A 72089-nucleotide genomic window follows, 5' to 3' on the forward strand; every position below is an offset into this window, starting at 1 on the left:
CATATGGATTTCCAGTTTTCCCAACACCATTTGTTGAAGATGTTATCCTTCCTCCATTGCATGCTTTTAGCCCCTTTATCAAATATAAGATAGTTGTAACTTTGTGGATTAGTCTCTGTGTCCTCTATTCTGTACCATTGGTCCCCCGGCCTGTTTTGGTACCAGTACCATGCTGTTTTTTTTACTATTGCTCTGTAGTATAGTTTGAAATCTGGTTTCGCTATGCTGCCGGATTCACACTTCCTGCTTACAGTTGCTTTTGCTATTCTGGGTCTTTTATTTTTCCATAGGAATTTCATGATTGCTTTATCTATTTCTACAAGAAATGCCATTGGGATTTTGACTGGAATTGCATTAAACCTAAAAAGAACTTTTGGGAACATTGACATTTTGATGATGTTAGTTCTGCCTATCGATGAAGAGGGTATATATTTTTTCCATCTTCTAAGATCTTCTTCTATTTCTCTCCTTAGGGTTCTGTAGTTTTCATTGTATAAATCTTTCACCTCTTTTGTTAGGTTGATTCCCAAGTATTTTATTTATTTATTTTTTTTTTGAGTATATTGTGCAAGGGGTGTTTTTCCTCATTTTCATTTCAGAAGTTTTGTCGCTGATATACAGGAATGCCTTTGATTTATGCGTGTTGATTTTATATCCTGCCACTTTGCTAAACTCATTTATTAGTTCTAGTAGTTTCTTTGTAGACCCTTTTGGGTCTTCTAGGTATAAAACATGTCATCTGCAAATAGTGATAATTTAAGTTCTTCTTTTCCTATTTTTTGCCTTTAATTTCTTTCATGTCTCTAATGGCTCTGGCCAGTGTTTAAAGAACTATATTGAATAGAAGTGGTGATAGAGGGCATTCCTGTCTTGTTCCAGATTTTAGAGGGAATGCCTTTAATTTTTCTCCATTCAGAATGATGCTAGCCTGAGGCTTAGCATAGATAGCTTTTATAATGTTGAGGTAAGTTCCTGTTATCCCTACTTTTTCTAATGTTTTGAACATAAAGAGATGCTGTACTTTGTTGAATGCTTTTTCTGCGTCTATGGAGATGATCATATGGTTCTTATCTTTAAGTCTATTGATGTGGTGAATAACATTTATTGAATTCCGAATATTGAACTATCCTTGCATCCCAGGGATGAATCCTACTTGATCATGGTGCACAATTTTTTTGATGTTTTTGTATCCGATTCGCCAGAATTTTATTGAGCATTTTTGCATCTAGGTTTATTAGAGATATTGGTCTGTAGTTTTCTTTCTTTGAGGTGTCTTTGTCTGGTTTTGGAATCAGGGTGATGTTGGCCCATGAAATGAATTTGTAAGAGCTCATTCTTTTTCTATTTCCTGAAATAACTTGAAAAGTATTGGTATTAATTCTTCTTTAAAGGTTTTGTAAAACTCCGCTGTATACCCATCCGGTCCTCGGCTTTTCTTGGTTGGTAATCTTTTGATGGCTTCTTCTATTTCATCCATTGATATTGGTCTGTTCAAATTTTGTGTATCCTCCTAAATCAGTCTGGGCAAATCATATGACTTAAGAAATTTGTCGATGTCTTCACTATCTTCTATTTTATTGGAATATAGGGTTTCAAAATAATTTCTAGTTGTCTTCTATATTTCTATATCAACTGTTGTGATATTGCCTTTTTTATCCCGTATGTTAGTAATTTGAATTCTCTCTCTTCTTCTCTTCATTAGCATGGCTAAGGGTCTGTTGATCTTATTTATTTTTTCAAAGAACCAACTTTTCATTTTGTCAATTTTTTCAATACTTTCTTTTGTTTCAATTTCATTGATTTCCGCTCGGATATTAATTATTTCTTGCCTTCTGCTACATTTGCTGTTGTTTGGCTCTTCCTTTTCCAGAGCTTTGAGATGAAGTGTGAGCTCATTTATTTGTTGGTTTTTTTCTTTTTTTGAGGAATGACCTCCAGGCAATGAATTTCCCTCTTAGGACTGCTTTCATTGTGTCCCATAGATTCCGATATGTTGTGTCTGTATTTTTATTTGTCTCTAAGATTTTTTGATTTCCTCCTTTATATCTTCTGTAACCCATTGATCATTAAGAAACATATTGTTCATTTTCCATGTGATATAGAATTTTTCCTTCCTTCTTTTATCATTGATTTCCAGTTTCATTCCATATATTATGCCATTCCCTATGGCATAATATATGGTCTATTTTGGAGAAGGATCCATGTGCTACTGAAAAAAAAGTATATCCACTTGATGATGGTTGATATATTCTATATATGTCAGTTAAGTCTTGGTTATTGATTGTGTTATTGAGTTCTATAGTTTCTTTAGTCAACTTTTGTTTGGAGGATCTGTCCAATGGTGAGAGGTGTGTTGAAGTCACCCATAATTATTGTGTTGTGGTCTATTTGATTCTTGAACTTGAGGAGAGTTTGTTCTATGAACATCACAGCACCATTATTTGGTGCATAAATATTGATAATTGTTATGTCTTGCTGGTGAATGGTTCGTTTTAACAGTATATAATGTTCTTCATTATCCCTTTTGATTAACTTAGTCTTGAAGTCGATTTTATTCGATATGAGGATGGACACCCCTGATTGCTTACAAGGATCATGTGCGTCGTATATTTCTTCCAAACCTTCCACCTTCTGGCTGTATATGTCTTTTCCAATCAGATGTGTCTCCTGGAGGCAGCATATTGTTGGATTTGATTTTTTTAATCCATGTTACTAGCTTATGTCGCTTTACTGGAGAGTTTAAGCCATTAACGCATAGAGTTACTATTGATATATGGTTTGTACTTCCAGCCTTGTTTGATTATTTATCTTTTTTTTTTTTTAATTTGGTTTGTTTCTCCATGATTAGCTTTCCCCCTGCCCTCTGGCTTTACTGAGGTACTTCCCACTGTTGGTTTTGGTTATTGTTTTTCATTTCTTCCTTGTGTAGTGTTTTGCTCAAGATGCTTTTCAGTGCTGGTATTCTGGCTGCAAAATCATTTAACTTTTGTTTATCATGAAAGATTTTTATTTCGTTGTCATATCTGAAGCTTAATTTTGCTGGATACAAAATTCTTGGTTGACATCCATTGTCTTTCAGTGTTTGAAATATGTTGTTCCAGGATCTTCTTGCTTTCAGTGTCTGTGATGAAAAATCTGTTGTTAACATTATTGGTTTACTCCTGAATGTATTCTGCCTCCTTTCTCTTGTAGCTTTTAATATATTTTTTTTTGTTCTGTATATTGGATATCTTCATAACAATGTGTCTTGGTATTCGTCTACTGTGATTTTGTATGCTCGGTGTCCTATATGCATCTACGATTTGTATATCTGTTTTCTTTTTTATCTCTGGAAAGTTTTCTATAATTATTTTATTCAGCAGGTTGCTCATTTCCTTGGTTTGAACCTCTGTACCTTCCTCTATCCTGATGACTCTTACGTTTGGCTTTTTTATGTTATCCCATATCTCTTGGATGTTTTTCTCATGATTTTTTACCAGCCTTTCTGAATTGGCTAGACTCTTTTCAAGTTGATATATTTTGTCTTCATAATCTGATGTTCTGGCTTCTACTTGCTCCACTCTGTTAGTGATACTGTCATTTGAGTTTTTCATTTGGTTTATAGTTCCTTCATTTCTAGAATTATTGTTTGATTTTTTTATAATCTCTATCTCCTGATAAAGATGCTTATTTGCTTCTTTTATCTGTTTATGTAATTCATTTTCAATGTGTTCTTTCATTGTTTGAATTTGCTGTCTCATATCCTCTTTAAGAGTCCATTCCATCTGTCTAAGGTATTCCTTGAGTTCTTTATTTGACCATTTTTCTGATGCCTCTATGTCCTCCTGAGTATTTAGGCTGTCTTGCATTGTTTGTACTCCTTTCCTTCCTTGCTTTTTCATGCTGGTCATGTTACTTCTTGTTCTGTTTGACTGCTGAGTTAATATTTACTCCTATAAATTCATTTGGTTTTGTGTGTCTCTGGGGTCTCTCTTTTGTGATGGGAGACTATGACTAGAGATGACGAGTTTTGTTGCACTTTAATGCAGATTCATTCATTTTCTAAACTGTGTACAGATTCTGATGGCATATAGCTGTCTGTGGTGTGGCCTTGGGACTTATATTTAGGTTGAATGATGTGATGGTATTGAGGTTGGTATCTCTTGGCAACCTTGGAGGGTTGCTCTACTGACGAGGGATATTAACAGGAGAATGGTCTGGGGTATTTGGGGGTAGCTAGGGACTTGGTAGCACTATATAACACCTTGGAACATTGACCTATACATATCTAGTAAATTACACATAAACAGCATCATGATGCTTGGGAGGAAAGGTATTAGAAGGGACGGGAAGAAGTCATTAAAGAGAATGAGAGTAAACAGGTAGAATTCAAGGAAAGACGGAAATAAGGAAATTGAAAAGAAATGAAAAGACAAAAGAAAAAATAGAATATAAAACAGATAAAAACTTTTAAAAAATAATAAAAAAAATTAAAAATTAAAAATAATAAAAAATAAAAAAAATAATAAAAATGAAAAAAAAACCCAAATAATAAAAATCATAAAAATAAAAAATGCAGTCTTAGAGTTTGACTAACTTCTCTTCCAGTAGGTGGAGCTGTGCCCACCAGGTCAAGCTTCTCCTCTCAATATGCAGGAACCAATCACTGTGCAGCAGCTCCTCCTCCCTGACTGGGAGGGTCTCCAATCCTGAGTACCTAGGGCCTTGTCTTGTGTCTAGTCACTTCTCCACTTTTCCTCCAGCCAGGCCCTGCTCACTGGTGACACTCACCACAATACTGGCTACAAGCCAGGTCTGCTGCTCCTGGGAGCCCTATTTTCTTGAACGACTAGGCACACTTTCCCTGCTTGCCATTCCCTCAGACCCTAAGGTTGTGGAGCTTTGGAATGAAAACCCTCAGTGTATTTTGCTTACCCTCTGGTAGCCATGCCCCCAGTAGCTGCTCCAAGAGACCTCAGTTGTCGGCACTGGTGGGAGCGATAGCCAGGGGTAATGCGCTCCGGGTCCCGTGCCACTCCTGAATCCCTCCATCTGACTATCAAGCTCACGGGAGAGCTGGGAGGGGCCCTTGAGGTTTCCCCACTGTGTGGAGAGGGAAGGCTTGGGGATTAAAAACCTGCCAGTTTCATTGAAGTTATCTCCTCCACCGCATTCTGGTGACGTCAATTCTCTGCCATGGTGGTATCCCATGCTAATGGCGACAGTTCGTTCCCTTTGCTGGGTGATCGATGCAACAGGTGGGTCCTGACCTGCACTCTCGAGTCCAATCTCAATCCTGTGGCCACTGCCTATGAATGCTCAATTGGTATTAACCTCTGCAGGTTCAGAAGGGCTGACCAGTTTTTTCAGCGGGAGTGTTTAGCACTGAGTCACAGCGGTTTGTCTGCGAGATACAGGCAAAGGGGAACCTGAATTCAGCCAATCTGGGCTCTGTTTGTGTTCTGAGAGGCACAGACTGTTCGCCCCACATCCACGTTAGCTCAGCATTGCCTAGTGATCTAGAGCAAACAGAATTTAGATGGTTTAAGACTCCCTATTTCCGAGCAGCTGAAGAGGTCAGAGACTTGATCTCTCCCCGCCCACCGCCATGTTGGATCCTCTTACTTGTTTTATTACCCATTTTGATGTCCACTTTTCTTAAGTTTTACCACAGAAGCTACACAACAAAAGGCAGAAAAAACATATAGAACAGAGAACAAAACACAAGGAAACACAAACCCGGCGCTGAAACAGAAAACCGAGGAGCAATGCAACATCTTGCTAAAACTCCCAGGGTAGGAGTGCGTAGTGCCCATCGGCACCTCTACCCTTCCAGAGGAATTCCCTACAGAACAGAACAGAAGACAGAATGATATCTCATTACTGCCCCAGACAGGAGTATATGTGAACCTTGCCAGGCCACCTCTCTGTCTTCAAAAGAGATCTCCCTTAACCAGATACCAGATGTTATAAAGGAACCACTTAACTATGGAGGCCTCCTCCATCAGATGCTTGCTAATTGTTTTAGGGTGGCAGTTCACTCTAGCTCTCTGAGGACCAAAGGCTCACCCTGGGGCCTTGGAACGTCTCAAGGTGCACACACCCCTAGAGTGGCTCTCCAGCCTAGAGCCGCGGAGCAAAGGTCAGACTTCAGAATTTCCAGCAGCCTGATATTGCAGTCTGGTCCTGTAGTTTGACCTCACTGAAGCCTCCAAAAAATGTTAGACCACTCCAATTAAAATCAAATTAAAGCAAGCTTATTATTTTGACTGGCCGGGGTGCCTTTCCCATCAAAATCATAGGAGCCAAGGACAGCAATGAATCTTCCTTGCAGCCCAGCTTTATAGCCCAAAAAGTTACACAAAGTGGGGGTACAGATAACAAAACTCTGAGGAGCATAACACAAATTTAAATTTTTGCTGGCTCCGACATCAGAATTTATGAAGGTCATTAGAGCCTCAGAGAGGGTCATTATCTGGCCAGGGAAGGACAGGATTTATGAGGCATCACTAAGGTTTAGGAAACGGTTGTTATCTGGCCAGGGAAAACCGGGTATGTGTGAGTTCAAGGCATGGGCAGGCATTTGAAGCAGATTTACAACATTAAATTATGGCCAGGCTATACAGACATGCTAATATTTTTACAGAAAACAGAAATTAATCCTTCATAACTTGTGACAAGCTGGCTTCTGATCTAAAGAGAGAATTAGGCTAGGTATATCACTCAATATCTTAGATAATTAATATATGTTTGAAAAGATTGTAACTCTTGAAAATTATGTAAACCAAAGAAGTTTTGATGCTATCCATTAACTACTTTAAAAAGCTGTAAAAAAGAGATAAAGGCCCTCTAGGGGCAGCTGATTCTTGTGAAGGTTGCTCATAACTTGCAACCATCATCCAGTCTCCTTTTCTTTCATGGACGCCACTTATCCTTTAGCGACTGACACCACTCGTCTTTCAGGACCCCATGATCCCTACTTGGGCTTGACCTTGGCAATAGTGATTTACTTTTTCTTTATTTAAATCTAAAGTTGACTCTGTTGATGAGCTGTATTAAGTTATGGAATATATATATATATATATATATATATATATATATATATATATATACATACACACACACACACACAGACATAAAGGCCTATGATTTGTGCTAATATTCTCATAGTACCCCATACCAAAAGAAAAAAAAAGACATAATCCTATGATTAGTCTCAAGTCATAATTATTATTTAGTTACTTATACTCTAGGGTCTGGGATACTGACAGATCTAGAGACCTGGCACCCTCCACCTCTTTTTTATTTTTAATGTTAATACTAGAAACTTTAACATTTTACTTGTGCCTCCTTATTTGTAGGGGAGTGGGGATATTACTGCCTCAGGGAATTACTTATGAGTTGCAATCTCAAGCTGTTTTCTCATAAGACCAGAGAATATAATTATTAAAGAAAATTTAAAGTAATTGTAATATATCATTTTTATAAATATATATACATATGTATTTATGAATTGATTTAACCTTATATACATGACAAATGCACTTCTGTCTGTGCTGGATCCATGTATTGGGAAGAAAATCTGCCATGAAATAATTCTGTCCTGAGGCACTTAAAGCAATTCACAGAAAATTTAAAAAAAGGTCCATGGAGAATACCTGGAATATCACTTACTTGAAAAGCCATCACAGGAGAATATGAGACCCTCTCCCAACACTCAATCGATGAGTCTATTCATTCATGAATCCACTCATCTGTGTTCATGTGACTCTGTAGTGAGTATACCTTAATCTGATCCCCATTGTTTTTTTTCTAGTGGGATTGAACTCAGGGGTGTTGGGAAAAGTATAAATGGCAGCCGCACTCCAGAGGAAAAAACCCAACATGGCGCCTAACGACCTTCTTTTCCTACTTTCCCCTCTTTCTCATTGGCATGAAAAGTTCCCTCCGTGTGAACTCTCCTGCTGGCCCCAATTTCAAATCTTGCTAGCAGGGAACCTTAGCCCCAATAAGAACTAATTCCTGGGCTCCAGAGCTGATATTTGGAAGAACTTGCCAATAAACAGGTGGCCTGCCATTTATCTAAGCCCTGCCATCTCCCCTTAGATCTATACAAGCACACAGCCTTTTGCAATAAAATTGGAATTCTCCTGGTGATGTGTCTTTGCGTGGAGGATTCTTTCATTCTGGTGCCATGACTTGGATACCGGTGAGCTCTTTCTATCAAAAGCTCCACCCCCGGCTCCGCCAAGACACTCTGCCCTTGTCCGCTCTTTCAGATGCTGGCTCACTGCACTCACCACTGATCTGGTTTATGTAAGTTCCCCCTTCCCGGCTCACCAACTCCCTTCGGGTTGACAGCAGGGACTGTGACCGTGATCGTCCAGCACACTCCTGACCCCCAGTAGGGAGGAGGGAACCCACCCCTGTAAGACCTTCACTGGCTGTAGTGGACCCTCTGGTGATCCACTTTCCTTTGGTGTGTGAGGCTTCTGGGTTTACATGAGAGGCTCCCAGTTTCTTTCTCCTCTGCGGGAGCTGTGTTGTGCTGGAGCTGCGTCCCACTGGAACTGCGTTCAACTGGAGATGCGTTCTGCTAGGAGCTAAACTTCCGGCCCGGAGCTGCGTTCTGCTGGATCTGGAGCTCTGTTCCTTTCATTCCTGACTCTTTCTGCTGCAGTCAAAAACTTTCCTAATGTCAGGTTGCCCATGGCTCTGATCCTATTGGGTCTCACAGATCGCACTTCACTGATGACGAGCTGGTAGTGCCCTCTGTATTTCCTCACTATGGCCGGTAATTTTGGGGACACCCACTTGACCCCCGTTCACCTTGAGCTTCCAGGAAGCCATTCCGGCCTGGGTTTTCCCTTTGTCGCTCTCTCTCTCTCTCTCTCTCTCTTACTCTTATTTTCTCTCTCTCTCTCTCTCTCTCTCTCTCTCTCTCTCTCTCTCTCTCTCTCCCCCCCCCCTCTCTATTCCATCTCTCCCTGTGACTATGGGTGCCTCTTCATCTGTACCTGAAGCCTCACCTCTCAAATGTGTAATAAAAAATCTGGCCACACTCTCCCTCACACCAGATATCAAGCCCAAACTTCTGATCAAATTATGTACCCAAGATTGGCCTACCTAACCACTTGATAATGGCAATCATTGGCCTCCAGAAGGCTGGTTAGATCCAAATCTCCTCCAGGACCTTGTTAACTCTTGCCAGCCTCTGAAAAAGTGGAGGGAGATTCCCTGCATTGAAGGTTTTATCCTTCTTGCACAGCACCCTGCTCTCTGCTTCTCCTGTTCTCCCTCTCAAGTCTTCCTTGCTTGCAAACCCCTCCCTTCTCCTACTTCTACTCCTGACTTCACAGATTCTTCCTCATTTGACCCAGCAGATGAACCCCCACCTTATCCCCCAGCCCCATCTGCCCCTTCTCTCCCACTATACCCTCCTCTTCCTTCGCCTGATTCCAGGAATCCTCAGCCTTCCATTTCATCCCCCTCCCCTCTGCCCTCTTCCACCCGCTCCACCTCCTCCTCTGCTGAGACATCCCCTTCCCCTCCCTCTTCTTCCTGTCCGCTGCCGACTGCCTCTGTCAGTCCTCCTGTTACCAGGTCTAAGGGACTTCCTCCCACCCCCATGACAATCGCACCCCTTCATGAGGTAGCTGGTCCAGAGGGTGTTATCAGAGTACATGTGCGCTTTTCCATGTCGGACATTACTCAGCTAGAGAGGAAGTTAGGGTCATTCACCACTGACCCCACCACTTACATTCAGGAGTTTCAATGGGTCCTGCAAGCATATAGCCTCACTCATCATGACATCTACATGCTCTTGGCCAGTACACTTCTCCCCGAGGAAAGGCGATGGGTCTGGGAGCTAGCCCAAGCCCATGCTGATGAAAATCATAGGACCAATTCCAACCACCCCATGGGCCCTCATGCTGTGCCAGAGCAGGATCCTCTATGGGATTACAACACCCATGGAGGCTTACAGTCTCGTGACCTTTTTGCATCCTGCCTCTTGGCAGGCCTGTAGAAGGCCACCCGCAAGACCGTTAATTTTCAAAAGGTGCAGGAGGTTATTCAAAAGATGGAAGAAACACCTTCAGAATTCCTGGATAGACTAACCAAGGCCCTCCAAGAGTACACAAACCTCGACCCAGAAACCCCTGATGGCCTTCATGTCTTAATGACATATTTCCTGGCCCAAAGCTACCCTGACACTAAAGCCAAGCTTAAGAAGCTTGAACAGGGCCCCGATACTCCTCAGACTCAGATCCTCATGGTTGCTTTCAAGGATTTCCAAGGTAGAAAGGATGAAAGCGAACGCCGTAGGCAGAGGGCTGAAAACGCCAAATTCCAAATGTTGGCCCAGGTCATTCAGAGAAGGTCATCACCACACCATCCTAATAAGACACCCCCTGGAGCTTACTTCAAATGTGGTAAGGAGGGACATTGGGCCAGGGCTTGTCTTTCACCGAGGACACCCTCTACCCCCTGCCCAAAATGCCACCAAAGGGGGCACTGGGGGGCAGACTGCCCAACAACCCAGAGGGGAGGTTGGTCAGCCACCCCACAACCCCAGCCTCTCCTGGGCTTGGCAGAAGAGGATTGATGGAGCCCTAGGCCTTCCCTCCTGACTATTACCATCAAGAAGCAAGAGCCTAGGGTCACTTTTGTGGTGGATGGATGCTTCATTACCTTCCTCTTGGATACTGGTGCTGCTTTTTTGGTCTTGAGGGAGTATTGGGGTCCTACCACACCCTCAAAAACTCCTATTGTTGGGGTAGGAGGTAAACAGATTTTCCCTTGAACCCCCTCCCCATCATGTTATATGCAGGGATCCCTTTTGTCCTTCATACACTCCTTTCTTGTTATGAGCCATTGTCCTATTCCACTTCTGCGAAGGGACATACTCTCACTATTGAAGATCACCATTCACATATCACCCTCCATCTCCCCTGCCTCTCATTTCCTCATGATGATCCTAGGGACAGATACACCACCATCATGCACCCTCCCATGACTATCTAAACCAGTTAATCCTGAGGTTTGGGACACAACTACACCCTCTATGGCTAAATGCAGTCCTATTCATATTGTCTCATGGGACCATTCAAGATATATTAGTCAACCACAATATCCACTTCCAACCACAGCGCTCCTCAGATTAGAACCCATCATCCCAAATTTATTATAAAGGGGTTTCTTAGGCCTACGCACTCTCCTTTCAACACCTCCATTCTGGCAGTTAAGAAACCTAACAGGTCCTACAGGCTGGTTCAAGACCTTTGTCTCGTCGACTCCTCTGTGGTCCCCATCCACCCCTAGTGCCCAACCCCTACACCCTCCTCTCAGATCCCTGATACTACTACCCACTTCTCAGTCCTAGATTTAAAGGATGCCTTCTTTTCTATTCCCTTGTCCTCAGAATCTCAGGATATCTTTGCTTTTACGTGACCTGATCCTCACACCTGCCATTCTCGTCAGCTTACCTGGACTGTCCTTCTGCAGGGATTTGGGGATAGTCCCCATTTCTTTGGCCAAATTCTTGCCCAGGACCTCACATCCTTTCACCCCACCTCTCCTGACTCTACTCTCCTTCAATATGTCAATGACATTCTTCTATGTAGTCCTTCTTGGGAACACTCTCAATCCAACACTGCCCAGCTTCTTAATTTCCTAGAGGATAGGAATATAGGGTGTCTCCCCACAAGGCCCAGGTTTCCCAGTCTACTAACACCTATCTTGGTTTTTGCCTTGCACCGGGGAAAAAAGGAAATGACACTGGATAGGAGGCAACTCCTCTCTAATCTTCTGGTGCCTCATACGAAAGCCGAAATACTATCCTTCCTAGGACTAGTAGGTTATTTTAGGGCCTGGATCCCAAATTACTCTCTTCTAGCCAAACCCCTGTATGACCTAGCAAAGGGACCTCCTGTTGAATCTTTTGCCTCCTCGTTCCACTACCACTTCTGCAGACTTCAGCAACTCCTCTTAAAGGCATCCGCCCTTCACCTTCCTGATCTTTCACGACCATTTCATCCATATGTCCATGAAAAAGGGGGGAAAGCACTTGGGGTCTTAGGTCAAAACTATGGGCCTACATTTGCACCTGTGGCATATTTGTCCAAGCAACTAGACCCTATCATCTGAGGGTGGGCTCCTTGCTTAAGAGCTCTGGCTGCTGGACAAATTTTACACAAAGAAGCCTCTAAGCTGACTTTCGGGGACCCTTTAACTATCCACTTCCCACATCACTTGAAGGATCTTTTAGCTTATAAGGGCCTTCAAACCCTTCCTCCATCTAGAGTCCTGTGGCTCCTCATTTTCTTTTTGGAAAACCCTAATATTGTGTTCCTCCCCTGCCCTGCACTGAACCCTGCCTCACTGCTCCCAACAACCCCCACACCTGACACACCAGCTCATAATTGCTTGGAAACCTTGGATGATTTCCTCCCCTGTCATTCTTCCATTTCTGAGGGACCACTCACCAAGCCTGACCTTATCTGGTTCACTGACGGCAGTTCCTTTAGGCAGAATGACACTCATTACTCTGGATATGCTGTAGTTTCGGCCACTGAGACTATAGAGGCCAAAGCTCTGCCTTCAGGAACTACCAACCAGCAGGCCGAACTTGTAGCGCCCACTCATGCCTGCCTTCTAGCACAAGGCAAATCCCTCACCCTTTACACTGACTCTAAATATGTCTTCCATATTCTATTATCCCATGCTGCAATATGGAAGGAGCAAGGCCTACTTACCACCAAAGGTAATGCGATCACTAATTTGGCTCTTATAACCAATTTGATAGAGGCCTCCCACTTAACCACCCAGTTGGGAGTTGTCCATTGTAGGTCCCATTAGATGGATGGCTCTCTTATCACTGAGGGCAACACCAAAGCTGACCAGGCGGCATGGATGGCTGCTACCACTTCAAATTATGACCCCCCCTGGGGGACATATAATGGCCACTTTAGACTGCCCATCTGAAGCCCCTACTTCTCCCAGTAAGAACAAGGGTCTTTTCGAGTTCCTCCATACTCTATTTCATTCCAGTTCTCAGTCTTTGACCCTCTTTTTACAGAGCTTCTTCTCCTTCACCCCCTCTCACAAAGCCATGCTACACAATATAGCCTCTAATTGTCAGATCTGTCAGCGGACCAACCCTCAAACTCCTTTAAGGCCTAAACCATTTCCCTCCCACCAAGCCCAGGGACATATTTCTGCTGCTGACTGGCAGATAGATTTCACCAACATGCCTGCAGTACAGCACACTAAATACCTCCTTGTCTTTGTGGACACTTTCTCTGGTTGGGCTGAGGCATTTCTCACTTCCAATAAAAAGGCTTCCACTGTAGCTTCAATCTTACTGACAGACATCATCCTCAGGTTTGGTATGCCCACTTCCCTACAATCCGACAATGGCCCTGAGTTTATTTCAAGGATCACACAGAAGGTCTCTCAAGCCCTCTCCTTCAAGTGGCATTTCCACTGTTCATATCACCCCCAGGATTCAGGGAAAGTGGAAAGGTTAAATCGGACTTTGAAGGAAGTCCTTACTAAATTGACAATGGAATTAAACTTAGACTGGGTCAAACTCCTTCCCTTGGCTTTGCTTCGGATCAGAGCTCTCCCTAAGAAACCATCTTTACTGTCTCCCTTTGAGATAATGTATGGAAGACCTCTTATACCACCTGGGTTAGTTGTTTCACAAGGACCTTTCACAAAAGATTTGTCTTTGCCTCTCTTGTTTTCTCTCTGCTCGGAACTCTGGAAATATCAGGACTGGCTTCTTCCAGACCCAGTCTCCTCTCCAAACACTCCTCCCTTAACACCTGGGAGTTTAGTCTATTATAATACCCCAGAGGAGAAAGGGCCTCTTCCCCCAAAATGGGAAGGCCCCTATCCTGTCGTTCTCTGTACCCCCACCACCGCCAAACTCTCCTTACCAGACAACTGTCTCACCCCCTGGATTCACATTTCTAGGTTGAAGCCATATCACAAGGAGGCCCCACCTGCTGATGACAGGACCACCCCAGAGGAACTCCAAGAGTCATCTCCTGAACCTCCCCTTTACTCCTGTTCCCCCACCCATCTCACCCCTTTAAGTTGCAGCTCACATGGTGTTCCCCGCAGCCTAATTTCTCTTAAAGAAGGCACAATGAGCTTTCTCAACACCCTAGTCTTCTCTCTCTGCTTGTTTTTTGTGCTCTGCTTGTTTTCTGTGCTCTGTCGGTACTGGTCTTTACCCTCCTCTCCTACCATGTACCAATTCACTCTTCAGGAATGATACTCAGAACATGGCATGCAGAACATCCACATAGTGGATGTAACTACTTGCTTCATCCACAACTTCACCTCTATTTCCCTAAAATTGTTACCTTCCAGGACCTTTGTTCCTGGTAGCTGGAACTGGCCTTTCATTTGCTTTCTTTTTGATCAAACCAAAGACTATTGCCATTGGTGGCCTGAGATATATAATGGGTGCCCCTATTGGTCATGCAGGCTCCATGATGAACGTGGTAGCTATTCTTACCACTCACTTGGCTACCCTGAAGGGTGGACTTCTAGTTACCTAAAATGGCATAAGGGCTCTTCATGGATGGTATACTTTAGATATAACTGGCCCCAAGTCCAAATGTTGGGACTATGTTGAGTTTGCTGTCTATGCTCAGACAACCTCAGCCAGACCCACAGGGTGGATGACTGTTGGCCAGTCCCTGATAACGCCACCTAAGGCAACCATCCAGGTAGTCAAATACATCAAGGAGTCAGAATCAAAACTTTGAGATCTTATCCATAGCCCATCCAAAGAGGATTCAGAACCTTCAACCCCCTGAGGCCCCCCTCCCACATGACTCAATTTGTTACACCAAACTCTTCGATTATTAAACTCCACCCCTCTTTCTGTGCCTACTTCTAAGTGCTTCCTCTGTGCTTCACATAGTCGTCCGCTTCTAGCAGCAGTCCCATTAGAGGCAGGAAATATTTCAGCAAAAACCTACAATTTCTCTAAGAAAGGACAACCCCTACATGTGGCACGTATCCCACTATGGGAAAGTTATTCCACCAATACTTCATTTCCTTTTATTTGTTTCCACCTGCCAACAATGAATCCTTTACCCATTTGTTCCTTGAGCTATAGCACCCCATCGAGCCCCGCGTTTATGAAACCTGGACATTTCCTCTGGTGTAACAGGTCTTTAAGTACTTCAATGACCAATGTCTCTGGCACCTGTTTCTTGGTTACTGTAGTTCCTCAGCTGTCTTTGTATACTCCCACCAATTCCGACAGTTGGCCCTACCTTCCCGCATCCATAGGGCAGTCTTTCTGCCAGTTCTGGCAGGCCTCACTTTAACAACCTCAATGGCAAGTCTCAGACTCTCTGGTAGAGCTATAGGTCATGCATTATGGGCATCAAATGACCTTCAACAAAAACTGCAGGAAGCACTCGATACCACTGCTGAGTGTCTGGGCTCCTTGCAGTGGCAGGTTACTTCATTGGCACAAGTGGCTTTAGAGAACCGAAGGGCGATTGATCTTCTCACTGCAGAAAAAGAGGGTACATGCCTGTTCCTCAGAGAGGAATGTTGCTACTATGTTAATGAGTCTGGGCTAAGAGAAAAGAATGTTGTTAAATTGCAGGAATTATCGACCCAATTGCTCAAACCCACCTCCTCTAATCCCATAATGGGGTTCTTCCAATCCTCTCTCACCATGTACTTGCTACCTCTCTTGGGGCCCCTTATTGGGATGCTCCTTTTTTGTGCTCTCTTGCCCTGCATAATAAAGTTCCTTCAAACCCAATTGCAGAAAATTTCTAATCAAACTTCCAAACAGCTTCTGCTTAGGCACTACCAGCCTCTGATGACCAATGAACCCCCAACATCTTCAAGAGAATGGTTCACTCAGTGCTGAAGCTCACTACCAGGCACGATGGAATGCAATGAACATCAGACAGTGGGAGACAACAAATTCGGACAACCTCTTAATCTGCCATCTTGGATTCTTGAGTCTTTATGTCCTTTTAAGCCTCCTCATGGCCCTTGGACTCTTCTCTGTCAGTCCCCCAACATGGAACTTCTGCCAAAAATTGACTTTTGCTTTAATTTTTATCTTCATCGTGTTTTTATTTGCTCTGATCTTCTTTAGGTTATGGTGATGCCATGTCAAGGCAATGCTTCCAGTATTTCCTAGAGTCTCTGTTACAGGACCAGTGACTGATACCAACAATCTCCTCCATCCAAGACTGGTTCGATGCCATCAAGGACTTGTGGCTTCAGGGAACTTTCATAGACTTCACCCCTATGGAAGTAGCTGTCTATAGCTACTGGGTTTTATTTATGGCTGCCATGATATCCCCAGACTTGCCCCCCGAACATTCCTCCACTTCCCTTTCCAGGCCCCAAGCCGCCCCCACACAACAGGAAGCAGCCGGATCTGACCAATGATGCCCCAATTCCTAAGAAAACAGAAAGGGAGGAATGTTTGGAAAAGTATAAATGGCAGCCGCACCCCAGAGAAAAACCCCAACATGGCGCCTAAGGACCTCTTCTTCCTACCTTTCTCTTTTCTGCAGTGGTGTGAAAAGTTCCCGCCTGTGTGAACTCTCCCGCCGGCGCCAATTTCAAATCTGGCTGGCGGGGAACCTTAGCCCCAATAAGAACTAATTCCTAGGCTCCAGAGCTGATATCTGGAAGACCTTGCCAATATGCGGGTGGCCAGCCATTTACCTAAGCCCTACAATCTCTCCTTAGTTCTAAATAAGCACACAGCCTTTTGCAATAAAATTGGAATTCTCCCGGCGAAGTGTCTTTGCGTGGGGAATTCTTTCAATGGATACAACACAATGCCTTTATCTTTATGTGGTTCTGAGGATTTAACTGGGTCCCACCCATGCTAGGTGACTGCTCTATCTCTGAGCCGCAATCCCAGCCCATTAACTTGTATTTTATGGATTAAGAAACTGAGAGTTGGGTGTGGGGGTGCACGCCTGTCATCCCAGCATCTTGTGAGGCCGAGGTGGGAGAATGGCTAGTTGGAGGCCAGCCTCAGCAACTTAGCAAGGCCCTGAGCAACTCAGCAAAACCCTGTCTCTAACTAAAATACAAAAAGGGCTGAGGATGGGGCTCCAGGGTTAAGTACCCCTGGGTTTGATCCTTGGTAGCCTAAAAAAAAAAAAAAGGGATTTCTCAGTCTTTCCTCTGTTTTTTGGGGACAGTCTTGCAGTGCAGGTTGCTTGGCAGCATCATTGGCCTTTAACACTGGATGCCACGAGTCCCCCCACCACGTTTTGAAACCACAAGAAATGACTCTCTAGATACTGGCAAATATCTCCTGGGGGGGGCAAAACCGGCCCAGGTTGAAAATCACTGCAAAGCTAATCTCACCTAGCTGGACTTTGAGAAAGAGCACACAGAGAACAGGAACGGCCCACAGCTCATGGGTTCAGAGCTGACGACTGTCCACACGAACAACACCAAACTTAGAAAGCCCTGTGGAAATCAAGAAAGGGAAATCAGGGGAGGGCACCCTATCCAAAAGTACCTCCAAAACATCCAGAAAGAAAGGTTCCAACCCTGGAAATTAGACTTCTTAAGAGCAACACTGGAAGATAAAAAGTACCAAATAACACTGAGAGAAACAGCACTGAAGGAAACAGCTATCATGCTGGTGCTGTGGCGCAGGCCTGTCATCCCAGCAGCTTGGGAGGCTGAGGCATGAGGATCATGAGTTGGAGGCCAGCGTCAGCAAAAGCAAAGCCCTAAGCAATTAAGTGAGTCCCTGTCTCTAAATAAAATGCAAAAAGGGCTGAGGTGGGGGCTCAGGAGTCGAGAGCTCCTGGGTTCAATTCTTGGGGTTCAATTATTGGTAACCGCCGCCCCCCCCAAAAAAAAAAATGGAAGACGACTTGGACAAGCTAATGTTCCTCTAAGTGCACACTGTATGGCATTCCGGCCTTGAAAAACTTCCCCCAGACACAGGACATCTTCATCCACCATCAGTCACCAACACAACACACCCTGGCAACTCCATATGTACAACTTCATAATTAGAATTCAAGCTTTTATTTCACAGCTGATTGTGTTTCTGCTTCTGACAGGTCAGGAGCCTGCCCCAGGTCTCCCAACTGATCCATCAATACCCACCAAGCAGCCAAGAACTTTAAGTTGTTTAATTTTGAACAGGGTCACATTAAGTCACTTAGAGCCTGGTGAAACAGCTGAGGCTGGCCTCCAACATGTGATCCTCCTGTCACAGCCTCCAGAGTCACTGAGATGACAGGCAGGGGCCACCACCGCTGGTAAGAGCCCACTTCTTTACATACAAGGGCACAGGCTCCTACTCTCCTATGCCAAAAGGCCCTTCCAGAGAACAAGCCATGCCCAGACCAGGAGCTCTGGTAACCCTGAGGATCTGGTGGATCCCCTTGCAGATCCCAAAAAGCTCCACCATGTGTCCTCTTTTGTCCCCTGGAAAGCCCGACACTGAAGGGGAATTATCAAACCCTCTGCCAAATTCCAGCATTTAAAATCAGTCAACAGTTTGAAGCTTAGCACTCAACTGAGCCATTTTGTGCCATCAGGAGATTTCCTATTTTTCTGCCCAGAAAACACTAGAAGCCCCTTAAAGATCAAAAGTGCGTTTTTGTTATTTGTCAATCATGCATAGCCAAAATAGTGGTGGGCAAAGTTTGCATTCGAAAAAATACTGGCTGACTCATTTTTCCCCCTCCAATAATGTGCCACAGAAGTTTTTTTGATATTTTAATTGTGAATGAACATAATATCTTGGTTTTAATTTTTTTTTAATATTTATTTTTTAGTTGTAGTTTGACACAATACCTTTATTTCACTTATATTTTTATGTGGTGCTGAGGATTGAACCCAGGGCCTCGCACATGTGAGATGAGCACTCTACCACTGAGCCACAGTCACAGCCCATCACAAATTTTTATGAGGCCCTGGACCAACAGAAATGGATTTTCAGCTGGGCATGGTGGTGCATGCCTATAATCCTACCGCTCAGGAGGCTGAGGCAGGAGGATCACAAGTTGGAGGCCAGCCTCAGTAACTTAGCAAGGCCCTCAGCAACTTTAGCGAGACCCCTGAGCGTGAGTGTGCACACACACACACACACACACACACACACACACACACACATACACACAGACACACTGTTGAATCCATGCTCTTTATTTTTATACTATGGATTGAACCCAGGGGCATTTTACCACTGAGCCCCATCCCCACTCCTTTTTACATTTTATTTACAGACAAGGTCTCACTGAGTTGCTTAGGGACTCAATAAATTGCTGAGGCTGGCCTCCAGCTTGCAATCCTCCTGCCTCAGCCTTCCAAGTCACTGGGATGATAGGCATATGCCACTGTACCTGGATTCAATTAAGTTTTTATCCACTAATAGGTTCTAAAAAGCCAGACCAATGCAATGAAACATACACAAGTAATCCTATGGAGAACTACCTTCCAGAACTGTGCACTGGACAACCCATCTTCGCCATCTCTGTTTCTCACTCCCATCAACTTTCATCTTAAGTCCTTCCACCTCTCTTCTCTCCAGCCCAAGACTGAGGCCCTCAGTCACTTGGTTCCCAACTCTTCTACTCCATGCCTGTCTTGACCTCTGTCCCATCTGACCTTTGAACCCCGAAGCCCAGGGTAAAGCCTGCTTTTCCTTCTGTATTGCTGCTCAGGAGGAGAAAGTCACCCAGTGTTCCCAAGGAGCCCCTGTATCATCATAGCCTCTGACCTCAGCTGAACAGTCACAGCTGTGCAAGTGATGATCTAATGTTGTATTCGTTAGAATGTTTGTATAACTGCATAAACGGAGAGACTCAAAACAATGGTGGATAAAGCAAAATAGAAGTTATTTATTTTTCTCAGTTGGGCACATTGGTGCATGCTTGTAATCACAGGCCTCAGGAGGCTGAGGCAGGAGAATCACCAGTTGGAGGCAGCCTCAGTAACTTAGTGAGACCTAGTCTCAAAATAAAACATTAAAAGGGCTAGAGATATGGATCAGTAGTTAATCACCCATGGGTTCAAGCCCCAGTACCAAAAAAAAAAAAAATTATGGCTAGCTGTAAGGGATTTCCAAGAAAGAAAAGCAAAGCTCAGGACCCAATGGCTTGACGCAATTGTGAATTCTATGATATATTTAAAGAATGAACACCAACCAGGCAAGGTGGTGCACTCCTGTCATCCCAGCACCTGGGAAGGCTGAGGCAAGAGGATTATAAATTAGAAGACAGCCTCAGCAAAAGCAAGGGCCTAAGCAACTCATTGAGGCCCTGTCTCTCAATAAAATATAAAAAAGGGCTGGGGATGGGGCTCCATTGATAAGCACCCCTGGGGTCAAACCCCGGTGCCAAAACAAAGAATGAAACCAAATGCATCTCAAACTCTTACCAAATAAATAAATAAAGAGGAAGATATGTTTTCTAATATGTTCCCATGAAGCCAGCATCATCCTTGTAACAGTATCAGGTAAAGATTCTACAAGGAAAAATGAAACAAACAAACAAAAAAACCCAGGTCAATATCCCCGTGAATATAGAAACAAAATTTGTCACAAAAATCTTGTGTTAGTAAGCCAAATTCAGCGACAGCTTTTCTCATTGATTGCGATCTTAGGGAGGGAAACCATGGATGCTCTACCTTTGTGCTGTATCGCTCGTTCTCTTGGTGTTTCTATTTTGAGTCATTGTGTTAGTAAGTTGTGGAGGCTGGCCTCCAACTTGCTTGCCATCCTCCTGCCTCAGCCTCCCGAGCCACTTGGATGACAGACGAGCACCACTTTGCCCTGCTGGAATGAGATTCTGCCGCTGCATCAGACTTCCTCCACCTCTGATTCAGTGTGGCATTAGCAGATCTGTTCAGTTCTGGGGGTGACAGGGAGCTCATCTGGAAGCCTGACAGTCTGCTCTGAGATTGGTGTATGACCCACTGAGGAACACACAGGGTTAATGGCAATTGCTGGCAAGGTAGGTCCCCTCTGAGAAAAGAGAAATTTCCATTTTATTCCTGAAAGCATTTTTAAAGCCCAAATTCCAATCAAAGGGAAAAGTATAATAACATCCTCTGGGCATTACCACCCTTTTCCAAATACTAATATTCCTTCACTTAACATGGCATTACAAACTGGTAAATCCATCATTTAAAAATATTGTAAATGGAAAAATGCGTTAAATACACCTAACCTACCAAATACCACAATAATGCTATAGAGGACAGGTTGTTCAACCTTAATATTAGATCATGTGGCCCAAGATATGTTAAAATACAAAATTCAAAGTACAGTTTCTACAGAATGCATATCACTATCACACCATAGTAAAGCTGAAAAATTACATGTTGGACCATGCCAAGTCAGAGACAGTCTGCAGTTCCTGGTTTTACACTCCCTGGCCATGTAAAGCTTTCATTTTCCATGCCCTCTGTGGTTTCATAGGGCAAAGTGACTAGTTGTTGCAGCTGAGCTGATAGGTCAGTTCTGAGCCTAACTTGCCAGGACAAAACCCATCAATGCTTTTCTCCACTGGCTCAGAGTGACCCAGAATTCCCATCAAAAGGTCACCAAAAGGAGGGAAAGAAGTAAGCTGAGTCTAACAGAATCTAAACAGAAGGTCAACATGACAGGGGCAAAGTAAACATAATCCAGGCCCTGACTTTCAGGACATAAATGAGACTCACAGATTTCAGGGAGATCACACCATCAGCAAGAAGCCAAATGACATGGGACACAGTCAGCACAGGATGATGACTGCTTCCTGGGAACACAAAGTCCACCACAGCGTTCAGGAGAAGATGTAACTAGTCTTCAAGGTTAAGTTCAGGCAAACTTCCTCAGCATCAGCAAGAGCCAAGGACCAGCATGAGGAGCTGACGTATTCCATGGTGTCTCCTGCTATCATACAGTTCCACAAGGGCAGGGGACTGTCCTGTGCATCCAAATACCATCTTGCAAGGAAGGAACAGCACTAAAAATCTAAGAATTCCTGGAAAGTGTTCAACCATCCAAAACAGGCAATTGAGTCCAGCAGAGCCCAGATTCTGAGGGTAATTCTATAATTTGACATAGTTGGAGACAAAGTCACACCTAACACTGCCTCTCTGAAGGCTGCTGACTACAACAAACCTGGCTGGTTTAGTCTGTTTGTCTCATCTGGTAACTTTAGCTCTATAGAGAATATGGAGGCTCTTAAACTAGAGGAGTAGCAGGAAAGAACCAGAGCAGATGAATGTTGACCTTCCATATAATGACTCCAGGGCAGATTCTGTCCAAACCTTGTTGTTTCAAGATGCTTCCCCATGCTACCATTTTGCAGTTTGGAAAAGCTGACTAAATAAAGCTATGAAGCTGCCAAGAAAGGGCTGTGTGCTAGCACATGGACATATTGAAAACACACATTTTTAACTTTGGCCTGTCCACAGCACTTCACAGCACTTCACTTTTTTCCCCCCTCAGGACAAAAATAATGGTAGCTTAAAAACAGAAAATTTCTTGGCCCTCATTGGTCTAAAATTTTTAGAAAAAAATAAATAGAATTAAATATCTGATGTGCAAAGGCAAAATAATCCCTGTTTTTCATTCACCTTTATAGAAATCTAATTTGCAAGTCCCTTTGCTGTGATTTGAATTGACCTACTTGATGTAACATAGGCCAATTCCATTAGGCACCTGCCTGTGCATAATGATGGAAATACAAAAAACAAAGCAAAGCAAAACAATAAACAAACCTAGGTTCTATGGAAAAAAATGTGAGGGTGAGATTCACATTGAATATTTAGTAATATTCTGATTTGTATCACAAAATGACATACTTTCACATATTTTAAATTATTATTTACTCTTTTAAGTTTTTAAAAAAACATTTTCTTGGGTTAACAGCCAATAAATTTTATATCATATGCTATTTGGGAAATTTCAGAATTCAAGTAGTCAATTCTCATGTTGTAAGTAGCTATTTAGTATTTTATGGCCAAATTTAAATATTTTCCCTGACCTAATCATTTTATATTTTCTTATTTATCTTCCTCATGCTCATAACATAAATGTATATACTACTGTCTGTATGGACGTGAGAAATAAGTATCTTAGTATTAACAAGAGTTTCTAAAATGCTCAGCAATGACTAGTATTAAAAATATTAGGCAAATATTTTCCTGGCTCCACCAACAGATGAGGTAAAAATGTTAAAATACAAAATTCAAAGTACAGTTCCTACAGAATGCATAACACAGATTAGCTTATGCTAAGTCACAATGGGGTAAGAGTAGAATAGAAGTACTTTTGATTAGAAAAAGGGGAATGAAGGCACATGAGTGCAGTCCATGTTCTGTGGAAACATAATCAATGGCATTGGTAAGGCCAAGAATTACAATGAAAAAAGGAACAATCAAATTAGTTCCATTTGTCTCCATCTACTTTTGTTATGCAAAAAAATAATTGATACTTCATTCTCACTGCCATTTTTGATACAGTCACAATCAAAGCAGTTTACAATTTCCACTGTCTCCAATGGGATCATCCATGCAGGTGATAACTTTCAGCTTCAGAGCTCACAATTTCAGCATCTGAGTTATAAACAAAGCAATCCTTTCCTGGAAAGGAGCATTTATGCAAGCACTTGGGGAAGTAGAAAAGAAAAAAAAACTGATATGATATTTTACTCAATTTCAACCACCTCTGCCAAGATCATGGCTCTGGTCTCGAGGCCTGCACTTACAGCCCCCATGACTGAAAGAATGAGAAGGTGCCAAAGAGGCTGGAAAGCAGCAGCATCTGAATGCTATGAGTCAGCTTTATCTATGGTCCATAGACTCCATGAACAAACAAAATGTGGAGTGAAAGCTCACATAGAGATAGTTTTTTGGGTGCTGTTTTTTATTTTTTAACATTTACCTGGATAAATGTGAAGTACAAAGTTTCTTAAGAAAGTTTTTGAAAAGAAAAAGTGAAAATTAATATTATAGCATGTCCTCATTTAGAATGCATATTCAGCAATCTGCTTTTATATGACACATTCTAACTCTTAATTTTAGAAAATACAAATTTAATTTTGATGGTGACAATGTAAAGAGTCAAATCCAATTTTGTTAGAAATTTTACCTGTATCAATTGCACAGAAGATGGAAGAAGACCCTCATGGTTATACAAAATACATGTATGTGATGGGGCGGGGGGAGAGAAATGTGTCACATTTGATTGGGTAGAGAGAGGTGATGGGAGAGAAGGGGAGGGGAAGGGGGGATAGGAAGGGCAGCAGAATAAAATAGACACTAGTGTTGCTGTTATGTATATATATGGCCGTATAACCAATGTGATTCTGCAACCTGTACAATTGGAAAAATTGATTTGATTCAAATATATGATATGTCAAGACCATTGTATTGTCATGAGCAACTAATAAAAAAAAATTAATAGATAATTTTAAAAATTGCAAGAATATGATTATTGTTGGACCGTGTCCATCCAAATACATCTCAGTAACAATGCCTTAGATATGAATTTCTGGTCAAAAGCTAAAATTGAGAGTTCTTCTTTTATGGAGAATTCAAACAAGTTAACTTATAACTCCTAATTAAAGAGGAAAATATTTTCGAGCAAAAAGATGGCCATATTCAAGGCTTTAAATTTGAACTGATATTTAATTGTCAATTAAACATATCCTGAAAGTAAACAACAATAAAGTGTCTCTTAAAAAAATAATTTTACCTGTATCTAATGACATGAATTTTCTTAATTGGGAATACGTTTTACTTCTTAAAATCTATCAATTTTGGGGCTGGGGTTGTGGCTCAGTGGTAGAGTGCTTGCCCCACATGGGTGATACACTGGGTTCAATCCTCAGCACCACATAAAAATAAATAAACAAAATGAAGGTATTTTTAAAATCTATCAATTTAAGAAAATTTAGTGGAGACATTGTGAGATGTTAACTTTTAAATAGTTTATGTTTCTTGAAATAAAAATGTAAGGCATATCATGTCAGGGCAACTCTATTAAATGTATACCTGGAACTTACCCTCAGGCTTTAAATGGGAATTCCAGAAGAATCACCACAAGCAGAGCTTCTAAAAATAAACTCTTAAAATGCAGTATATATACACAATGGAATATTACTCAGCCATAAAGAGAAATGAAATTATGGCATTAGCCAGTATATGGATGAAACTAGAGACTATCATGCTAAGTGAAATAACCCAATCTCCCCCCAAAAAAAGGCCAAATATTCTCTCTGATATGTAGATGCTAACTCACATTAGGGTAGGGGGAGAATAGAAATACTTTGGATTAGATAAAGGGGAATGAAGGGAAGGGAGGGGGAATGGAAATAGAGAAGATAGTAGAATGAATCTGACATCACTTTCCTATGTTCAAAGATGAATACAAGACCAATGTAATTCCACATCATGTACAACCAAAAGAATAGGAAGTTGTACTCTATTTTTATATGTTAAAATATATTCTACTCTCATGTATAAATAAAAAGTAAATGAACTCTAAGAGCATTTAATTCTATGTTGAATGATAATACAAATCCATTACTATCACTACAATAAGTTTCTCTTCCAGTAAGAAACTCAAAAAAATCACTGACTCAAATATGGCCACAAGATCACTTGCCATGATGCTCAGCCCCTTTGGAACTGCCTCTCTGTCTTTGGTCACTGGAAACACCAGAACCTGCCCAGACTTCTCTACTCAGCCTTCCCAGTAGAGTTCATGAGACACCTTTCCTTTATTTGTCACAAAAGTGTTGCTAAGAAATACTTTATTACTTTTCATAAGTCAATAGAAAACAACACAAATACAGAAATAAATAAAATGCATGAGTATAAAAGGAAAAATCATACACAGAAAATAGAAAACACATAAATAATCCTTCAGAAGAAGTACTGATGCATTAAACTTTGTAAATCACATTTCAGGAATGAACATGAAGTTTGGTAGCAATATCAAGGAATATTTACTGAAACACACATTACATGCAATCAGAGTTGCAACCATAAACACTAAACCTAATCAGCTGAATGTTACTCTCTTAGAAAAAAAAATTAACTTAAATATGCAGTGAAAGTAATCTAAATATACATGGTGAATTTAGTACTACCATTCGTAATTTCATAATGACTGCTTATCATGTTATGAGCTGTTAACATTTTAAAATTATATATAATGGAAGTAAGTAGATTTGAAACTAGAAGACTTTTTCCTCTATATGTTTATAACTTCCAAAGTACTACTGCAGGGAAGCCTGAATCATAACAGGTTTGTGTCTCTGCAGATCAGAAACACAATATACTAGCCCATTGGGCTTCTTTAAAATAATTGAATTGACCCTTCAGTAAATGAATGGAAAACACATGGCATATATACACAATAGAATATTACTCAGCAAAAAGAGAATAAAATCATAGCATTTGCAAGTAAATGGATGGTGTTGGAGAAGATAATGCTAAGTGTATTTAGCCAATCCCCTCCAAAACAAATGCCAAATATTTTCTCTGAAATAAGGAGGCTGATTCATAGTGAGGTATGGAGGGGGAGCATGGGAGGAATAGACAAACTCTAGATATGACAGTGGGGTAGGAGGAGAAGGGAGGGGGCAAGAGGGTAGCAAGAATAGTGGAATGAGATGGACATCATTATCCAAAGTACATGTATGAAGACACAAACTAGTGTGAACATACTTTATATACAACCTGAGATATGAAAAAATTATGCTGTATATGTGCAATAAGAATTGTAATGCTTTCTGCTATCACTTATTTAAACTAAATTTTAAAAAATTTAAAAAATAAAAATTGAGTGTTTACTTAGTTATTATAATCTTTGCAAACCATTTTCTGGGTTTTTCTCTTATATCCACTCTTTCCTATCAATGTATCTGATATCTAGGCACCATGCTTGATTTTAAAAAGATAAAGAAACTCAAGCTACACTTAAACCCAGATCTTTGAAATATTACATAAAGGGAGCAAATACTCAACTCCAGGCTACATCACCAATACTTACAAAGATGTACTTAGAAGGGGCAGAGCTCATTTTAAATTGTACTTCATGAATGAATTAGCTCACCTTTCACAGAAAAATCAGTCTACGTGTTTAGAATTTTTTAGAGAAATTTATTTTTTATTGTATTTATTTAATCCTCTGAACTACTATTTGTGCAACAGAAAAAGTAATGTACTCAATGACACTGGAGTCCTAAGATCGAAAGATACATCTCCAAAAAGCAAGTCCACAGCTTCTTTCATACTACCTGGGAAGAAAATCCCTACTATCAGCACAGCCTTCCCCTGGATTCCTCTCATATGATGTCCCAGGAAGGTGCTCATTGCCCATCAGGCAGCCCTGGACTCTTTCCATCACAGAGATACTGTGTGGTGGCCTGCTGACTAATCCCAGTGGCTCTGACGTTGGCTCTTTTACTTATTGATATATTTCAGTTTTTCATGATCAGCTCACTGGAATAGTAACCTTTTCATAGTCTATTGTCATACTAAAAAGATTTGGTATAACTGGAAATAATGAATAGCTCCAATAATTCCATTCTGACTTAATTTCCTTTATGAGTATTTACTGGGCAACCAATAAGAAAGAAATTTATCCAAAGAAAATTTAAAAAAAATTAAAAAAAGAAAGATAACATGAAAAGTCCAATTTCTTCAATTTCATTAAAATGAAAATAATTAATTTTTGAGCTACAGGAACAGAAATAAAGATGCAAGCTCTCTGAGGAAGGAGTAGAGACAACAGCTGACTCATCAACTCTGATTTAGACGTGCAAAGCCAAGGCCATGGCTACTGGACAGCTCTGAAGAGCTGCTGAAGGACACCCAGAGCAAGCCAGAAGCCAGCAGAGCATCACAGATGTCTGCAGAGAAAAGCAACATATGAAGGTTAGCACACTAGGAGAAGCTCTCCTTTTTCCTCTTTCTTCCTTCTCTCCTTTCTTTTTTAGTTAAGAGTTTAGAATTTGCACAATCTTGGTCATAAGCATATTAGTCTATGCCTGACAACAGACTAATAAGAAAAATAAAAGCCCTAGTTTCCAGTCTTTGTCATTATCCTATTATAACTATTCCCATCATGGTCAAGTCAAAGCCTTCAGTGTGATGTAACTGGAAGGCATGCAATCACTCACCATGGAACACTTCCATCTAACAGACACAGATGACACATAAACAGCCTGAAGTGCAGGGATCATAGCAAGACACCACAAAAAAGCAGAAAAGGTGAGTTTTGATAATTGATTACCTGTATTTTTAATATGATTGGCTTAGTTTCACATATCCATAATTTAATTTTACTTTTTTATTTTTTATTTTTCCACAGATTCTGAGAATACTTTTATTATACAGGTATCATATGCACACTTTGCTTTGAGGAATATTTAAATGCAGGGAGTTCAATTCTAAGCCTCCATTTTATCCAGATCAAATATAACACACATTCACCTTACAGTGAATGAGCCTCACAGGAACAAGATGTGAAGTTCTTGCTTTCTGAACAGAGAGCCCCGATTAAACAGAATCTTTCAAACTAAGAACAAATCTCTGTATTCTCTTAATTATTTATATCCTGTGTACAGGTTAATAAAATTGAAATACATGTTATGAATTATCCCACCACCTTTAAAAGTTAATATTAAAATCAAATCCTATTTCTCAAAAACTTGTAAGAAGTGCACCAGTATTTACAGATCCTATTAAACTATGCATAAATAAAGTCTGTACACTCAGCACACTGTTTCTCAAAATACAGAGCCTCCACAGGGGCTTGAGGGGTGACAGGCAGCAGCAGATACTTAGTGCCCACCCTTTTGAAGTTTACTTGAAAAATCAAGATCTGAAATAAATATGCAAACAAAACTTTCAGTTCCTTAAAGGAACGTGTCATTCCAAAGAGTCACCCATTTAACGAGTTAACTTTCAAAGTTAAAAAAAAAAAGAGACAAAAGAAAAATGAAATTTTAGTAGGAATTGTTTCTACAAGTTTCCTACACTAGACGACCCCTCTGTGCACCGGTTTTGCATCAAAGTAGCACCTGTTCACTGGCAGTAGAGCACATGGTATCTTTGCCTCCTCCTGGAGGGCATCATCACTGAAGTAGGTAGATAGTCTGAATATCATCAATCTGAACTTTCAACAGATAGGCACATGACTTCTTGTCTGCCCCGGGGAACTTATGAGAAGGTTCTAATACTCTGTAGCACCACTTTCAGAGGAAGGAGAGATGGGGTTCCAAAAAATAAATGCTGAACAAGTAAAAACAAAACAAAAACCAGTACTTGTCACCTTGGGATCATGTGTTCAAGGACAGACACTGCAGTGCTACAGAAGCTGCAGGGATCCTGGAGGACAGGTCAAGATCCTGCATGCCTCAAGTGACAGAGGACTTTGGATAGTTGGGTAAGACAGGTTTGAAACTCCTCCCCCAGCAAGAGTGCCTCCAGTCTGTCCCAGTGGAGACGGGTTCCTCTGTCCATTCCCTTCCCACCCTGTGCTCACCCCATTTTACTTCCTGTGCTTCTCCATTTTCTCCAGGGTCTTGTTAGAATCTGCTGGACTCTGGTCTCTGGGGTTCATATAGGATTTGTCTATGACAATCGGGGCTTCTTTGATGTAGTTCTGCACCCCAGACACAGGGGTGCAGATGACCTGGCTGCTGAACCTGTGGGTAATCAGGCAAAAATGAGACAAATGCTTGTGTGGTAGTTTTCTAAGACCAGGGTGGGCCTGTTGTTGCTATTGGGTGCTCGGTCTTAATTGAGGGGGTCCGTGAATTCTTTACACACTTGCCAAGACACCCACAACATTATTCTTCCTTGTTACCATCTTGGTTTACCCTCCTAGGTGAGGCCTGGTTAAATATTTGGCCACTGGCTTACTAGGAAACTCCAGTTTACAGCCATATGCAAAGTACCAAGCCAAGTGAACAGCTTTTTGTTCCACCAAGGATGTCAGGAGGGTCACAAGAGCAGCTTTCTGTCTTCCAGCTGGAAGATTCAGCCCAGTCTTGTCCAACTTTTCCCACAACAATCAGCCATTTTTGGACTTTGCTTTCCTGAGAACACCTCTCAGCAGCGAGGCATTTAAGCATTCAGAAGGTGACAATTGCCTCTGCACTTCAGCCACAGTCACTTATATTTGGACCTGGAGCTGAAGAGAGATAGTCTTCCCAGAACCGAGCAGAAGACTTCATGGGATTCATCAGGGCTACCACTAGATCCTTCTGACAGGGGACACCCAGGAGGTTCTTAGCCATGGAAAATGGGACTTTTGCAGATTACAGACTGATCAGGCCCAAGCAGGTGTGGGTTTACGTTCTGCACCTCTTCCATCTGGTGAGCCATGTCGTGGAGCCCCAGGTACTTTGCCAGACCTGCAGCGTCCAGGGCATGCCATGGGATAACAGTAGGTCTGAGCAGCTATAAGCATCCCCGAGGGCGCCCACAGCACCTCCCTCTATCCTATAGAGTTGGGGAAGCAAGCCAGCCAGGCACCCTAGGTACAAAGGCAGGACGGCCCCCTCCTGCCTCTGGTGGCCAGACCAGGACTGTTGCTGGCTGCTGGTGGCCACAGGCTGGTGCAGGGGGCTAATGGCTGTAGCATAGGCTTTGCTCAGATGTGAGTAGGGATCCACTGAGTGAGTGTAAGCCAACTGCTGGTAGGACAGTGGAAAGTAGGGTAGTGGCTGGTATTCAGGGACTCTAGTGTGGGACAGCAGCCAGGTGGAGATGTAAAGATGCTGCCCTGTGGTTAGGTGGGAGATGCAGGAGTGGGGGCGGGGATGAGTCCTTAAAGCCCTGAGAGAAGATCTGGGCACTGGGTTCCCAGGGTGTTCAGAAGCAACATCTCAGGACATTCGGTCCCAAGCCAGATAAGTTCAAGCCTGTGCTGCACAGGTAAGTCAGCTTGCAGCAAACACCGTGTGAAATGTGCTTGCTCATCAGCTGCAAATGTTGGAGTTATAATTTAATTTTAAATAATGACTATATTTTAACACTGATTTGTAAAACTCATGAAAAGTTAATGGTTGGCTCTTTCTAGCTGCTGAAAATTGGTACTAGCACATGACTCAAAGGGGACATATTAGAAGGATTTTCTTTAAAATCAGGAAGATGACTCACTGATATCACTGCTTCTGTTATAATTGTACCAAAAGTCCTATCAGTAAACAGAAGAAAATTTAAAAATGAAGACCATATAAACTGAAAAGAAGAAAAAGCAACTGTTAGAACTTCCACATGATGTGACTGCATAGATCGAAAATTAAAAAAATGAAATGATCGCTTAGCTATTAGCTCAATATTCAAAAACTAATTCTATATGGGAACACTAGCTATACTTACAAAACAAGAGAGAATATCAAATGGTAACAAAATATACTGGCTTCCAAGAGTCCTTCCTACATAATGATGCAAGTGTTTATGGGGATCATTTTAAAAACTGTGTTGGGAAATGGGGTTGGGCTACCTAAATGCAGTCTGCAAGAACCACAAGCAGGAAGACTCCATATTTTTAAGGTATCCTTTTCCCTAACTTGAGTTCACTAGAAGTCCAATTGAAAGCCCAGGAGGTTGTTCATGAGACTTGAAGGAGTGCCCCACATGGCTCAGGGTTCTTAATCCAGGGGAATGAAGGAAAGGGGCTATGCAAACATGAGTAAAAGACAATTATATGTTTGTTTTCACTAACCTCTAACTAAACTCAACATTTACTTCAATGACAGAAGTAGACAGGCCACATAGGTTCAGCATGCCCTGTGCATTTGTTATCAATATAAATTACAGATTTTTTGGTGATAACTGCATAGTTGGAAATGTTTGTGTCTCTCATCCCTTCAAAGTAATAGTAGTTATTAAGTTCACCTCCAGATTTTGTTCTTTTTACATGCTAATTAATAGCCAAAGATGCCTATCATATTAACATTTCTAGTATTCTCATTACTGCACTTTAATAATTGCTTTTCTTTGTAATCCCAGTTGCAAATGTTCTGCATCTTCTAGCATTACTCTGAGAAGGTGCTCATTAGCTTCAGCAAACTGCAGAATTGATTTGTTCTTGGTACAAACACACACACACCAAAAAAAAAAAAAAAAAAAAAAAAAGTTGAAGAAGCCTTAAAGTGGTTGGGTGTTACTGGAACATTATATTACTGGGGTATTATGAGAATTTCAATGAATTCTCTTTGGGCTTTGCTACCTGGAGTGTTACCATGGCAATTTCTCCAATGCCACCATTTTAGCAGTCCAGTCAGAGTAATTCATATTTTATGCAAAGGGGATTCCCCATTGGTGGGGGGCAAGTGAGGATTAACCCATGAACTGCTTAACATAAGGGCCTGCTCCCTTTCCCAGTTGCAAATGTTCTTGCATCTACTAGCATTACTCTGAGAAGCCAGTGGGGGTGGGGATGAGTCCCAGCAGGCCTTCATTTATGAGTGTCCACTGATCATCATGGCCCATAGCTCCCCCTGTAGTCACCTCTGCACACATTTTTTTCTCACCACTATGGTGTCTCCCTCCCCTCCCCTTCCCCAACAGAAACCTTAGCTTGCTGAGGACCAAGCACAGATTTGAGAAGCAGAGCAATCAGGGAGCATGAACCAGTTGACTAATCTTGGGATGTTCCTCTGCCTCAGCCTTCTCACGTATACAGTGGAGATCACACAACCAACAGGATTGCTGCTAGGATGAAAAGCATTTGTGTTATTTTCTTTATGGTGAAACAAGTTATCACATATTAAGACCCTACAAATAATCCTGTGAGGACAGTTTCCTCAGGTAATGAGTATTTATAATTTCTGTAACCTCCACATCCAATTTGAAATACAATAGTAGGAGAGAGGTATTCAGAGTGCCAAACACATTCATTCATACCCCAAAGCTTATTATTAAGAAGAAAAAGAAAAAAATGGGCACAGTAGTGCATGCCAGCAGCTCAGCAGACTGAGGCAGGAGGATTATGAGTTCAATGTCAGCTTTAGCAACTTAGCAAGATCTTAACCCTCTTATCAAGACCCTGTCTCTAAATTAAAAAAAAAAAATAAAATAAAAAGGGCTGGGGATGTGGTTCACTTAACCACAGTGCCCCCGGTTCAATTCATGGTATCAATAATAATAACAACAATAATAATCATATTTTAATATCTTTATTTATTTATTTATTTTTATGTGGTGCTGAGGATTGAACTCAGGGCCTCACACGTGCTAGGTAAGCACTCTACCACTGAGCAACAACCTCAGTGCCAATAATAATATTTTTAAAAAGAAAAAAGAAGTAACAACTTTTATAGTATAATATTTCCTTGGGAAGAACAATCTGATACTTTTTAAAACATGATCATTTTCTTTATAAACCTTACTGGAAGGCCTTAAAATTAGCTATTTTAGTTGATTCCTGAGGTCACTGTGAAATCCTATGATCAAAACAAGGTGCCCTGCTGCCTCTGACCCACTCAGACAACTGAACTTAAGGTTGCTAATGTGAATTTCCAGGGACACCAAATAAAACACAGACACACACTCTGCATTTAAACAAGCTTCAGGATGGCTCCACCGCTCTCAGCCTCAAGCTCCCCAAATGGGAGAGCAAGGGAAAGTCAGGAGAGGCTGGCCAGAGAGAGGGAGCATGTTTGGAAGTGGGCTTTTATTGGGAGGACCGTCATTCTTAGAAAGTCCATTCCAAAAAAAGGTCAGGAAGGGCAGGGTTACAAAGGACAAGTGAGTGTAATTCTACCCAAGAGGCTGCAGGATGACATTTCTATGTCTGAAGACATATCCTCAACTTCCTGGACCAGGGCAATATCCAGGTCACTACTAGATGTAGTGATGGTCAAAGCCTCTCTGCTCAGGAATGAAAAAAAAAATCATCCAGAGTAACCTCCCACAGTGCCCACCTCCTGTGAGGACCTGGAACAGGAGCATCTCTCTACCTATGCACTGGGACAGTGCATTTCCTGCACTTCTGCATCTTTCAGCTAATTGACATACACACAAGGTGAAGTCTCAAATACCCTCAGAAATCTTCACTCCTTGCTGTTTTCAATATGAACTGTTCTTTCTTTTATACTATGATGCCTGAAGAAAAAGTTGGTAGGATCAAATATCATTTTGATTCTCTGACATCATTATAAAATATGCATTTTTCTTAACTGAATATTATTCTTATAAATAATTTGATAAATAATATGTCTATAAGAAACAGATAAATCTTGAAATGCTTCAAAGCTACAAAAATTATTCAAAGAAATTTTTAATAGGTGAGATGATAGAACAACTGTGAAGAGCTATAACTTAGGAGAAAACAAGCTGAGGGCAAATAGTAAGCTTATAAGAATGAACATAAAAGAAAATACATTTCTCTGCATAATAGTCACTCATATACATGAGAATGATTCTGCAAAGTTATCTCAATTTTTGAATGCATTTATTCCTTCATAGGTATGACATACTCAAGGTTGTATTTCTAAAAGAAGCTGAAAAATTGGGCTGGGGGCATAGGTCAGAGGTAGAGTGCTTATCCAGCATGAGTAATATGATGGGTTCCATCTCTAGCACCACAAAAGAAAAATTTTTAGTTGTGATGTGTTTTATAGAAAAACTAAAGACATCACAAATGTACACAATTGACCCTGATTCAGATCAGATTGCTAGGGATATCCTCCTAGGCAGTCTGATGCAACAAATTCATATTTATGAAACACTAAACCATATCAAAAAGCCATTTTAATCAATAGCCTGTTGTTTGTCATGCCATAATAACAACCTTAGACTGAGATAATAAAATAATACTTCAGCTTCTAATTTTAAAACTTAAGACACACTCATTCTTATGATTTGGATATGAGCTACCCCAAAAAAGCTCATATAAAATGAAGGAATGTTCACAGGTGAAATAATTAATTATGAGAGTCATAACCTAATTGGTAGATTAATCTATTTGAAAGACTAATGATAAATAGATTACTGGGTGGTAACTATCAGCAGGTGGGGCACCACAGAAATAAACAGGTCACTGGAGCAAGCCTTTGAGAATTATATTTTTGACCTGGCTCCTGGATGTCTGTCTGCTACCCCTCTAATGTGAGGTAAACAAATTTTCTCTGACACACCCTTCTGCCATGGCAATGTCCTGCCTCAACTCAGGCCTACAGCAATGAATGAATGAGGCTGACTCTGAAACTCTGAAACTTTGAGCCCAAAATAAACTTTTCCCCTTCTAAGTTGTTCTTGACAGGTCTTTTGGTCACAGCAACACAAAGCTGACTAGTATACACACATACAAAATTATATATATTTATTTTTTTCCCAGGTGAATTTAGAAATCTGGAACCTCTTACAGTTGGGCAAAATATAACTGACTCACTCCTCCCAATCTAAATGAACAATATGACAGTTTTCTAGGCCCTTTACCTCTTTCTAAAACTATTTAATCTATTTTTCCCCTCAAATGAAAAACAACTTCACACTTTTTTGGTTAACTACAGCCCCTCGGTAATACATTTGCTCTTACTTTACAAATTCTATGCAAACACAATTGTATATAAGTGATGTCTTTGGGGATGAATTATCTTCTGAGCTAGATTAAATATTCTTCAAAAGAGAATATGTATTTCATTCCTCAACACATCATAATGGACCCTATACCCTGGACTGTAAAAGAGAATGTATATAAACTCCCCTGGAGGTGGACTTTGACTCTACTTGGTCCTTACACATTAACTGCTGGAATGTTAGGAGGTTCCAATGCTTAAGACCCGCAGACACACAGTGACTCTCCTCTGACTCTGGACTTGGGCCAATGTCTGGATTCAAAGAACCTATAAATATCTGGGATCATTTCTCTGTTGATAAGAGTGATGTCTGGAACTTTTCTTTGGATCCAGGAACCCCTGTTCCTAGTGCCTAGTAACACATTAAAGCCTCTAAGAATTTGTGAACATCAGGGTCCACCTACTCACCCTTCCCAAGTTTGTACTCACTCTCCCCAGGTTGCACTCACCCCACATAGCTGGCCCTTAATCCACCATCATAAAGATTCCCATAGTGTCTTTGCTAGATTATACCTAGTTATGAACTTTACCAAGTGTACTGGAGTACTAGACCATTTTTAACCCCCAAATATACACAGTAGAAAGAATGCAGATACCCCTTAAAACTCACAGTGCATTCCAAGCTCAGAAACTTTGCATGCAGAATCCTTGAATGCCTAATTCCCCAACCTCACCTCAGCCCCATCTACCTGTTCCTCATTTGCTTCTAAACATGTCAGCAATGGTTCCAATTTTTCACTGTCAGCAACCACTCTACCTGGGTATATGTCTGTCACCATTTTGCATACCATGAGCTTCAACAGCTCTGCCATACTGCTTAATTCCATGACCCTCAGAACCCAGTCCAAAAAAATATGAAAATAGGGAAGGAGAACAGGGATGATTTGGTATCTTTTCTTCTTTCTGTTAAAAAGAACATGGATATATCTTTGATAAAACAAAGAAAAGGCACACTGCCTAATTTATTTATTTTACACATACAAAGGGTTTATTTCTAGCTAGTAGCATCACCCTAATTAGGCTCTTTTGTTTTTACTTCTGCACTCCTTTTTTCTATTATAACAATATATTCATGGATTATTTCATAGGTTTGCTTTATGCCCATTACATTAACCCACAGATGTGTCATGAATCACTATGTTGCCTGTGAAATTATTCCTCACTGTTTGAAAATTCACTTGTAAATGTAAATCTAGTGGTAACATTTCAAGAAAAATTTCCATTCAGTTTAGAGTTACAATACAGTTAATAACTACCCATCAATTAAAACTCTTATTAAGCTGCATTTCATATAAACGAAAACAATAAGAATAGTGTTTTTAGATCACAGTATTTGTGAAAAGCCTTACACAATTATTATAAAAAGATTGAATTATAAAATTAGTGTCTTCCAAATACTGAAATTTTAATAGCAGAGGACATTTATTTGGACAGGTACTTGCTACTAAAAAGAGTTTCCTGTGTAATATCTGGTTTTAAACTTCCAGAAAATCTGGGAGAACACACAAAACCTGCTTTTAAAAAAAGGCCTCCTCTTTACGTACATACCTATTAATTCAGTTAAAAATGAAAACTCTGATTTAAACCACTTTACAGGAAAAAATATTAAAACTTCTCTTGAACCAGCTGACATGTTTATGAGGTTGTTTTTCCAGCTGCGTGGTAAGAGCCTATTGGGTTGAGCAACAGAAAGAATCAAGTCTGTTTCTTCATGGTTTTAAAATTGTAATAAATCTACAGAACATTAATGGAACTGAAACTCTGTTTTAAGACATGTTCCTAGTTCTTACTGACTATTCTGCTTGGTGTCCTAAAAAGAAAATGATTTAGATTTGCTGCCAGAAAGCCTTTTTTTTTTTTTTTTGAGCAGCAATTGAACCTAGAGGTGCTCTACCACTGAACCATGTCCTTAGCACTTTTTATTTCTTATTTTGAGACAGGGTCTATGTTTCTAAGTTGCTTAGGGCCTCACTAAGTGCTGAGGCTGGCCTTGGAACTTGTGATACTGCTTCAGGGGACAGTTGGGGCAAGGCACTGAAAATAGCAGGAAACAGGTTTATTTGGCTGCAGCTAGGTACAGAGGGCACAATTTTCCTGTAATCAATTAATTAATCAATTAGTTCCCTGAGTTCAGGCAATTTCAGTACTTTATACCCAAAGTGTAAGGGAAGGGGCTCGGAAGTTCACAGTCTGCAGAAGTTCACACAAAAGCAACTATTTCTTTCACTGTTCTAGGCAAGTTAATATTTCAAGGACAACATCTGAGAAGGTGAGAACTTCTTCTCCCCTTTCTTCCCTTCCCCTTCCAGCTGTTACCATGGAGCCCAATTAGTAACCCCTTCTCTTATGTTTGAAATGTAAACATCTCTGTGAAGTTGCATCTCAATGTCAGAGGCCTAGTTAAAACAATCTGTTTTTCATATTACACTCTGCATTTGCAAGCACACTTCTACAAACTATTATATATGTTGTTATTTATATTAGATAGTACATAAATGTTTGTGAAAAACTGGTAAAGGGGTATACAGAACCTGGAGCACTGACCTCTTCCAGGCAGTGGCCAAGAAAGACAGAGCAATAGGAAATAGGAAGTTTAATTTCATTGAACTCTTTTGTAGAGTTGTTTTTTCTGATAATCCTAAAATCAACCATAGTAAAGATTTTTAGAGAAGCTTAATTAGTACTTTCTATGGAGGAGGGGGTACCACCACAATACTCCTTCCTCAGCCTCCCAAGTTGCTAGCATTACAGTAGAACACCACTGCACCCAGCTTTTACAAAGCCAAATTTAATAATCATCCCAGTTATTATTCTCACCTGGCCATGGAAAAAACATGAATTTAGCAAAATAAACAGATTCTAAATAATCAGAGTGGTTCTAAAATTATAACCAATGTTTCTTATATAGACATATATATCTTACAGGATTAGCACCTTTTTAAAAAACTAGTATTTATCTTCATTTTCTCAGCTTTCTTCATACTGCCTGGCAAACAGTAGGCACTTGATAAATATTTCCTAAATTAAACTGACCACAAATTGGAGAACTCTTGTATAACATTCTAAAATCTAAGTTATACTTCAACTCTGACATACATTGAACTCAAAGCATTTAAGAACCAATTTATCAGTCCAACTTGGCACCTATGCCTGTAATTCCAGTGACTCAGGAAGGTGAGGCAGAGTATCTCAAATTCCAAAGCCAGCCTCAGCAATTTTTCTAGACCTTGTCTCAAAATTAAAAAGTAAAAAGGGTGGGGGATGTTGCTCACTGGTTAACCCCCACTAGGTTAAATCTCAGGTATCAAAAAGGAAAAAAAATCATAATAAGAACCAGAGTGTCTAAATTTTCCAGGTGGGTGTGGGGTAAGTAAGTGACAGCAGAAATCAAGAGAACAGACTTGAAAAAAGGCTTTTGGTTATCAGGAGACACTGTTCCATGCAGCACTCATTTCCAAAGACACTACTGACTCTGCTTAAACAAGCATATCAGCAAAATTCAACAACCCACCATACTTAGGGATAATTTTCAGAAGAAAAAAAATTTTGAACATTTAGGGTATTTTTGCATTATGAGAAAGTAACATCTCAGATTTTTCAAGATTGCATAATTCTACAGAGTCAAATTCATGAAAAAAGGAACAGCTGTAGTTTTGCAGACACATACAATCAAGGAACACTTTTCCACAAACAAAATCATGCTGCTACCCAATCTCAGAGTTAGAATTCAAAAGAATGTTTGGCTAGGGTGAGAGGGTTTTCAGGCTGTGCTTACTCAGTCTCTCCCAAGGCCTCTGACTTGTCTCACCCTTTCATTGATTTGGGAACCCTGCAGGAAAAGCAATAGTTCTCAAACTTGGAAATGAATAAAAATTTCCTGGGTTATTTTTTTAAAACAAACAATTCCTCATCACCTCATCTAAAATTCTGACTTCCTAACTTAATCTGAGCCCCGCCAGTCCATAGCACTTAGTATACAGTGGATTGTATTTGTACATTCAAGGCAGTCAGACTATGAAATCCAAAGAAGGAAATACAAAGATTCAGGTCAGCAGCCTTCACATCTCTACAGTGATGGACACCTGGACTATTCAGGGATCAGTTCACTGTGAATCTCAGAGTTTGTCCTTCAGTGCATTTGCACAGGGGGATTCCTGGTGTCTACAGTGGTTGAGGGTAGCACCAACACTGGAGAGTGGGGCAGTGTAAAGACACAATGCAAAACCCTAAAGCCCAATCAAGCTAGAGCTTGGGAACTCACAAATGGGAGGCTTGGTTGTTGGACTCGCATTAGTATTGATCTTGACTTAAATATTTAGTTTTAAAAGATTTTATCCATGGCTTGCTATCTGGAAAATTGCCTTGCTACAGAACTCTTAAATATTATATTTAATAACTCTTAAATATCATCTATAATTTTACACTCAAACATTTTGTGATTTTTGTAGAATTCTACGAAATGCTCAAATTTGTTATTTGAATTATTAAAATGATCATAAATCAATCAAGTATATAATTTTAATTTTTGTCCAAACATTTTTTTATTAGTTGTTCAAAACATTACAAAACTCTTGACATATTATATTCATACATTTGTTTACATAAATTTTTCTTGAGTAAATATCTTATTTAGTAAGCTTTATACAAAATTTTCATACTGTGAGTACCTCAATTTTCTCCATGGAAAATTGAAGACAAAATTATTAGTGAGCTCTCTGTATATTGTTGTGGAATAATTGAAAATTGCTGCACAATTTTTTTAAACCCTAGAAATTAAATGAAAAAGTTCAGATGGTCATTTCTATTTAGAGAAATGTTTCTTCTAAAAATACCACAGACTTTAAAAACTTACAAAAATTTAACAACGGTGCTGTCACATTGGATTCATAAATATAATAATATGTTGGGTTTTCAGGATAAGACTTAAGCTGCAGAAGAATTTTTTTCACTGTCTTATAAAAAAATCTGATAATTTGAACATTTGCAGTTGAAAAGAATTTAGACAAACATTATTTAGTGACCCTGCAGAAGAGTACAATATCCCAACTCAGACACATTTCTTTGGCATATTTCAAATTGGATAATTCAGAGAAACCTCAGGCTCTGTGAACACAGGAATAGCTCTGAAAGGTGTTTCTTTTCCAAAAGAAAAGTATCTATCTACATATATAAATAGCAGCTGTGCCTTGGGGTGGGAGATCCATTTCATATCCTCCACCTCTTTTCTGCCTAGGAGGGCTCTAAACGCAGCAAATAGAGATTGGGATTCTAACACTTGATCCAGATAGTTGGCCACAGGTGGTTGGTGCCTGGAAGACCCCATCTGCATCACAAGACACCCTTGCTTGCTGTGCATATCCAATCCTCCTGTGATCTCTCCCCACCCCCACCCCTGCTGGGTTTTTCCTTTTTCTACCTTAATAAATTTGTATAGCTTTTCTCCAATTTAATCTCCATCAGGATGTACCAGTGAACCTTGAGAAGGCCCAACAGAAATGTCCCTCTGTCTGAGCAACACCATGGGTGAATACTGACTTTTATTTTATAAATCCAAATCTAAATCTACACCCTATAAGTACCACTAAAGCAAGAAAACTTAAAATATAAGAATTAAATAAATTTTTAATTGCTCACAGAAAAAAGTGTTTGTTCTATAATTTACCAGCAATAGTGATTGTAAAAACTTCTTAAATACACTGGTAGGACTGTAGAAGCATGAATTAAATACACACCATGGATCCTTTCAGGGATTACCTAGCCACCATGTTATGCTTGAATTCGGGACCCCAAAAGTCCATCAGAGACCAAGGTCAATATAAACATCAAAGACGTGTTTATTGCGAGCTAGCTCATTCCTCCACGTGCACACACTGAAACTGGTGATGCTGAGAGGCCCTGAGCCCAAGGTTTGCAGCAGTTTTATACATTTTTTGGAGAAGGCAGAGACCCCCACATACATTATAGCATCTCTTAGCAAATCATCACACACTTCGGAAAAATCAAATAACAACTCTAAAACATGATTAGCACATTCAGTGGTGGGAACAATTTGTTAGGGGTGATTGGTTTGGGTTAAGGTTAGGGTATTACCATACAACTTTAGAACAGCAAAATTACCATACAACTTTAGAACAGCAGCTTGATATAATGTTCTTTGAAAGCTTCTACCTTACAGACTTGTATACCTGGAAGATATGAATACATTAATAGCACCACAATTACATTGATGTTTTTATATTAACCAAATTTAGTTCTTAAAGAAATAACATATTACAATATTGCAAAATAACAGTTGTTGTTTAACCATAGTTGTATAATTTTTAATTTCTTTAAGATTACTTGCTCAAAAAACTTACACATATCACCAACTTACACAGACCTTCTTTATCACTTACTTAAGCTCTTTTATTAACTTAATCACATAGACTCTTATCCAGAAACATATTTTCTTTCTATTAAATCCATACCTAGAACCTTTAATTTCTCTTTTCCATTTCTTAACCTCCTTTTTCTTTTCACATTTTGAAAAAATCCTTGTAAATTTCTGAATTTAGGTAGATTATTTCATAGACATCAACATTTTATTAGTTTTTTATCACTTAGGAAAAACTTTTAAGCTTAATTTTAAAGCCATCTTTACTTTCATCTGTTTACCCAATTTAAATTGAACTATTTGAACCATGTGAATCAAAGATATTTGGATACATTTTTAAAAAATTTCATGAGGTTCCTCATATATCTGCCAATTGTCATATTATTGCATGATATATGGATATACACACACAGACATACAACACATAACACAAGTGTGCACACATAACACAATAGTAAATAGTAAAGGCCTTGTAGCTTTTCTCAGGTGAATTCTCCATTGCAATGTTTAAAAATACTCCAGAGTTGATAAAAAATAGAACTGACCAGAAAAATATTAACTTAGTTCTGTAGAATCAAAATGATGAGCTCAAAAAAAAAAAAAAATACAGAATCTAAGAAAAAGCAAGAGTCCTAGAAAAAATGACTGGCCAGTAATTAGTAAATACCATACAATTTACGTTTTGGTTTAATCTAGTTTGAGTTCAGGAAAAAGACACCTTTACTTTTTTTTCTTCCTTGGGCCTCAGCTCAGTCTCCTACTGAGCTCACAGTCTTCTTCTATTTGCATTTCAACTTAAGTCCTGGCTGAGGTCTGGAAGAAGCAGGAAAAACTGGAATTCTGAGCAGAAGCTTCATGCCTAAGGTATTTTAAACTTAAGTTATAATTTTCAGGTTTGGATGTTGAAAATTATGATACAAGTTTAAGACACAATTCACAAAATGTTATTATTTTATATCTTCCTACACTAGAAAAACTTGCTCACACAAAACTGAAAATAGGATCTTACTTGATAATATAAAAGTTACCATCAGAAGAAGTTTCTTCACAATCATTAAGTCACTTCCTTTGTTCTGAAGTTCCTAAAGTAGTATTAAGTTACATTAAATCACCTGAAAAAAATTCCAAAAGAGAAACACACACTACCATGTATAGCCAAAATTAAGCTTTAAAAATTCCCAAGATTGTTGCTATTCAATGTCATTTCAATAAGCCAGACCAATGTCCCAATCCAACACTTTTTTCCCTAAATCCTACACACTGAGGTGAACAGATATTATATCATAATTTATTATCCTTTCCCAAATTAAATACTATACCTAGTGAAATCTTCCCAGGCCACCCAGTTCAAAAATTAATGAAAAAATAAAACTAAATGATTGGGAGCTACTTGCCAACTTGGAAGTAGAGGTCTTTAATTATCTATCCTAAGTATTTAAGTTCTCTAGCATGAACTATCTGAAATCATAAAGTAAAAAATTATCTAAACACAACTTTTAACTGCAAGATGCTTCAAAAACCCATTCAGATACCAGATTGTTACAATAAAAAATCATATTTTAGATACACATGGAGCCAAGATCATCCCCAAGAAACAATCTATAATAACCTTTAAAACAGACAGAACAGATAAGAGAAAAATATTCCTAGGTTTCTAACTCCCATTTAATTATGACTCCTACATCAGTGGCACCATAGATTTCCCCATGAGTGGACCAGATATTCTCACATAGGGGCAACCAGAAGAGTAAAATCAAGGGTCTCCGTGTGGCAACTTTACTGCATTCAGTGTCCCCTTCTTTTTAAGTAGACAGAGATAGAGTAACCCTTACAGTGCAGGGAAGAAATGAGGGAGGTTCCCCAAAGCAAAAGGGGCTTCAGAAACGGCTGGGAGTCCCTCAGTACCTCCTTTTACTTACAGGATTAACTGCTTTGGTTAGGTCTGATCCCAGGCACGTTGGCATATCTCCTAAATTTCCAGTAGTCAGCTCTCAAAAAGTTAATCCTCTGATTATGGTTGTTTCGAGTGCTAGGCTTCAACAAGAAGGCAGAGTGGGGACTCCTCTAAAGTCCCCTCTGGGGTGCCAAAATTTGTAACTGAAACTTTGGTTCCCATCCCCAAAGCCAATTAATCCCAATTTAATAATGAGAACATGGTTTTGAGAAAAAGTAAAAGCGAGATATCAAAATTCTTAGACCCCCAGCAGGCATATTCCTCTGCAGTTGGTGCATTGAAGCCAACTACAGGAAGAAAAGAAAACGTTGCTTCCCTAATCCCATTTAACAAAGAGGAGTAAAGTCATCAAAGTTCTTTAAGACACAGCTAAAAGGGGTGTAAAAGGTGAGAACAGAAAAGCTGGTGGTTCTATTGACTTTTGGTCCCTTACATGAGAAGCATATTAGGGACATTCTTAGGCTAAAATTTAGCTAAAGTTACCTCCACACATCAAGGCAGATAGGAACTTGGGACTCTGCATCTGTCCAAAGTAAATAATGCCATCACACTTAACAGAGACACAGACAAAAAGACAAAAAGACAAAAAGACACATAAAGACAGAGATTTCCTTTTCAGATTGTCAAAAAAAAAAAAAAAAAAAAAAACAGAAGTGGGGGAGCATCCCCCTCAGATTGGGTCTGATGACCCCAGATAGGGAGATTAGTTCTCTTTCCAGGGTGTCGCGGTGGAGACCGACAGGACGATAGAAACAAACACACATAACACAAAATTTGCAGCATGGCCACAGAATTTGCAGCGCATCGTGGATTGCTGCACAGAAACTAAAAGCAGAGGTATACCGCGGATCCGTCAGCTACAAAATACTTTACCAAATACTTCACAAAATACTTTACTACCAGCGATCCACTCAGAACCCAGAAAGGGGCTGGGGACGTCTCCCACAAACCCCGTCTGCTGCCCTTTGGTGCGTCCACCTGGACCTTTTGCCAACTAAACAACACAGAACCAGAACCTGCATGCAACCAGAGTACAGAAACTTACAGATCAGCAATGCCTTTACTTACCAGCTGGGTTTTCATCACCTCTCAATCGGGTGTCTGGGTAGGCTTACTAGGGGGATCCTGGATGAGCCCCCATATGTTATGCTCAAATTCAGGACCCCCAAAAGACCACCAGAGACCAAGATCGATGTAAACAGCAAGGAGGTGTTTATTGCAAGCTAGCTTGGTCCTCCATGCACACACACTGCAACTTGTAATGCTGAGAGGCCCTGAGCCCAAGGTTTGCAGCAGTTTTATACATTCTTTGGAGAAGGCAGGGACCCCCACATACATCATAGCATCTCTTAACAAATCATCGAACATTGTGGGAAAATCAAATAACAACTCTAAAACATGATTAGAACATTCACTGGCAGGAACAAGTTGGGTAGGCGTGATTGGGAGGGGGATTCATTTGAACTAATTGGTTTAAGCCAAGAGGGGTGTTTGTGCTGAACTACATGGTTTCCCAACATGTTATCAACCACCATAAATTACTTGGAGGGTCTTCTGGCATCCCAGGTATTTCCCTGTCTCATACTGATTGGTGGCTGCTATGGGGTTGCTATGGATCTCCACCTAGCCTGACTGAGTCAGGGACACCCTGGCACAGCAGTTATCTCCTGTTATTTGTAGATAAACAACTTAGAAGTGTGGGAATGTGCCTAGGAGTGCTCTGTAGGTCTTTCCAAGGACAAAGGCCTTGTCCCTTCCTTGGACAGTCTTTGCTCTGAGGTAGAGGCTTTTTTTTGTTTGTTTGTTTGTTTGTTTGTTTGTTTGTTTGTTTGTTTTTTACCATAGGTGAGCCTCCTTGGCTACAGCAGGCCCCCTAGAAAGTGGATTATGGGCCAGGAATGGTGATGCAGGGCTGTAAATCCAGTAGCTCTGGGAGGCTGGACCTCAAAAACTCTGCCTCAAAACTAAAAAATAAACATAAAAATGCCTGGGGATGTCCCTCAGTGGTTAAGCTGTTATGCTCAAATTTGGGACCCCCCAAAAACCACCAGAGACCAAGACCAATGTATGCAGCAAAGAGGTGTTTATTGTGAGCTAGCTCAATCCTCTGAGTGCACACAGCAACTGGTGACACTGAGAGGCCCTGAGTCCAGGGTTTGCAGCAGTTTTATACACTCTTTGGGGAATACAGGAACTTCACATACATCATAGAATATCCTAGAAAATCATCACATACTGAGGGAAAATGATAAAACAACTCTAAAATATAATTAGCACATTCACTGGTGGGAACAAGTTGGGTAGGGGTGATTGGTTACTACAAGAGGGGATTCATTTGAACTGATTGGTTTCAGCCAAGAGGGGTGTTTGTGTTGAACTATATGGTTTCCCAACACCATAAAATACTGGGAGGGTCATCTGGTATCCCAGGTATTTTCCTGTTTCATGCTGATTGGTGGCTGCTAGAGGATTGCTATGGGTCCCCACCTAGCCTGACTGAGTCAGGGACAGCAGATAACAGCAGATATCTCCTGTTATTTGTAGATAAACAACTTAGCAGGGTGGGAATGTACCTAGGAGGGCTCTGTGGGTCTTTTCAAGGACAAGGGTTACACCCCCTTCCTTGGACAGTCTTTGCTCTGAGGTAGAGGCTAGTTTTTCAAAGTACCCCAGGATTCAATCTTTAAACTCAAAGCCTTGTGATAAATTTATTCATACCTTCACTCTCTGGTCAGTTTTTCTCTGAGGGCTGCCATTCCCCAAGCTGAAAGGACAAAGAAATTGGAATGTAAAGGATAAGGTTTGTAAAGTTTTTAAGTTGCATTCAGAACCTAAAATTCATGTGGCAGTAAAACAATTCCCGGAACTGCCCATTAGATGTGTGTCGAAATCTCCCCTGACCCCCTAGTTGCTTAACAACCCACCCTCCCAGAAAGAAGCTGTGCAGTCCAGCATGTATACACCTCATGGCTTAAACCAATCAGTTTAAATATATACCCATCTTAGTACTGACCAATCACCCCCCACCCGACCTGTTTTAGAGTTGTTATTTGATTTTCCCGCAGTATGTGATGATTTGCTAAAGGATGCTATGATGTATGTAAAGTCCCTGCCCCCTCCAAAGAATGTATATAAGCTCTGCTCAAGTTGTTTCTGGGGCTCTTTGTTCTTTGCTCCTCTGAAGTGAGCTCAGAGCCCCAGCATGCTGGACCCCCAATGAACCCTTTGCTGTTGCATGAGACAGTCTCTTGTTCGTCTTTTCCTCCTACGTTCTCCTGACCTTTACAAAGCCATCTTTTTTTTTTTCAAGAGCCTGTGGTTTCAAAAGGTGCATCTCATTCCTTGACAGTCAAATTCTTCCTGAATATGGATTCCTTTCTTTCTTGACTAAATCTCTGCTCCTCCTTCTCTCTGACATGTTCTGAATTTTTTTTTTTTGCAACTTCGTCAAGGATCCAGTCATCATGAGTTAAGGTCCCACTTTCAGGATCTCCTCAGACTCCCTTCAATGACATTATGGTTTTTTGATTTGGGTTTTCATTACTGTGGTGCAGGGGATCAAACCCAAGGGTTTATGCATGCCAGGTAAGTGATCTACCACTGAGCTACACCTCTAGCCCATGGGGTCTTAATAAATTACAAAATTATCTTCCCTTACTATGTACTGTTTCTGCATTTGTTTTTGCTTCTGGTATCATTGCTCTGCTAAAGGCAAACTAGTTCTCATTTCTTCACAGCAAATAGGTTTTTATCACTATCTTTGGTGGTTTAAAATATGACCTTGATGTTTCTTGATGTGTTTTTCTTATTACTGTTGTTTTTTTTTACAAAAATTTTCATTTATCTATTTCAGCATAACAAGGGTTTTATAATAAGAACACATTATCTTCCATCAGTTTCAGGAAGTTTTTCTAAGATTTTAATCTTACTAATTCTCTAAAATGTATGGAACGGACTTTATGGACAAGGATAGATGTACATATTACTTAAGTAATTGAGACTGCATAATACTTATCAATTGTTACATATAAAACATAAAAATCAATCTGGGAAATACTTTATTAAAATCTCTTGTATCCTTATCCTATCTTATAATTATTTCATATATGTCCATTGTAATCAGTTCTTTTCTTTTCTTTGTACTGAGGATTTAATACAAGGGTGCTTAACCACTGAGCTATATCCCCAGTCATTTTTGTATTTTATTTAGAGACAGGGTCTCACTGAGTTGCTTAGGGCCTCACTAAGTTGCTGAATCTGGCTTTGAACTCTTGATCCTTCTGCCTCAGCCTCCAGAGCAGCTGGGATTACAGGCATGCACTACCTCACCCAATTTAACCTGTTATTTTCCTTATGCTATCTTCCTTCTTCTTTGAATAGCCTAAAATATCCCCTACTGTCCTCTCTCTCTCTCTCTCTCTCTCTCTCTCTCTCTCTCTATATATATATATATATATATATATATATATATATATATATATATATATATACTTCTATTCAGTGATCCTTCTTGAAATTTTATGCTGATTCTGCTTAACAGTTAAAGCATAAAAATAAACAAATTTCAACTCCCTTACCAATAATGTAAGAACCATGAATGCTTTAATTCAGACTGCCTTTCTACTTTTATTTCCAGTTATTCACTTAGATTTGTCTTGTCTTCTTTCCTTTAATTCCACCAACTGCACACAGATGTTGTACATACACCTTTACTATTGTTTTGACTTTGCAATTAGATTTTCAGAAGCAGTCATTGTGTAACTCACACTGCCCCAAGAATTGCTTCCTTTCCAGCCCTAACCTCATCCATTAGCACCTCCTTAGCAATGGCTTGGTGGTCTTGCATCCTCAGAAGTCTTAAACATTTTACTTTTCTGCAAATGACTATGCTCCACCACTATTGAAAGCTAAGTCTATAATCCTTGGTGTTTACTCCCTCTTAGAATTCTGAGAGCTCATAGGTCTCAATGTTGTTCCTACCCCTGGCTGCTTTCTAGAGCTTCTCTCTACTTCTAGTGTTAGACAATTCCCATATGGTGGTGTTTGTGGTGTGCATTGTTTTCTTTTTATTCTTACAAATTTCAAAGTCTTCCTGACTCACAAGGTTGGTGACCTGCTTGAATTAGGAGAATTCCCATGGATCATCTGTTAAGTCTTTTCTCCTCTTGCAGATCCCAGATCAGATGCATGGATCTTGTCACTCCCCATTCTGCCCCTTAACCTGTCTTTCATATTTTCTTTCTCTTTGTCTTTCTGTTATTTATTTCTGATCTGTCTTCCAAATGTCTGAGTCTTTCTCCATCTATGTCTAATCTGCTGTTTCAAAATTCACTGAATTATTTATTTCAATAATTCACTTTTCCATATGTACATACTATTCTTTTTCAATTCTGATTCATTGTTTTCATGCAATGATTGTTTCTTTATATGAAGAAAACTGAAAGAAATAAGTTACTTATTCTGTTCATTATTCCTATCTTCTATTTCTATAGACATAGAAACATTTTGACATTCTAAATCTATTTCCAACAAATACACTCATTTTGATCTCATCCTATAGTTTATTATTTCCATGGGCCCTGCTGTGAAGTTGTTTGTTTCCTTATGCATTTAATGCATATGTTTCTATTGTGAGCACTGGTGACCTGGGATCACATATTCTTTAGACAACTTTAGAAATACCAGTCAGATAACAGCAGCCCATGTGTCCAGGGCCTATTCAAAGGAGCACATTTAAAAATCTGTCATGCATCACTTAATGACAGGGACCCATTCTGAGAGATGTTAGGTGATTTCAACATTGTGTAAACATCATAGAGTGCATTAACACAAACCAAGATTTCCTAGCCCACTACACACCTAAGCCATATGTTATAGCCCATTGCTCCTAGGATACACACTTATACAGCATGTTACTGTACTGAATATGTAGTCAATTTTAATAATTGTTTATTTCAGTTCAAATAGAATCTTTTGAGATCAGCATATTTGGTCATCACCAACTAAAACATCATTATGGGCACATGACTGTACTAACTTTTTCAGGTACTTTGTAAGCTCTTATTAAGTGCTATCAGCAGACCACCACAAAAAGAAATGTATTTCTATTTTTGGTAAGTTTAGCGTGTAACATGAGGGCCAAACACACAACCAACTATCTGTCATTTGAACCTAAAATCAAATACTTTTAATAGTATAGATATTAAGCTAATTAGCTAAAGAGTTGGTGCATTTTAATTTATTGGCAAGGTGATTCAGGTGTGCACCTGGTGAAGATTCAAGTTACAAATCGATTTCGTTCTCCAACCTTGGGCAGTTGAAATCGCAAATTCTCTAGTCAAAATCACTGGGTAAAAACAAGCAACCCAGTTCAAATAAGGAAAGCCAGATCTTTGGATTTTGCTAGATATTTTAGGAGAGAGAATAATTCACATTTCATTCATACTTCCTGAGCAAATATGTACTGAGAACTCACTATCTTCCTGAACCCAACCAAATTCCACCTGATCTGCTGGGAGCCATCAGCCAAGTAGGTATGACAATTTCCTTGCCAGCTACTCCCATGCTGTCTAGTGGAAGGACTCTTGAAAGGTGACCTTGCTCAAGGACCAGGGCGGATCCATGTTTAGGGTGTCCCCAGTTTAGCATAATAGGAGATTAGGGTGTTCCCCCTTTAGAATAGGGTGTATCTTGCTGCTGAGTTCCTCTTGAGTTCTTAGGGTCAGACAGTATATTTTGGGAGACAGAAGCCCAGGAGTAGTGAATTTGGGCAGAGTGTGGATTTGGGCAGAGAACGTGGATTCCCCCAGAACGTGTTTGTAGACTGCCGGTGTGAGATCGGGAATAAAGAATTGCTGTCTGAATCTACAAGCTGTGTGGAGACTCGTGATTTGTGCCCAGCCAGAGACTGCGGCATTTGGTGGCTCGTACGCGGAACGCCTGAAGCTTGGGGGTAAGTGAAATTGCTCGCCCCTGAGGGAAGGCGAGAGAATGGGTGACCATTTCAAAAAACAATGTGTTCTTCTTTTGATTTATTTTATTTTTCTTTCAAGCTGCCTATCCCTAGAAATTTCTCAGGCAAACTGGAAAAAATGGTTGACTAAAGGCTTGAAGTTTGTCAGCCCTGAGGAAGAGAAAATTGATACAATGATTTTTTATTCCGTTTTTGTTTCATTCAGTTTCGGTTTTGTTTTGTGTTATCTTATTGGGTTGCGTTATCTTTATAGTAGATTAAAACAAACTGAAAAGATGTTAAGTAAATTGTTAGAGGTTCAGAACATGGAGAAAGACATTTTAGATCAAGCAAAAGAGAAGGTCTCTCGAGCTAGTCAGACAGAGGAAGAAAATTTAAAGGAAAAGGGGTTGTTAGGAAAAAGGCCACAACAGGAGGCTGTTACTAACTCCGTTTTATCACAAGAGGGTTTAATTCAACCAACAGCCCCACCTATAGAGACAGCTGAGTGGCCCTCAAACCCCGTAGTTGATAATTGGGATCCTGAGACAGGACCTCGAAGATTAGCATGCCCTGTACTTGAGCAGGCAGGAGGGCAGCGAATTCACCGTGCTTTAGATTTTAAAACAGTGAAGCAGTTAAAGGAGGCTGTAACAACCTATGGTCCCCAAGCTCCCTTCACGGTAAGCATGGTCGAGTCCAATACTAACTTGGACATGACGCCAGCAGATTGGGCTAGCATGTGTAAATCTGTGCTAAATGGAGGACAATATTTGTTATGGAAGGTTGCCAATGAGGAATTTTGCGCAGAGACAGCTAGGCGAAATGCAGCAGCTGGTTACCCTCAAAGAAATCTAGAAATGTTGCTAGGGAAAGGACCTTATGAGGGTCAGCAGCAACAAATTGAATATGATCCTGCTATATATGCACAAATTGCTGCAGATGCAGTTAGGGCATGGAAGACTTTACAAGGACATGGAGATTTACAAGGTCAGCTATCTAAGGTAATACAGAGAGCTAATGAACCTTACGCTGACTTTGTAGATAGGCTAATTCAAACGGCTGCCAAAATTTTTGGGGATACGGAACAAGCAATGCAATTAATAAAACAACTGGCTTATGACCAAGCAAATCGTTGCTGCAGAGAGGTTATTAGACCATGGAGACATGAAGATTTAAACACATATATTAAATTATGTAGAGATATTAATGAACAAGGGCAAGTCTTGGCAGCTGCAGTACAACAGGCTTTAGATGCCAGGCCAAAAACATGCTATGATTGTGAACAAACAGGACATTTTAAAAGAAGTTGCCCCATAGAAGGAGGGTTTAACAAAACTAGGTATCAAAGAAATAGAATACAGGTATTTGCCCATGATGCCATAGAGGGAGACATTGGGCTAATGAATGCCATTCTCAAACTACCATAGAGGGTACTCCCTTATCAAAAAATGGACAAGGACCAGGTATTTACCCACGATATCGTGGAGAAAGGCATCAGGCTCCATTGCCAAAAAACGGACAAGGGGGCCCAATGCTCCGGGGCCCACAACCACAAATATATGGGGCAGTGGAGGAACCCAGCAGCACCATCAAGGTAGTGCCCAGAACACAGTGTCCATTAAATCCCTCATCAGAGAAACCCGAGGGAGTGCAGGGTTGGACATCTGCGCCTCTGCCAGAGCAGTACTAACTCCAGAGATGGGAGTTCAAATCATTCCCTCAGGAATAAAAGGACCTTTTCCCCAAGGGACAGTAAGCTTATTATTGGGACATAGTTCATCTACATTAAAAGGACTTATGATAAGTCCTGGGGTAATTGATCCCGATTATGTAGGTGAAATAAAAATTATAGCTAGTTCTCCAAGAGGTATATCAGTAATTTCTCCTGGAGATAGAATAGCACAGTTGTTAATAATAACCAGCCTACATAATAAATTTCCTAGTCATAGTGTAAAAAGAGGTTCCAGGGGATTAGGCTCCACAGGTGTAGATTGGGCTATGTTGTCTTTAAATTTACATTCTCGCCCAATGTTAAAACTAAATATTCAAGGACACGACTTTAATGGGCTACTGGACACAGGTGCAGACCTTAGCATCATATCTAGTCAGAATGGCCAAAACATTGGCCATTACAACAAGCCACTCAAACGCTTTGAGGCCTAGGAGTGGCTACTAATCCCCATAGAAGTGCAATGGTATTAGATTGGAAGGATCCTGAAAGATGTGAGGGAACTATACAGCCATATGTATTGGATCATCTTCCTATAAATTTATGGGGACGAGATGTCCTAGATCAATTAGGTTTGACGTTAACAAATAACATCAATCCTAATGCGCCCACTACTAGGGCTAGACAAGGTTTTAGGAAAGAAAAAAGATTAGGAAAACAAGGACAAGATATAGCAGCACCAATTCAAATAGATCAAGGAACAGACAGACATGGGTTGGATTTTCAGAAAGGGCCACTGAGACAATAAAAATTACTTGGAAATCAGAAAGACCAGTGTGGGTTCCTCAGTGGCCCCTGACTAAAGAAAATATACAAGTAGCCCATGATCTGGTCAAACAACAATTAGCGGAAGGACATATACAACCTTCCATATCTCCCCATAATACTCCCATTTTTGTCATTAAAAAGAAATCTGGTAAATGGAGATTATTGCAAGATTTAAGAGCCATTAATAATGAGATGGTTATTATGGGACCTGCTCAATCAGGGATTCCTCAATTGTCTGCTTTGCCAAAAACCTGGCATGCTTTAGCCATAGATATTAAAGATTGTTTTTTTTTTTTTCAATTCCAATTCATCCCGAGGATAGTCCACATTTTGCATTTACTATCCCTGCATTAAATCATGAAGGTCCTGATCAGAGATATGAATGGAAAGTACTCCCTCAAGAGATGGCTAACAGTCCAACTATGTGTCAAATATATGTTAACAAAGCAATCCAGCCACTTAGAAATCAAAATCCTGAACTACAAATATTTCACTATATGGATGATGTATTATTGGCATATAAAGATAAAAACATATTGCTGGAATGTTATGCCACACTTACAAACTTATTAAAAAATTATAATCTAGAGATAGCAATAGATAAAATACAATTAAATTTTCCAATTAATGACTTAGGAGTTCTATTATCCTCAACCATGGTCCGTCTACCAAAAATTCAAATACGAGTAGATCAACTCAAGTCACTTAACGACTTTCAAAAGTTATTGGGAGACATAAATTGGATAAGGTCTTATCTAGGCATACCAACAGGAGAGTTGGGACCTTTATTTGATATTCTAAAAGGTCCATCAGATCCAAACTCACCTCGCATGTTAACTCCTAAAGCAAGAAAGGCATTGAAAATTATTGAAACATATATGGAAAATATACATTTGGATAGAATTGATATAAGTTTGCCTTTATTATTTATTTTACTACCAACAAAAAATATTCCTACAGGAGTATTTTGGCAAGAAGGTCCATTATTGTGGATACATTTATCTTATTCTCCTAACACGATTCTTACTAGGTATCCTGAGGCTGTAGGACAATTAATACTCAAAGGAATAAAAGCAGCGAAGGGAGTGTTTGGAATTTCTCCCAATAAAATTATTACTCCATGTACTATGGATCAAATTGATGAGTTAGCTAATGAGTTAAATACTTGGGCAATAATCAGGTGTAAATCTAATGTTTCATTTGTTAATCACTTACCATCTAATCCTTTGTTGTCTTTTTGGTCTAAGCATCCTGTAGTTTTTCCAAAAATGACGAGAAAAACCCCTATCATGAATGCTCCAAATATATTCACTGATGGGTCAAATAATGGTACAGCAGCAGTAGTTACCCCTGATCAAACTTTTACATTTTTAGTACCCAAACAATCAGCTCAAAAGGTAGAGCTTAATGCAGTTTTACAAGGCTTTTTGATGTTTAAAGATTCTGTATATATTTTATTTTCTGATAGTCAGTATGTAGTTAATGCTATGGTATCCCTTGAAGATGCTGGTAGGATTTCCCCTTCTTCTACTGTTTTCTCTTTGTTTTCCACTATACAAAGTCTAATCTGGGACAGAAAAGATCCATTCTTTATAGGACATATTAGAGCACATACAGGATTGCCTGGAGCCCTAAGTTTGGGCAATGATTTAGCAGATAAAACTACACATGACATATATATTTTCTCTACACAAAAGAAGCTACGAATTTTCATAAAAAATTCCATGTTAATGCTAATACTTTACAAAAGCATTTTAAAATAACTAAGGAACAAGCCAGACATATAATAAAACAATGTCAAAATTGTGTGACCTTTTTACCACAAGTTAATCTTGGAGTCAAACCTAGAGGACAGATACCTAACCATATTTGGCAGATGGACATCACACACTTGCCAGAATTTGGAAAATTAAAATATTTACATGTTAGAGTTGATACTTCTTCCGGATTTTTGATGGGCTCCCTTCATGCCGGAGAAAAAACTAAAGATGTTATAGCTCATTGCTTACAAAATTTTGCCACTGTTGGCGTTCCTAAACAGTTAAAAACTGATAACGGTCCTGGCTATACCTCTACCTCTTTTAAACAATTTTGCTCATCATTTGGTATTATTCATATAACAGGAATTCCATACAATCCACAGGGACAAGGCATAGTTGAAAGAGCTCATCAAACTATTAAAACGTACTTATTAAAGCAAAAAGAGGGAATTGGAAAGGGGTATATATCCCCCAAAGATAAACTTAAAATAACGCTTTTTACTCTGAACTTTTTAAATTTGGATTCATCAGGACTTAGTGCTGTGGAAGGGCATATGTATCCAAAAAATGTGCATAAGCCTAGAGTTCTTTGGAAAGATATTCTAACAGGACAATGGAAAGGTCCTGACCCAGTGATTGTCTGGAGTCGGGGCTCTGTTTGCGTGTTTCCACAGGAAGAACAGCAGCCGATTTGGATTCCAGAAAGACTAACCAAAACGATTTCTACAGATCGAAAAGAAGATGATTTGACTCAAATCCACAACAGCTGATATCCAGAACTCCAGCTTGGCCATTCTTACATTTGCGACTGTGATTAACCAGGATGCTTTTTTAAATATCTATTTTATTATTGAATTTTTTCACATCATAAGGTTCTATTTTTATTTTTTGAGCTCATACAAACCTAGGTTAATGTTTTTTCTGATCAGTTTTATTTTTTGACTGTGGAGTTTTTGAACATTGCAATGGAGATTTCACCTAGGTAAAGCTACAAGGCCTTTATTATTATCTTATGTGTTGTACGTTTGTTTGCACATTTGTGTTTTGTGTTGTATGTCTGTGTGTGCGTATGTCCGTATTTCATATATGAGGAGCGCTCATGGGAAAATGGATCCAAATTATTATTTTTTTTATTCATGTGATTTAAATGGCTTAATTTAAATTAGGTAAACAGCTGTTAAGGATTATTTTTTAAGGAGGTTAACAGATCTGTTTGTTTACTTTCACCTTTCCTTTTCATTATATTTAATAATTCTTTTCAGGATAATGTCTTTTTAGCATCATTGCCAGAATTCCTATCTTCATCCCAATGAATATAACTCAACAGGTATGCTCAATCAAGGAGTCAACTTACTTTGGGAGGAAACGGACTTTGGGAGGAGACGGACATATTGATAGATTCCTCCACTTTGAACCGCTTGCAGAACTTGCCTGGACTATGTAACTATCGTTTAGTGCAGCAAATTGTGGTAATGCTGGCATATCTTTGCTGATGGTGTCACCAGTGATGCAATTTTTATTTTCTTGCCAGCGCACCACATGTTAATTGTGGTAATGCTGACATATCTTTGCTGATGGTGTCACCAATGATGCAATTTTTCCAAAGGAACTGTCAATTGGCTTGGTGTCGTGGCATTTCTGTATCCTTCTCCCTTCTGCTAGTGATGGTCTAAATTTGGGGGCCAATGGCTATATGCTGGACCGGTAGTCAGTGAGGGGTATGATCCAATTGCAGTGGTATCAACCTAATACAGGAGGCTGACGCCTAAAGGTCAGTTTTCCAATGACGGGTAAGAACCATATGTTGAATTGGACAACCTACCAGGCACGGTCCTTAAGCCACATTAACCTCACTCCCCCACTGGCACCAAGGCCAAATTTGGGGACCAACAGAGGTGAGGCAAAGAACCTCACCCCCCACTGGTGCATAGACCTATCCACAAGTATGGCTGTATGCTGGACCGGTAGTCAGTGATGGGTATGATCCAGTTGCAGTGGTATCAACCTAAGACAGGAGGCTGACGCCTAAAGGTCAGTTTTCCAATGACGGGTAAGAACCATATGTTGAACCGGACAACCTACCAGGCACGGTCCTTAAGCCACATTACTTGTTGTTTAATTAATCAGAAGGGGGGAGATGCTGGGAGCCATCAGCCAAGTAGGTATGACAATTTCCTTGCCAGCTACTCCCATGCTGTCTAGTGGAAGGACCCTTGAAAGGTGACCTTGCTCAAGGAACAATACGGATCCGTGTTTAGAGTGTCCCCGGTTTAGCATAATAGGAGATTAGGGTGTTTCCCCTTTAGAATAGGGTGGTTTAGCATAATAGGAGATTAGGGTGTTCCCCCTTTAGAATAGGGTGTATCCTGCTGCTGAGTTCCTCTTGAGTTCTTAGGGTCAGACAGTATATTTTGGGAGACAGAAGCCCAGGAGTCGTGGATTTGGGCAGAGTGTGGATTTGGGCAGAGAACGTGGATTCCCCCAGAACGTGTTTGTAGACTGCCGGTGTGAGATCGGGAATAAAGAATTGCTGTTTGAATCTACAAGCTGTGTGGAGACTCGTGATTTGTGCCCAGCCAGAGACTGCGGCACTGATCTTCTTGTGGAATGCAGTGATATTCTCTTCAGTGTTCTCCACTGTCACCTCCTCAGGACACACAGACAGGTGCACAGGTACACAGGCACACAGCAGAATACACAAAAAAGTATTCCAATAGCTAATTGGACCTGAACTCAGAACCCAGCTTGAGAGCCATTTCACTATTGTAACATGCTCACTGGGCCTGTCTGTGCATTGCTGGAAGGGCCACAGCTAAAGTTGGTAGCCTTCACATGGACACATGTGTCATTGTCTCAGATGCCAAAACTAATGGTCCCAGAAGTTCTCAGGTTTTTATTGTTTTGTTTTTGCTGCTTGGACTAACCAATAAGCTTGAGCTTTCTTTTTTATCTTGATTTCTCCCCTAGTGAATTTCTGTTGACAGCAGTAATAATTTCACCACTTTGCCCAACAGTTCACTAATCCTAGAAACACTGTATTCAATTTAACTTTAACAAGCACTAAGGCAACCCAAGGAATTACGTGGTAACATAATGAAGGACTTACAGAGTCTGAATCCTTCAGTCAGCACCTGCTAAGTCTTCTTGCAGGAAATCAAACCTGCAGGACTCCAACCAGAGTTTCCACTGCTTGCTCACACAATAGAGAAATTTTCTGTTGGGTCTTGAATATTCCAAATAATGGGACATTACGAAGAAGACTGAAGGCTCAGCCAAAGTTATAGGAAACATGCAGGGCTATGGAAATAGAGTCCAATGTACACCAGTCCCAAAACTCACTTGGCATTACAATTCCTTCTCCAGAGAACAAACCCACTAAATCAGATGATGGAACCACAATCAATACAGTTTCTGAAAGCCACATCGTAAAAATATTTAGAATGTTTCGACACATTTAAAATATCATTTTAAATATCAGACACATTCATAATATTCTTTCAATGAAATACATAAATATTATGTTTGTTAGTCAAAAATCAAACTTTATCCAAGTTTCTTTTCATGGGTTAGATATAATTGACTCTACCTCCATGCACATCTTATATTTGCAAGTATACCTTATCCTAAAGTGTATGCAGAAAACATTTAATGAATGTACAGTACAGATAAGAGATAGTATGCATTTTCCCCCACTTTGTGATTTGTACTCTTGGAAGAAATATTTTATTGCTGTGATATTAAAGAGTATTTAATAAGAATGTAATTTCTAATTTTAATCTAATTAAAATGCTAAGTGTTTTGTGAATTGCAGTGCTATAATCATTGATATTCACGTATCACTATAGTATACTGATTTAGTTCAAGTTGTGGAATCAGCCCAAGTGCTCAACAGATGAATAAATGAATACAATGGACTTTTACTCAGCCATAAAGAAGAATAAAATTATGTCATTTGTTAGATGGAACTGGAGGACACCATGCTAAATAAAATAAGTAGAACTCACACGGTCCAAGAGTAAAATATTGTCTCTCACATATGAAGCAAGAGAGGGGGAAAAGGAGTAAAAAAAGCATCTCATGAAACTAGATGGGAATCAATAGAGTAGAAGAAAGGGATATGGAGAAAGAGAGGAGAAAAGGACATGGGGAAGTCACGGGTAATGAAATCTACCAAATTAGTTATGTCCCTCCATGAATGAATCAAAATGCATCTTGCTGACATGTACAATTATAATGCACTAACAAAAAATAATAATAATAGAAGAAAGATCAGTAGAATAGAATAAGTGGAAGGAAGAGGAAGGGAAGGAATAGAAGGAAAGTTATTGGGGAATGAATGAGACTAATCAAATTATGATATATGCATATATGAATATGGCATAATAAATTTCACTATTATAATTATAATACACTAATACAAATGATAACAATTTTTGAAAGTCAAATGTTTATTCTTCCATTAATTTTTATTATAATACATTAAAAATACCCAGTATTTTAAATCTAGTGATACTTTTACCTCCTTCCCAAGCTAGCTCTCTATTCCATTATTGAAGATTTAAGCTTCTAATGGACAAGAAAGGATATACTGTACAAAAGGACAACTGAACCTAGCAGCTTTATGATCACACAATGACATGTGCAATGCCTATGTCATAGCACCATTTTCAAACAGTTCAAAGCAATTAAGAAAAGTGTTTGACTCTTAAGCAAATACAGAAAGTTTTGTAAGTTCATCAACAAATGATCCAGAGAAAGTACATTTTTGAGGAAGTGGAAATTTACAGGCATTTTTGAGAGGATTCGAGAAGGAGGTGGGTAGATTACATAAATAGTAATTAATGTCCTAGAGGACACTAACATTATCTTTCCTATCTGCAAAAATGCATACATCACTTTAGCAGGTAACATTTCAGTGTTTCAATTATAATCAAATAATAAATGAATAAGAGAGCTATGAGAGTATTATCCTAGATGTTAAGAAATAATGGGTACAAGTGAAGCCATATTTACAGTTTGTAGTTAAGTAAATAGGGTCTAATAGTGAGTAAGTTAAATAAAATGAAGGCCATTATAGAGAATGGACTCCAGCAAACCAGAGTAGCATTGGGGAGATTGAAATGTTAATGTCCCCAAGGTCCAGAGCCCAATACTAAAGAAATGTTAATGAAGCAGCTCCTAGCAAACAAGAAAATGCTAATCAAAAGCTGCCACAGATCCCTCCTGCCCAGATTACTCCTCCAGCCAACCTGTCTCCCACTTTTGGGCCTTCCCACCTGCATTCTATCACTGAAAGATAAAGGGAACCAGAGAAAACCATGAATGTGGGAAAGCTGAAAGAAGACCTTAGCTATAAAAAAGTGAAGACCTCCCCCTTCTACGGATTCCAACTTTTGGGTCCCCTTCTTCCTCTGGGAGAAGTCTTTTCTGTTTTAATAAAGCTTCTGCTCTCCACTCTACACTTGCCTCAGCGTGCTTCTCTGGTGTTATATTTCAGCATTCAGGGAAGCAAGGACTCCTCACCAGCACACAGTGGTAATGTAAGGGTCCGGCGTAGCGTTGGAGGAAGAGACCACCAAGAGACTAACTTTATGCAATGTGCAAGAGGGAGTTTATTAGGATCCGGTTCAGCGCGCTGAGTCCCCAGGCCGGCTCGCACAAAAAGGAACAGCAGCCCAGGGCCCAGAGCAAAGGTTAAGCTGAGCTTAAGTACACCTTTTGGAGAGGGCAGGGGGGGGGCTTTGCATGCATCAGAACAAATCAACAAAAGATGCGGGGAAAATTGAACAACAAATCTGAGTCAAGATTAGCACATTTACTGGCGGGAACAGATTGGACAGGGGTGATTGGTTACTTTTAAGTGGGGGGGAATATTTAAACTGATTTGTTCTGGGCCCATGGATCCTAGTGCCAGGCGACTCAAAGTCCCAAGATATCAGACCACCAGAGGAGTCAGTGAGAATGTTTACTGGGGCAGCTCCAGTATTGTCCTAACAGCTACAGAGATCAAAGGCTCTGGGGTAGCTGAGGATTTTAACATATCAATTGTCTCTTACTTTATAACCCAAGCCTTGCAGTTTAGAAACTTCACAATGTCTGATCTTTTACACTTTTACTCAGGCTCTGGGCTTAGAATCAGCTTAAAAATTTCACCTTTACAGTAACACCTGCTAAACAATGCCTTTGTAGAAGACTGAGAGGTCACACTATCACACTCTTTGGCAGTATTTAAAAGTGGTACAGAATTTTCTAAAACAGTGATTTGAAAAAACATTTTAAACACATAATTTTATGCTTTAGAATTGAAACTAGGAAAAATATATATCTGAAAGACCCCAGCCCAGAAACCCCAGGCCCCATTGTGAAACCATCAGGGCGTGTTGCTAACCCATTAAACACCGGAGAGGTCTGTTAATCAGTTAAGGGTAGTCTATTGTGAAAGGACAGGATGGTTGGAAAAGAACAAAAAAAACCAGGTCCCAGGGCATTCTTAGGCAAATAGGAACTGATAACATAAAGTGAAGAACAACTTTGCTCTTTAGGTAATCTATATGCTGGGTTCAAAATAACCAATAAGAAACCTGTTGCTTACTGCACGTGAAACCTACCCCTTTATCCTATAAAAGACCTGTACCCCAAAGCCCAGTGTGCCAGTTCACTGAAGCTCTGGCTGAGGTTTTGCTGAGCACCCGCAGGCGTCTGTGTATCAATAAGTCACCTCATTTTTTTGCAGCCAGTGTCTCATGCGTTCTTCCTTGGACAGGGACTCGGAGGGTCTTTCATGTGGAGGTCCCACCACCGAGATTCCCCTCTACCCCCGCCCGGATCCCTGCCCGAGGAACACCCGGCAACCACTGGGAGGTAAGCTGGCCAGCTCATGTCATTTTGTGTCTCTTTTGTTCTATGTTTGCAGTCTTCGATCGTTATCTGTCTGTGCGCGGTGTCCGTACGATTACGCGTAATTGCTCTGTTTTCTGGGCAGCTCGAGAAGGAGTTGACGAAATCGGACTTCTCTCCTGCCACCCTGGGAGACGTCCCAGGGTTCTGAGTGGATTGCCTGTAGTAAAGTATTTTGTGAAGTATTTGGTAATGTATTTTGTAGCTGATGGATCCACGGTCTGTCTGAGCCTTTAGTTTCTGGGTAGCACTCCACGACGCGCTGCGAATTTTGTGGCCGTGCTGCGAATTTTGTATTATGTGTTTCTATTGTCCTGTCTGTCCCCAGCCCAAAACCCTGGCAAGAGAACTAATCTCCCAATCTGGGGTTGTCAGACCCAATCTGAGGGGGATGCTCCCCTAATCCATTTGTTTGAAGGGAAGGCCCCAGTTGGCTTGGGGCCAGCACCCACTTTCATTTTTTTGACAATCTGAAAAGGGAATCTATGTCTTTGTGTGTCTCTGTGTATCTTTTTATGTCTCTGTTTAGTGTGATGGCATTGTTTTACTTTGGACTGATGCAGAGTCCCAAATTCCAATCTGCCTTAGAGGTGTGGAGATAACTTTAGCTAAATTTAACCTAAATTGTAAGCAAGATTAGGGAAGCAGTGTTTTCTTTTCTTCCCGTAGTTGGCTTGAGTGCACCCACTGCGGTTAAGAAATGCCTGCTGGGGATCTAAAAACTTTGATATCTCGCTTTAACTTTTCTCAAAACCCTGTCCTCATTATTAAATTGGCATTAATTGGCTTTGGGAATGGGAGCTGAACTTTCAGTCATAAATTCTGTCCCAGACCGAGATTCTACACCGAGGTAAGTGCACACACCCCATGTCTGTTTGAGGTGCATCTTTCTCTCTCTTTCTCTCTGGAGGGTAAGGTGGGCACCCGACGGCTACTTAAATGCAACTAGTGCAGCCGCCACTCTTCAAGACTCAGGTGAGAGGTTTCTCGGCCTAGGCAGCTCTTAATCACCTGTTCAATACAGAGCAGGCATGTTGGGTTCTGCCAAAGCCGCTTCCAACTTTTTTGTCTGGGCCCGGAGAGCAATTGGCGTGAGTACACAGTGTCCTCAATCCCGATCTGCCTCGGATGCGTGGAGGTGGGGGAAGGAGTTTGGAACAACTGCGGAATTCCGGACTGGGATACTCTCAGATGATTCTTAAGGTTCCTTTCTCTTGAGCCTCCTCCCAACAGTCTTCAGGGGTATCTAGGGTGATCGGTAGATGAGTGGCACTGAGGGAAAGCCCCAATCACATTTGCCTCCAAATGGGCTACGCAACACTCCCAACCTCGCATCCATTCCTCCTGGATGCTCCCCTTCCTTCACAGGTCAGAAATGTTAGCAAATCAGGTTGCAGGACTAAGAAAGGCACGGGATAATTAGCAAAATGTGCCCAGGTTCCCTAAGACGCATAGGTGACTTTCAATAGTCTGTTTTACCACCCCAATGTTTAAAATGAGCTGTGTTCTTTAAGCTGCTAGAGAGGCATTTTTAGAATCAACTCTTCCGGTAATCTGCTACCTTACAACCAGTAGATATCCCTTAACACTTAGGCGGCTCCTTTAGTCTACAGTTCTGCCATGAGAAAAAGAATCAAGAAAAAAAACTTGAGCCGATCAAAGTACATTCCCTCTTCCCCCTTCAAGACCTAAGGCAGATAAAAACTGACTGTACTGGAAAGTTAGGAGATATGCCAGATTGCCTGGGATTGGGTCTATCCAAAGAAGTTAATCCTGTAAGTAAAGGGGAGACTGAGAAACTCCCAGCAGCTGCCAGAGCCATTTGCTCTGGGGAATTTCCTCATTCTTTCCCTGCACTGTAAGGATTACTCCACCTGAATGCAGTAAAGTCAGTCACACTGAGACCCTTAATTTTACACCTATAGTTGCCCCTATGTAAAAACATCTGGTCCACTCATGGGGAAATCTATGGTGCCACTGATAGAAGTCATACTTAAATGGAAGTTCAAAACCTGGAGAGATATTTTCTTATCTAGTTGTCTGATTGTTTCTTGGGGATAATCTAGGCTAAATGTGTGTCTAAAAGATGATGTTTCATTGTAACATCTGGTATCTAAATGAGTTTGAAGCATTGCACAATCTTGCAGTTAAAAGTTAGGGTTAGGTAATCGTTTAGTTTGATTTCAGAAAATTCATGCCAGAGAACTTAAATACTTAGGATAAAGGAAATTAAAAGAACTTTATTTCCAAGTTGGCAAGTAACTCCCAATTATTCAGTTTTATTTTTTCATCAATTTTGAACTAGGTAGCCTGAAAAGATTTTACTAGGTGTACCAGTGCATTAATTTGGGCAAGGATAGTAAATTATGATTTGGTATCTGTTCCCTTTAGTGTATAAGATTCAGGAAAAAAAATGTTGGATTGGGACGTTGGTCTGGCTTATTGAAATAACATTGAATAGCAACAGTCTTGGAAATTTTTTAAAAGCTTAATTTTGGATATACATGGTAGTGTGTAGTTCTCTTTTAAGATTTTCTCCAGGTGATTTAATGAAACTTAATACTACTTTAGGAACTTCAGTACAAAGAAAGTGACTTAATGATCCTAAATAAATTTCTTCTGATAGTAGAGATCCTATTTTCAGTTTTGTGTGAGCAAGTTTTTCTAGTGTAGGAAAATGTAAAAGGTATGAAATTTTATAAATTGTATCTTAAACTCGTATCATAATTTTCAACATCCAAACCTGGAAATTATGACTTATGGTTAAAATACCTTAGGCATGAGGTTTGTGCTCAGAATTCCAGTTTTCCCAGACCTCAGCCAGGACTTAAGCTGATGTGCAAATAGGAGAAGCCTGGAGCACTCAGTAGGAGACAGATCTGAGGCCCAAGGGAAAAAAAAAATAGTAAAAGTGTCTTTTTATGGGAACTCAAACTAGGTTAAACCAGAGAGTAAATTGTATGGCATTTACTAATTACTGGCCAGTCAATTTTTTTCTAGGACTTTTGCTTTTTTCTTAGATTCTGTATTTTTTTGAGCTCATGATTTTGATCCTACAGACAAGTTAATGTTTTTCTGATAAGTTCTATTTTTGATCAACTATGGAGTTTTTAAACATTGCAATGAGATTTCACCTGAGAAAGCAACAAGGCCTTTACTACTGTGTTGTGTTTCACTTGTGTTACGTGTTGTATGTCAGTATGTCTGTGTGTATTTCCATATATCATACAGTGATATAACAATTGACAGATGAGGAGCGCTCATGAAAAATTTTAAAAATGGATCCAAATATCTTTAACTCACGTGATTTAAATGGTTCAATTTAAATTGGGTAAACAGATAAAAGTAAAGATGTCTTTAAAATTAAGCTTATATGTTTTTCTAGGTGTTCAAAAATAAAACCTAACAAAATGTTGATGTCTATAAAATAATCTGATTAAATTCAAAATTTACAAGTATTGTTTCAAAATGTGAACAGGAGGTTAACAGATAAAAAAAGAAACTAGAAGGTTCTAGGTATGGATTTCATAGAGGGAAAATGTGTTTCTGGATAAGAGTCTATATGATTAAGTAATTAAAAGAGTTTAAGTAAATGATAAAAAGAAGGTCTGTGTAAGTTGCTTACAAGTACAAGTTTTTGAGCAAGTAATCTTAAAGAAATTAAACAGTTGGTTAAACAAGTGCTCTTGTTTTAGAGAATTGTGCTAGGTTATTTCTTTAAAAGCTAAACTTGGTTAATATAAAAACATCAATGTAATTGGTGCTATTAATGTGTTCATATCTTCCAGGTATACAAGTCTGTAAGGTAGAAGCTTCAAAAGAGCATTATATCAAGCTGTGTTCTAAAGTTGTATGGTAATTTTAGGCTTAAAAGAAAAACATGGTGGAGATTTATTTATATCATTTGTGTTCGATAACTGGACTTGTTATCAATAAGATATGTAAAGTTCTATGTTACTTTTTACACTGAGATACAACTTAAGTGTATTTTTACGTTAATGAGGGCTTAATCTGTGTAAAGGTTTTATTGTAAAACACAAAAGTACTTTACTACATTTCTACAAAAAGTTAAAAGCTTTCAGCCTTTCTTTAATTCATGTTTTAGATGTGATATTATGTTATGTTTGCTCAAGTTCACAACAATTTATGTAGGCTTTGTAAAATGATGTGCAAAAAGCAAAGATCAGTCTCAGAACTGCAGTACTTAAGATTTATGAAGAACCCCGCCTTACTTGAGATAAAGGTCTATGTCCCATCCCACTATATGTGAAAGTAACTATAAAAAAATAGGCTAGATTTCAGTACATTTAAAGTTGTGTCCAAAAGTTAGTTTTTGTTAAGATTACTAAGATCTCAAACAGGGAATTATAATGTATAACTCTGCCAAAATTCAAGGTAGCTATTAAATGAACTAAATATGTTTTTAGTCTTTGATAATTTTATCTTGTACTTTTCAAAATGGCTTAAAGATTGCCTGTTAATGTTTTGCAGAGGTACTGATTTAAGAACTCACAACCTGGGTTAATGTAAGATAAAGAGTTATCACCTACAGGATAGAGAGATAGACATTAAAGCCCAGTGTGCTTAATATAAGGCTGTTAACTTATTTGCTAGATGTTTAAGATCAAGTTTTAAAATTAAAAATTTGGATTTTGCCCTCTGAGTCAGTCTGAGTCAAGGGATAGGGGACTTTTCCAAAGAGCTTTGCAACTCTAGGCCACATAACCTCCCGATCAGGGAGATTAATGAGACCAGTGGAGGAGAGAAAGCCAATCAGTGCATTTGCTGTGAAGAGGAGGGTCATCAGAAAAGGGAGACATTCCTGATGCTTCCGAGGGAAGCCACATGGTCAAGCAAGGCCTGGACCCATCCTAGCGCAAATGGCACTAGCAGATCTGAAAAGCTGCTGTAAAGTTCCCGAGGACTACCAGGGAAACTCAGCTGACTGTTAACAATAGATGGAAACAAAAGTCAGTTTGACTTGCTTCATCTTAAACACTTAGCAAAGACAGTCAAAGCCAAAACACAGCTATTCCTGGGCATTTTTAAATAAAATAATATTTAAATGTAACTTCCATAAATAAGTAAACTGGAGGCTTCAAAAGAGATTCTCAGACAGGAATGCCTGATAACTATCAAAAGGAACTGCCAGAGTAGTTTTTAGTTTTTAGGTCAAGGCCTTTATTTCTAACCTACACAGGTAGGCATGGTGTTTGCTATCCAGCCCTAAGTAACAGAATTAAAGATTTCTCTATTAGACACAGAGGTCAAACTAGTAAAAGGATTTTGCAAGATCAGATGACATTAAATTATTAAACTGTGTCTTAAGGGAAAGGACATCTGTAACCCTAAAAGTTAAATGTTATGTTTACAGTCCTTGTAACTGAGGATGTTAAAGCCTGATGAGGGAACTTATGTATAGTGACATGTTCCAGCTTTTGCAACACTTATTCAGTACTCATGGTTTTTGTTTCTCTCATAGAAACACCCATCCCCAGATGACAACCTGTTTTTCCCCAACCAGACCTCAAATGGAACTGACTTCTAAAAGGGAACTCACGTCCCCCAAGTTGCCCCCCACGTCTTCAAGCCCCCTCATGTTTGACACCCCTTTTTCAGCTCTGAAGCAGCCAGAATGAGTCGTTGCCCCTTCTCCACACAGCAATAAAGTTTCTAAAATTAGGGGGGAACAAAGCCAAAAATGGAAAGGCAGTGTAGATAGGTAAATCGAGTCAGGTTGGATCCAGGAGGCCAATTTTAAGTAAGTCTGGAAAGTTAAAGACTGTCCCCTGAGGATTACTGTTTACCAAGATGTAGAGTCTGCCTAAATAGGCCCCCAACTGAGGGAACCATGATTGGTTCCCAAGTTTTCAGACAAAGGCGGGAATGAAAGACCCCAGCCCAGAAACCTCAGGCCCCATTGTGAAACCATCAGGGCGTGTTGCTAACCCACTAAACACCGGAGAGGTCTGTTAATCAGTTAAGGGTAGTCTATTGTGAAAGGATAGGATGGTTGGAAAAGAACAACAACAAAAAAAAAAACAGGTCCCAGGGCATTCTTAGGCAAATAGGAACTGATAACATAAAGTGAAGAACAACTTTGCTCTTTAGGTAATCTATATGCTGGGTTCAAAATAACCAATAAGAAACCTGTTGCTTACCGCGCGCGCGAAACCTGCCCCTTTATCCTATAAAAGACCTGTACCCCAAAGCCCAGTGTGCCAGTTCACCGAAGCTCCAGCTGAGGTTTTGCTGAGCACCCGCAGGCATCTGTGTATCAATAAATCGCCTCATGTTTTTTGTAGCCAGTGTCTCATGCGTTCTTCCTTGGACAGGGACTCGGAGGGTCTTTCATATCTGTATTTTGAAGAAACATTTTATATTTGGTTTTATGCCTTTCAGAAATATACAGAAATGTATAGTGCAGTTTTTAAGAAGGTATTCAATACTAACAGCACAGGTCTAAGACAACTGGATTTTCAGTGGGTCTCAGAGGCAGGTAGAAATATGTAAAATTTATAAGACACACTAAAGAACTTTGTCTGTTGAAATAACCCTTCAAAAGTTCTAAAAACCAAATAAGTGAGGGAAATATCCTTAAGTTTAATTCATCATTGTTATTTAGAAACCTGAGGCTACAGCTAAACCCTAGATCAATTACTTTCAAATCATTTAAGCTATTTTACACTTTTATATTCAAAAGTGTATATATTATATTGCTTTCTTCCCCACTCAAAAGTGTCCTTCATATTCCAAGAAAAAATAATTCTGCATCACTATAGGTAGGACTGTTAAGCTCGAATTTGGGACCCCCAAAAGACCACCAGAGACCCAAGATCGATGTAAGCAGCAAAGAGGTGTTTATTGTGAGCTAGCTCGGTCCTCCGCGCACACACACACAGCAACTGGTGACGCTGAGAGGCCCCGAACCCAGGGTTTGCAGATTTTTATACATTTTTTGGAGAGGGCAGGGACTTCACATACATCATAGCAAATCATCACACACCATTGGAAAATCAAATAACAACTCTAAAACATGATTAGCACATTTACTGGCGGGAACAAGTTGTCTAGGGGTGATTGGTCAGTACAAAGGGGGTATTCGTTTGAACTGATTGGTTTAAGCAAGAGGGGTGTACGTGCTGAACTACATGGTTTCCCAACTTCATAAACTACTGGGAGGGTCATCTGGCATCCCAGGTATTTCCCTGTCTCATGCTGATTGGTGGCTGCTTAGGGGGCTGATATGGGTCCCCACCTAGCCTGACTGACTCAGGGACACCTGGTGCAGCAGATCTCTCCTGTAGATAAACAACTTAGCAGGGTGGAAATGTGCCTAGGAGTGCTCTGTGGGTTTTTCCAAGGACAAAGGTCATGTCCCTTCCTTGGACAGGTTTTGCTCTGAGATAGAGGCTGGATTTTCAGGACATACACTTCAAGCCACAATTACCTAGAAATATTATATTTTATATCCCTTTTTTATTTCTTTTTAAAGAGAGAGAGAAAGAGACAGAGAAAAGAGAGAAAGAACTTTTTTAACATTTACTTTTTAGTTTTCGGTGGACACACATCTTTATTTTATTTTATTTTTTATGTGGTGCTGAGTATCAAACCCAGTGCCCCATGCATGTCAGGCAAGCGTGTTACAGCTTGAGCCACTTCCCCAGCCCCACCTTTTTGATTTAAAGGGAAAATTCACCATAACATTTACTTATTTTTTATTGATTTTATTTTTTAAATACACAGCAGTGGAATGCATTACAATTTTTATTGCACATATATACCACAATTTTTTTATATTTCTGTTTGTATATAAAGTAGATTGACACCAAATTCGTGTCTACATACATATACTTTGGATAATGATGCCCATTGCATTCCACCATCCTTGCTAACCCCCTGGCCCCTCCCTTTCCCTCCCACCCCTTTGTCCTATCTAGATTTTGTCTATTCCTCCCATGCTCCCCCTCCCTATCCCACTATGAGTCAGCCTCCTTATATTAGAGAAACATTTGGCATCTGTTTTTTGGGGATTGGCTAATTTTACTTAGCATTATCTTCTCCAACTCCATCTGAAAAACCAGCCTCTACCTCAGAACAAATCCTGTCCAAGGAAGGGGGTGTGACCTTTGTCCTTGGAAAGACCCACAGAGCACTCCTAGGCACACACCCACCCTGCTGAGTTGTTTATCTACAAATAAAAGGAAAGATCTGCTGAGCCAGGTGTCCCTAACTCAGTCAGACTAGGTAGTGACCCATAGCAACCCCCTAGCAGCCACCAATCAGTATGAGACAGGAAAATACCTAGGATGCCAGATGACCCTCCCAGTAGTTTATGATGGTTGATAACATGATGGGAAACCATGTAGTTCAGCACGTACACCCCTCATGGCTTAAACCAATCAGTTCAAATGAATCCCCCTATTTTAGTAACCAATCAACCCTTCCCAAATTCTTCCCACCAATGAATGTGCTAATCATGTTTTAAAGTTGTTTATGATTTTCCCGTGGTGTGTGATGATTTGCCAAGAGATGCTGTGATGTATGTGAAGTCCCTGCCTTCCCGGAAGAATGTATAAAACTGCTGCCAACCTTGGGCTCAGGGCCTCTCAGTGTCATCAGTTGCTGTGTGCACACGGAGGACCAAGAGCTAGCTTGCAATAAACACCTCTTTGCTGCTTACATTGATCTTGGTTTCTGGTGGTCTTTTGAGGGTCCTGACTTCTAGCATAACACATTTACTTACCTGGAAATGCTATGATTTTATTGTCTTTTATGGCTGAGTAAAATTCCATTGTGTATATATACCACATTTTTAACATTTTCTTATTTAAAGACAGTTTTTGGCTCTTTATCAGGTACTTTGGAATGACTTAATCTCACTTTTCCCAAACAAACACAGAAAAGAAGATTTTCCTTAATGCACATGAGGCTTGAGTTCTCCTCATAATACCCTAGAGGCCTGGCAGGGGCACTGAGAATGGGTCCTTATGGTCATTTAGTTTGATTTTTTAAAGAATATCCTACAATTCCACAAGCTTCAGACCCCACCAAACCTGTATCTCTCCTAACTTGACACTATGGGCTTAGCAGTCATATGAACTTTTATTTAAAAAAATTCTATTGTTTTCTGTAAGTATGCAAACACATCCTAGTCTTCATATTTCTGGGAAATGTGTTCACATACTATGAATACAGATCTGTTTACTAGTTGGTCAAAAGTTCTTTTTAAAAAACTCCAAGTTCAAATGCCCATAAAGACACTGATCACTGTTTCCAAGGCTATTTCCCCATGCCTACATCAATGCATGGTTTCCTATTCACAGGGAACCTTCCTATACACACCAGGTTGATACAGATCAGACTCACTATAGGCAAACAACAAGCATGTTACTGAGGAAAGAAGAACCTGACTCAGTTAAAATGTCAGCAAAAGTTTAGTCCCTGTTATTCAAGGCTTTATAAACTATATTGATCCTCTTAGCACTCATAGCGTTACTTGAGATTGAACATGTTCCTTTAGCAATAAAGAGTGTGGACAGCATTTATCAAATAAGGACAAACAATCCATGTCCACTAAATTAGTTGACTACTGAGAGAAAACTCTTGGAGAATTTGACAAAGACACTATTAAATAATTTTTTAATAAATGTTCAAGACGTTATATTCCTAGAAATGGGAAACCGTTAAGAGCCTCCATTCTGCATGTCTGTGATGAATACAAAGTACTTAGGTTTGATTGTGTTCTCAGGTAAGAATAACTTATACATAGAAAGTGCGAGGTGCTGCAGCAATGGTGGCACTCGGAACCCTAACGGGTAGTGGCGATTGGTTTTCTGCTTTGGTGATCCGGGTGACTCTCCTCAAATGCCTTCTCATTTCCACCTACCATTCTACAGATTTTGAAGTACACCACAACTGGCTTGCTATCACAGTCTGCCAATATCACATTGGTATTATGAGGCAACTTCAGAGTAGACCTTGGCTTACCCCGCTTTTTTGTGTGGTTTGAATACGTTCTGTCACTTGTTGCCAAATATTTTGATCAAGTGATGCATAATGTTCATAATATGAACTAGTGCAGTTTAA

The 72089-nt window shown here is 40.0% G+C and overlaps 2 pseudogenes; one reads left to right on the top strand and one right to left on the bottom strand.

The window, feature by feature from the left end:
- Positions 1-29521: 29521 nt before the first annotated feature.
- LOC143387363 (transcription factor AP-2 gamma pseudogene) lies at positions 29522-36376 on the bottom strand (annotated as a pseudogene).
- A 35411-nt stretch (positions 36377-71787) lies between these two features.
- Positions 71788-72089, top strand: part of LOC143387360 (dolichyl pyrophosphate Glc1Man9GlcNAc2 alpha-1,3-glucosyltransferase pseudogene) — a 1377-nt pseudogene continuing 1075 nt past the window's right edge.

Source organism: Callospermophilus lateralis (genome assembly GCF_048772815.1).
Source record: "Callospermophilus lateralis isolate mCalLat2 chromosome 10 unlocalized genomic scaffold, mCalLat2.hap1 SUPER_10_unloc_2, whole genome shotgun sequence".
In the NCBI taxonomy this organism is placed as follows: domain Eukaryota; kingdom Metazoa; phylum Chordata; class Mammalia; order Rodentia; family Sciuridae; genus Callospermophilus; species Callospermophilus lateralis.